This window comes from Capricornis sumatraensis, chromosome 13 (assembly GCF_032405125.1).
Source record: "Capricornis sumatraensis isolate serow.1 chromosome 13, serow.2, whole genome shotgun sequence".
Lineage (NCBI taxonomy): Eukaryota > Metazoa > Chordata > Mammalia > Artiodactyla > Bovidae > Capricornis > Capricornis sumatraensis.
The window spans coordinates 27,821,005-27,893,093 of record NC_091081.1 but is presented as its reverse complement, the minus strand read 5'-3'; the positions used below and the strand labels follow the sequence as shown (position 1 = coordinate 27,893,093).

The 72,089-nt window shown below is 38.7% G+C and overlaps 1 protein-coding gene across 1 annotated transcript; it reads right to left on the bottom strand.

Annotated features, from left to right (window-relative positions):
• Window positions 1–47,383: 47,383 nt before the first annotated feature.
• WASF1 (WASP family member 1) lies at window positions 47,384–66,622 on the bottom strand. The gene is made up of 8 exons (XM_068985333.1): window positions 66,490–66,622; window positions 60,359–60,493; window positions 55,151–55,304; window positions 53,987–54,104; window positions 52,162–52,334; window positions 50,396–50,575; window positions 48,647–49,275; window positions 47,384–47,715 (listed from the first exon to the last, which is right to left on the bottom strand). The coding sequence occupies exons 1-8, from the start codon at window positions 66,620–66,622 to the stop codon at window positions 47,558–47,560; spliced, it is 1,680 nt and encodes a 559-aa protein (XP_068841434.1). The 3' UTR covers window positions 47,384–47,557.
• Window positions 66,623–72,089: the final 5,467 nt, after the last annotated feature.

Genomic DNA, 72,089 nt, shown 5'->3' with positions numbered 1-72,089 from the left:
CAGGGAATAGGAAAGAAGGGAGAAGGAGAGATTGACAAAAAGAAAGAAGGACTTGGGTGAAATCATTAATGAGCTCAGCAGGGAGATGTCTACCTGCCTTCATTTCCAGAATCAGCGACTCTACCCCCACTTGGTCTGGAAGGCCAAGCAGGGAACCAGACCAAGGCTATGTCACGTAGGGGCTGTGTGGGCTTGTGTCAGCCATTTACATCTTTGCTGTCTCCGTTCATTCATTTGTTTGTTCACTAGTTTATCCTGCCGAATAAGAATGGGCTTTAGACCCTGTCCTAGGTTATATTTCCCTTAGTAAAATGGAAATAGTAATCCCAGTTTGCAGAGCTGTTAGGAGGATTCGAGACAAATACCTAGCCAACTGTCTGTCTGTGAATCTCATCTCCTGTGAATGTAAGCCCTGGAGGACAGGGATTTGGTGTGTGTGTTTTCACGTCTGTCCCCCAGCACCTGGAGAGTGACAGGTGTTCGAGGGATATTTGAGGAAGGAAAGAAACTTGAAGGATGGGGCGTGGGGAGAAGAAAGAGGCAAGCTTGGCGCACCGAACGGTCACTGCCAGTGCTGCTAACTTTGAGATGGCCCAGATCCAGGGGAGTCCTGAGGACGGTCACGTTAGCACTAGATCGTGGAACCGCATCACTTTCCTCCCACCTCAGTAAGGCTTCTGGCCACAGAAGCTATACACGACTCGAGGGGACTCCAGGTCAGCTGTAGACCAGTTCATGAAGCAACTGAATTTGTCACGGGTGAAGCACATTAACAATTCCTGGGAAATATTATAAAAATAGGATCTGGGTAATAAAGTCTAACCTTGTTTTCTTTTCCTTTGCACTTGTGTAGTTTCACTTGAAGTGCACTCTGCGCTTCCGACCAGAGTTCCTAGTATGAACCAGCTGCGCCCAGCACCTCAGCTAGGCAGGTAGTGTGCACCAGTGCTGGGCACAACACTGCAATTCAACATGGCGGTGGCGGCGGCTGCGGGCAGAGACCCTGCGCCTGGTATCGCGATGCCTCGCAGCGGCGCGAGAACTCTATCCCGCCCACCTTCCCACTGATGGTTCCAAGACCCCGCGACCCATGAGGAGAGTTTGTGCTGCGGTACAGGTTCAATCTCTCCATTCATTCTCTGATTGGACGATAAAGCGTTCCTTTGCTTCTGAATCAAACCTGGTTTCATTCTATTGGCACAAATAGAAGGCACCGCTGGCCAGGAGAATCTCTGTCAAAATTTCTCTTTGACATACTTCACCCCGCTTTATGGTGCCCCTCATTCCTGATGCTCACAGGCTGCTAGGGCCCATCACCTTGAGGGAAGAGGGGAAAGGGCAAGGACAGAGCTCTGAACTCTCCCATCCTATACCCCCTCATACTTGCCAGCTATGGTCTGCTTCCCATAGTTCCAGAAATCTGGTCTATGGAATGAGCTGATGAACGAATTCTCACCATGGTACAGTAAACACGGCAGGATGGTGTGTTACCCTCCCAAGGGTCCTTGCCCTGCTGCAGGGTCTGTGCTTTAAGCCACAGACAATCATTACAGAAAGTTAGCACTGGGAGGGACCTTACCAACCAGCCAGCCCAACCCTTCATCTCCAGCAGCCAATTTGCAGCCCATCCTCCCGCCCCCGACCCGAAACATAAAATATAATACTGAGCCCTTGAGCAGGATGTCTCCTTGTGACTCCCTAAACCCCAATTTCCATGTAAGCCAGTCTGACCTACATTCTTGGCTTGGCAGAGGCAAGCGAAGAAATTCTCTCTTCCGTCCCACTGCCGGTCTCAGTGCTCTCAAAACACAGCCAGGTATTCTCCCATTATCACCTCTAATTTGTCAAGAAGTAATTTCCTGACACAGAAACAGCTCTGCTGAGAAACTATTCCCAAGACTAGAGCCGTCAGGCTGGACCACGATGACACCAGCCCACATAAAACCTTAGGCCCCAACGCCCCTCCTCTCACACACTCTTCTTTTGGACCATGAGAGAGTTTGCCTTCCTTCTCCTGGGGGCAGAAATTGCCATAAGGAGGAGCAGCCCTTTCCCAAGCTATTTTTATTTGAGAGCCTGTGTTTCCTGTGCATGCCTGCTGAGTCCCTTCAGTCATGTCTGACTGTTTGCAACCTAATAGACCATAGTCTGTCAGGCTCCTTGGTTCATGGGATTCTCCAGGCAAGAACACTGGAGTGGCTTACCGTTTCCTCCTCCAGGGGATCTTCCCAACCCAGGGATCGAACCTGCATCTCGTACATCTCCTGCATTGGCAAGGGGGTTCTTTACCACTAGCACCACCTGGGAAGCCCCGCTGTGTTTCCCACCTCTTAGCAAAGGAGGTGGGCTTCTGTCCTGGGCCCCAGGCTAAACATTTAATTGGGTTTCATGGGACATTTTATGTGCTCCACAGTTGCTTCCATGTCTCGTTAGATTCTTGCTAGCTACCCTGAGGAAGGGCTTGCAGGAAATCTGCCACTGCTCACTGGGCATTCTCCCCTGCTCTCCTGACACAGAAGTGCAAGGTCAGGAGCTCCGAAGCAATGTGAAGAGTAGGGTGGTGAAGGAGAATCAAGGTCTGAAATGTGTGAAGTCAGAGGTAAGCCGTCCTTTCTTTTCAAGTTATTTTATATTTGGGAACATGCCTGCATGTGAGCTAAGTTGCTTCAGTCCTATCCGATTCTGCAACCTCATGGACTGTAGCCCGCCAGGCTCCTCTGTCCCTGGAATGGGACAAGGCAAGAATACTGGAATGGGTTGTCATGCCCTCCTCTAGGGGATATTCTTCGCCCAGGGACATGAAACATCAACAAAAAATCAAATCAACAAGACCACACTTCCGCAGGTTGGGAAGGGGGTTGGTGCCCAGGTTGGTGTTGAAGACTGGGACTTTCACTGGGTCACAAGAATGGCTCAGCATGACCAGTGGCTTGCTCTGTCCTCTATTAATTACTACTTTTTAAAATTATTATAAAATAAAATGGAATGAATACTTATGTTTTTAAAAATCCACTGGCTTCTCTGAGCAGGGCCAGCAAGCATGAGGCCATCAGATCACCTCCCCCAAAATCACCTGGAGGCTTCTTATAAATGCAGACTCCTGAGGTCCACCCTGAAATTTCTGAATCGGGGTTTCTGAAGGGATTTGAGACCCCAAAATTGAAGACCCTACTTCACCAAGTGAGAAAACCAGATCTCAGAGAGAGCATATTAAGATCAAGTTCCTGGGACTTTCCTGGTGGTCCAGTGGTTTAGACTCTATACTCCCAATGCAGCAGGCATGGGTTTGACCCCTGGTCACGGAACTAAATCCCACATGCCACAACTAAGAGTTCACATGCTGCAACGAAGACTTCAGGCAGCCAAATAAATAAATTTTCTTTTTTAAAAAAGACCAAGCTCCCATGGATAGAAAATGGCAGATTATTGGGAATTCCCTGGTGGTCCAGTGGTTAGGACTCAGTGCTTTCACTGCCAAGGGTCCAGGTTCGATCCTGCAAGACGCAAAAAATAAATAAATAAATAAATAAAAGGCACATTGCCTAACTCCAAAGCTGCATTGTGTCTCCAACACATAATAATAATCTATTAGGGATATATTATGGGCTGCCTCAAATTCTCTAAGCTCTAGTCTTCTGACAGACCCTCAGCTGTTCTTATTCCCACTGTATGCCCCACTCCCTTGCAGTTTGGCACAGCCATGTGACTAAGTGCTAAAGATGATTACATAAAAGGAAAAGATGTGAACGATTTCCAGATGGTGGCCTCAAAGGGAAGGAGACTGCTTTCCTCTTCCCCTTCCTCCTTTCCCAAGACCTGGTCATTGGTATTAGAGCAACTTACACATAAGACGGAAGCTGAGTTTTGAGAGCGACAGTATGCTGAGATGAAAGGTCCCTGGTGTCCACCACCACCACAGAACCACCACCCAGCCCTGGATTGTGATGTAAGAGAAATAAACTGCTAGCTTGTCTTGTCCACTCTCATCCCAGCTTTTGTTGCAGTTCCCAAACTTACATCCTAGTACACATTCCACCAGGCAGTGTAGCACAACTGGTAGAGCCAACCTCTGGAGTTAGATCTGAGTTCAAATCCCGGCTCCATCACAAAGATGGCTCTAGCTTTTTTCTGATGATTGCTATTCATCTTCTTTGATAACCACGTTGTAGATCTTCCTAAGGGACATTCACATGCCATACATATTCAGCATAGTAAGAGCTCAGTGGTTGAACCCAAGGACTCAGACTATTGAGCTCAAGTCCTAGATCCACATGTTCTAACTATATTACCTTGGGCATGTTACTTAACCTTTCTGGGCCTCAATTTCTGCATATGCAAATAAGGATACTAATAGTGCCTTCCTCAGGGTTTGCTAAGAATTCAGAGAGACCACAGCCACTCACTATGAAAGCAGAGCAGACATAGCTTCCTAATACTTAAAGATACCTGGTCCAGGACCTGGTATATGATAAGCATTTAATAAATGTTAGTTGCTGCTCCTGCTTATTATTGTTATTATTCTTCTCATGCTGAGCACAGAGCTTAGTGCATAAGATGCAAATGCTTTCAAAAGGATGAATGAATGAAGATCTCAACCACATTCAGTGGAGTAGATAAGGCACAAAAAACCCCTAAATATCAAGGTGAGGTGTTTTATCCCAGATTGATCACTGCTCATCGGTGTCTGTCCTCAGTCTGCTGCTCCTCAGTCTGCAGACCCTCACAAGAGCTCCTCAAGCTTGAAATGGTTTCAGTGTTGTTTACACTAAATCAAAGCTTAGACAGTGGCTCCTCTGGTACCTCCTTGATAGTGGGGATCCCATACAGCCCTGGGGGATTGTCAACAAAACACAGAACACTTTTACTCTGGGTATTGACCCCTCCTATTTAGTGCAAACATAAGAATCTGTGCTTGTTATTCAAAAAGGAGAGTGTAATTCTCACCAGTGATGACGCTCCTGGATTGGCAACCCTGCTTGGGCACCGGAAGCTAACTCCACAGAGTTCCTCCTCCAACAGACAGCACCACTCTTTCTAAAGAAACAGGGACTGACCTGAACGATGGAGCTGGCCTGGGCTCCTCAAGGCCTGAAGGTCTCTTTGGATCAGAGAGCTGGAATCAACCCAACCAGAGGCAGGGCTCAGAATCAGACTTCCTGAGTTTGCCATTCACAATCTGGCCCCATTACTAGTTACACAGTCAACTGTCTGCCTCTGAAACTTGAATTCCTCATCTGTCAAATGGATTTAATAACAGTATCTACCTCACAGGTGGTTGTAAGAAATAAAACAGTTAATGTGAAAACTTTATAACAATGCCTGGCACATAGAAAGGCTGAAGTAGGTGTCTACTATTATTCTTGTTATTTTTAGCTTTTTGGCTGGCTGGGGCACACAGCAGGACGCAGTGATAAGTGTGCTATAGAGTGGTTTGTCCTTCGTTCTTCTCTGCTTAACCTGTCCCTTTAGGTCAATGACTCTGCTGGCTCCATCCTGGTCATAAGATAGTGGCCCCCCACACTGGACCAGCTGCCACTCGGAACACCTGCCCAAATCTCACCTCCCGTCTCAAGTATGCCCCACTGCATTTTTAAGTTAAAAGCAAATGGAAAAGATATATTTCAAAGTATTTTATAAATTACGCTTGAAGTAACGATCTAGCCTGGTCAGCACTGTTCTCTTTTCTCCTCAATTCTTTCACCTCAGAGACATGAGGGCAAATTGTTTTGGCAGAGGGTACTTTGCCAGGTGACCCTTCTATTACAATGCAGCCAGGTAGGTGCAGGGGCACCCCCAGGGCACTGTCAGGTATTAGCTCATCCTTTCAGCATGCTAGCATTTCTAAAGCTCTTTATCAGCATTTAACCCAGAGGTGCACGAACACTATTAGGCAGGGAAATACTGCCACCTGTTGATCAACCAGAATCCCTGTTTGAGTGCAAGCATTTCCTTTATCACACGTTTTGTAAATATTACTCTAGCCTTTTACTTGTGCTGGATACTTAGAAAATTCAGTGTCTAATGTTTCTGCCCAATGTGTCCATTTTACACAAATAACTAGTAAATAGGGTTAAAAATACCTTTCAGTACTGGTTCCCTATTCTCAAAATCATTGTGCCCATTTCATACACAGTCAGCCCTCCATATCTGCAGGTTCTACATCCCACAGAGGACAGACTATGAGAGCCTGGACCATCTGCAGTATCTGCTCGGGGTCCTAGGACCAACCAGCAGCAGATATCAAGGGATGACTGTACATTAATGAAGTTATGTAGGATGAGAGGGAGTAAAGGAGTCTTCAGCTTCTGGGCTCTTTTGTCACCTGACTATTGATTAGTTGTGGCCTGGGCGAGTGCCTTCCCCTCATTGGCACTCTGCTGGGTGGGGCAAACGGGGACTTGCAATTCCAATACTAGATGGTTTTGGGTACCTAATAACACATACTTACAAGACATTGTAAGTGAATTTTTTGAATCAAGCATAACATCAAAAATTATATTGGAACAGTTCAGTTTTTAAAAAATGAATAGAAAGAGCTCTCTTTGAGGCATTGCCCGGTGGGTCATTACCACTTTGCAACAATTAACTGTGCTAAAGAGTTACCTCCAAGCCAGAGAATGACTGGAAATGGCTGCACACCCATTCTCCCCACATGTGTCTGAACTGTGCCTTCCCGACCTTTCAAACAGAAGGTAGAGTGTACTCAAACTACCTTGCTGCCACTAGGAGCCCGGATCCTCCAAAGAGCTCAGGAACTGGGGCTTCCCCACAGGAGGAAGAAATAGTGCCCAGAACACCCTGGTACATGGACCTGGAGCTTTGAGGGTTTGTGGCACCAGTTGGGACTTTTTCTCACACCTAGTAAAACAGGGCCTTGCAGGTTGGACAGTCAGCTTCAAAAATGGAAGAACTAAGTGGGTTTAGAGGTTCATGTACAGTCACCTGTACAAATAAAAATTTGTACTTCTTCAAATAAAAATGTTACACATTTGCCAAAATACTAAAATCAATTGTAAATTATTGTGATATAAAAGAACCTATCCTATAAAATTTTCAAAATAACTTCTATGCTCGCTAAACACATCTTTCAGTTTTTAAATGTGTTTACTTATTTCACCTAATTCATCCTCAGATGTCCTTTGAATTGGGCTTGGTTAGTCTATGCTTCAGACTCCAGTTTTTCCAATCATTAGAATAACCTGTCAGCCACACTTACCAACAGAAAATATCTCTTCTCAATTAAGACTCACCCAGTGATAATGTGAGAGTTTGAGACATATTCTCCCCAAATGAGAGTCTCTTTTTCATGGTTTCTATCTTGTCTCTCCAAGTCCCTGTTAAGTAACTTTTGGAGCCCTGCAAACCAGGAAGCCCTGATACGTAGTGTTTGCCAATATATGAGGTGTAAATACTTCTGCTGTTGCCAGTTTCAAGTGGCTGTGATGTTACTGAGCATGGAGTTGGAGAGAAATGTGCAACTGGCAAGAGCCAGCCCCACCCCCACCTCCACCCAGCACATCTCTGCAAAGTGAACTCATGCTCAAAACTGATGAATTCTAAAAGTCGAATTTTTCCTACATGTGTATACTGCTGCTGCTGCTAAGTCGCTTCAGTCGTGTCCGACTCTGTGTGATCCCACAGATGACAGCCCACCAGGCTCCCCCCATCCCTGGGATTCTCCAGGCAAGAACACTGGAATGGGTTGCCATTTCCTTCTCCAGTGCATGAAAGTGAAAAATGAAAGTGAAGCCACTCAGTCGTGTCCGACTCTTTGCGACCCCATGGACTATAGCCACTAGGCTCCTCCATCCATGGGATTTTCCAAGCAAGAGTACTGGAGTGGGGTGCCGTTGCTTTCTCTGACATGTGTATATACAAAGTAAAAAAATATTCTCGGTGAAATAAAACATTGCGTTAATAATCTGCAAAAACATCAACACAAGTTGTTTGTTTCACACACATATCCCTGCGAAAGCCTTGAGAGGGTCTCCCCAGTTCTTGTGGATGCAGACAAGAGAGTGAGAGAAAGGGGAGTCATGTATTTTATTATTGCAAAATCAGGAAAGTGAGAGAAGAGTCTGGAAAGGAGGACCAGATGCTAGTAAATATATGTGCAGAGAAGGTGAAAAAAGGAGCTGGGTAGCAGTCGATCTCAAATTGAAATCTCTCCTCAGGGCTGAGCCCTTTCAGAGAAGCAAGCCGGAATGCCAGATGCATGAATAACATCCCAATCCAATCCATAGTTCCTGTGAGTCCCCCTCAGCACCATCAAACTTTAGTGTGACTTGAGTGAGCTCCCACTTCAGGGAAGAAAGACGTGAAGCAAGGTCCCAAGGAATCTGTGAGAAGAGGAGCATCAACCTCATTTGGACCCAGCTAAGCCGTCAAGTCAGCATAGTGGACAATATACTTGGCTAAATGCCACTGAAGCTTAGTGGGAGATGACCAGCCTCTGCAAAACTTGTAAGGAAGCAAACATGTGTTTTCCTTCTTCCATCCTAATCCTCCCCCATCCTCTCCCCGTTTGTCCAGCTGCTGGCTCCCTTCCAGCTAATCTGCACACACATGAGATGAGAGATGATTGGCCAGTCTGCTTCAACTAAGAATTCCCTTCAAAAAGCAATTTGCATTTTATTAATGGATCTGTGGAGACAATAAAAAGCCTTCAAGAAACCAGCAGTCAGTGCAGGCGGGTGGGGGTAGAGGCTGATCTGCCTTCCCAAGAGGCCAGGGCTTTGTCCCAGACAGGAGTCTTGAGAGAGCAAGACTAAAACAGAAGGTGATTAAAACAGAAGTCAAACATGTTGGTGTTCATATAAATGCTGAGCACCTTCTGCAGAGGACTAAAGGAGAGCAAATGAGTTTACATTTTAGCATGAACTGTATAAAGGATATAAGGGGAAAACTACAGATGACAGTAATTATTTTAAATGTTTCATCATACCGGGATGGGCTGTCTTATCATCATTTGTCTCGGTGATTTTTCTTTCTTTCCCTCTTAGATACTGGATATTTTTTTTAGAATTATATCTCAATTAAACTGATTAACATATAATTTTGCTTTTAGAATTACCCTTTAAGCTTCATTATATGAGATATCTTGAGGCATCATGGGAACAATTGGAAGTGATAGTGATTTTTTCCTTTTATCTTTGCACAAAGCAGATTAATCGAAACTGACATGAATAAGCAGAAACGTCTCTAGCAATGTCTATTAAAATAACCTCTACCCAAGTGGTTATGAGTTCCACATACTATTTCCTTATTTGCTAATTTGATTTTAAACATTTATTCCTCTTTCCTTATAACCCACACCCATTTTTCCTCCTATCACGGTCACATAGGCAAACATTCTAATATTTTCCATGTATGTGTTTTTGCATTCTATAAATTTTATGTTGTTTCATATACTTGGACTTTTATTTAAGTGAGTGATATTGTGTTCCACAGTACACTCTCTGTTGCTTTGTTCGCACTGATTTGAATATCCATCCAGTTTGTTCTCTGGAAGTAACCTGGATGAGTATAACTGCCACAAAGTGACCCAGGCAGTACCCCCATCACATTTTACCTCTGCTGTCCTTGTGAGGGACACTAAGTTCATTTCCAGTGCCCCACAAACAATACTGTAATGAGCAATCTCCGCATGGATCTGGTGAGAGTTTCTTTGGGATAACCACCCAGGAGAGAGCCGATGGGTCATAGGCTATGCATATGCTGCATTTTTCTAAGTAGGACCGAAAACCTTCTCTCTGTTCTTTCCAGAAAAAATGAACCATTCATTCCTTCTGTTGAGCAGTGCGTAAGGTTTCCTGCATTCTTACAAATATCTGGCATTATCCAACTTCATATTTTTGCCAGGCTAGTTAAAGTAATCCCTTCTCCAGGAGATCTTCCCAACCCAGGGATCAAACCAGGGTCTCTTGCATTGCAGGCAGATTCTTTACCAGCTGAGCTACTAGGGAAGCCCCAGTTAAAGTAATATCTCGTTTTCATTTGCATTGTCTGATTACTGATTATTTGAAGCTTCACTTCCTATATATTGCCCAGTGTTAGATGATTATCTTCCGGGCTGGCTATAAATGCCTGTTTCTATCTTTTTCTCATTTTTCTACTGGGGCTTCTGTCTTTTTATTTGCAAAGGTTCTTGAATGGGCTAAAGATCAATCCCAGATTTAGTTTAGACTTCTAAACTGTTTGCTCTCATTCTACCACCTCTCCATTAATTTTTCACTGAAGATTAACATTTAATTTGGGGTTAATCCAATTCATTTATTTGTTGTTTGTTATTTTTGCAACACGATCTGTGCTTTTAAGGTTGTGCTTAAAAAGATTTTCTCTGCTTCATGAAGTCATGAAGATAGCTTCCCTGGGTCATGAAGATAGCTCCTGTATTATCTTGGATCCACTTTATAATTTTATCTTTTATATTTTCATTTTTAGCTTATCTCCAGTCCACCAGTGAGTGATATGGCATTGGGTAGAATCCAGTTTTATTTTTCTTTAGGAAATGAACCAGATCTCCAAATGCGTTTTTACTTAACAGTCTGTCCTTTGCCTGCTGATTGTTACCACTGTCCTGCAGTTTTCGCATACCCCTGGATTTGTCCCTGAGTTCTCCATTCTGTTCCTTTGATCTGTTTGTCTGTTTTTATTCCAAATCTAAACTTAAAAAGGTAATTATTTGGTTTGGTAGTACGGTGTCTAGTAGAATTAGCCCCTCCCTATCTTCACTCTATTTTTTTAAGGTTGATTAGTCATGAATTTTTTCTTCATATAAATGTTAAAGTTAACTAAATCCCTCAAAAAATATTCAACTGGAATGTTAATTGAAATTGTATTTGATTTATAACTTACTTTGAAGAATAACTGACATCTTTATAATACCATATCACATTATTCAAGAGTATGGGTAATCTCTATTTATTGACGAATTCTATGATGTTTTTAACAGTTTCAACATTTTCTCCATAGAGTTAGCATCTAGCTTTGGTCAAGAAAGAATTCCTGTATATTTATGGCTTTTTTGTTTCTATTATGAATGGTATCTTAATTCTGATTATATGGTGTAAGAGATACAACTAGTTTTTACAGGTTGATCTTTATCAGGTAAATATTGCTAAATTTTTGGTACTGCTAACAATGTAAATTCCTATTTATTTTTCTAGAAAGATGATTATATCTACAGAGAATAATGAAAGTTTCAACTCTTCCCTTTCAATCTTTACACATACGTATTTTTCCCCAATATTGTCCAGGACTGCTGCTGCTAAGTCGCTTCAGTCGTGTCCGACTCTGTGCGACCCCATAGACGGCAGCCCACCAGGCTCCCCCGTCCCTGGGATTCTCCAGGCAAGAACACTGGAGTGGATCCAGGACTGCTAGTCCTCTGTAAAGTAGTATTAAGGAGTATTAGTACTAACAGTAGCAGTAGTCTTCATTTTTGTCTTTGTTAGTATGTAAGGGATATTGTTCAGATCCCTATCTGAAAGGAACTGTGTCTAGAGTTTCTTCATAATATGCATGTGTGCCTTTGCTTTAAGATTTTGCTATGTAAGCTTTATCAATTAAAGGATGTTCCTTCCATTTTCTAGTTTGATTAAGAGTTTTTAATCATAAATAAGTATTGATCCTTTTCCAAAGCTTTTTCCTGCAGAGACTGAGATAATTATATAATTTTCCTTTATATATGTGGACTGTGGGGAATTACATTGATTGGTTTTCTGATGTTGAGCCATCCTTTTATTCCCAGGATAAACCTCACTTGATTTTGATGTATAATTCTTTTAAATAAACTGATGTATCCATGAATATTTTACTCTCTGCTTATGTATCTATGTTCATAGTGAAATGGGTCTATAATTTTCTTTGTCTTTTGTCTTTGCAATCAAGACTAAATTCATAAAACAAAAGAGGCAGCTTTCATTTTTTCCTATTTTCTGGTACAATTTGTATAAGATAGGAATATCTGTTTCTTGAAAGTTTGGTGAAGGAAAGTAGACCTTTGACCACCTTCTCAATTTGTTTAATACCTGAGACATTATTTTGTCAACAAAGGTCTGTCTATTTAAGGCTATAGTTTTTCCAGTGGTCATGTATGGATGTGAGAGTTGGACTATAAAGAAAGCTGAGTGCCAAAGAATTGATGCTTTTGAACTGTGGTGTTGGAGAAGACTCTTGAGAGTCCCTTGGACTGCAAGGAGATCCAACCAGTCCATCCTAAAGGAGATCAGTCCTGGGTGTTCATTGGACAGATTGATGTTGAAGCTGAAACCCCAATACTTTGGCCACCTGATGAGAAGAGCTGACTCATTGGAAAAGACCCTGATGCGGGGAAAGATTGAGGGCAGGAGGAGAAGGGGACAACAGAGAATAAGATGGTTGGATGGCATCACCTACTCAATAGTCATGGGTTTGGATGGACTCCGGGAGTTGGTGATGGACAGGGAGGCCTGGCGTGCTGCAATTCACGGGGTCGCAAAGAGTCGGACATGACTGAGCGACTGAACTGAACTGAATTGATGTTGTTGAAGCAATTTTTTCCTGCACCCATTTTAACGGTTCATATTTTTCTGTGAATTCATTTCTTTCACCTAGACCTTCAAATTTAGTGGTAGATATGTGTCCACATGTGTTTCCAACCTCTCCATTATAGTTATTTCTCTTTTTAATCCTATATTTTAAAATTTATATCATCTTCTTCTTTTTTTTTTCTTGATCAGTCTTGCCAAAGATCTGTCAGGTTTGTACTTGAAAAAAATCCCCTGTGGGATCATCTATTTTTTTCTGCCATTCTTTAAAACTTTCTTACTAGGCATATATATGCTTGTAGTGGACAGATCTTTTTTGTTTTCTGTTATTCCTTTTATGCATATATGATGTCTACCATCTGTCCTCTGTGGTATTTTTTGCCTTATTTTGTAAGATATTAATATTGTTACTTCAGTTTTCTTTTCATTGATAATTACCTAGTATATATTTTAATCTACTTTAATTATTGACTTTTTTTCATAAATTTTGTAGACTACATATTTTTCATGTTTTGTTTTTTAATATAATCTGTGAATCTCTGCCTTTGGTGAGTTTAACCTTTTTACTGTTCTAGTTCCACTATCTTATTTATTTATTTTCTATAATCACCACAGTATACACCATATCGCCAGGATTTATTTTATACTGGAAGCTTGTACCTTTGACTACCTTTACACATTTCACCTGCCTCTGGCAAGCACCAATCTGTTCTCTGTTCATTTTTCTTTAGATTCCATATACAAATGAGATCAGACAGTATTTGTCTTTCTCTGACTAACTGGCATAATGCCCTCAAGATCCATGTTGTTGACCATTTGCTATTTGCTCTACTTTCTTTTATCTGTTCCTCAATTCTACTGCATATATCAAATCTCCCCCAATTAACCACTGTCTATCTATCCCCACCTTACTTTACCATAATTTCATGTCCTCTTGGCCTCGATCCCACTCTGTCCCCTTCATCATGCTGATAGAATGTTAGTTCTGGGTTTTATGTGAGAGAGGTTTTTTCCTTCTGACACCAAATACATGGACTCTTTTCCAACACTACTTCTCCAACTCCCTAACACCTTCTAGGTGTCCTACAATTCAATTCTGACACTAACTACCCAGAGTTGGTCAAATTCCACAGGTTTAAGGATTTAGGCCTGGAAACTGCCCTCACTTCAGATGCTAGTCACAAGACTTGGGTTCCCAGGATACTCACGCTTCTGTCCAACTTGGCTACAAAGTCAAAAGTTTTTCACAACCCTCATCCCAGGCTTGATAATTTGCTAGAATGACTCAGAATTCAGGAAAAATACTGTACTTACTAATATAGTTTACTATAAAGATTATTGGGTTTGATCTCTGGGTTGGGAGGATTTCCTGGAGGACGGCACAGCAGTCCACTCCAGTTTTCTTGCCTGGAGAATCCCATGGACAGAGGAGCCTGGCGGGGTACAGTCCATACTGTCAAAAAGAGTTGGAGATGACTGACTCCAGCTCCTCTTCCCTCTTGGAGGTTGGGGAGTAAGGTTTAAAGTTCCAAGTTTCTAATCAAGACTTTTTCCTTTCTGGCTACCAGTTCCCTACAGAAGCTATCTAGGAGCTTGCCAGAAGTTGCTTCATTAGTCAAAAGATGCTCTGTCATCTTATTACTCAACGAGTTTGAACCATAAAAGCTTTCTCTCTCCTCTGTGGGGTTTTGAATTTCAGGAGGACAGCTCAGAACTTTAATGACACAAGGCTACTTTTTTCAAGGATGAGGCTGGGGAAAGATGAACCTGTTAGGTTTTGCTTATTAATGTTTCTTACCTTATTATATAGATGCTATGTCTACACCTTTAGACACCTTTAGTTCACTGCTCAGGTCCTCCTCAGCTGGTAGCGAGGGCTAGGCAGATTGGGTCACTTTCCTTACTGTAGCATCATGTGGCTGGTTGATGAGGGATCTGGGTGAGGTATGAAGGCCTGGCCCTCTTGACTCAAGATGGTACAGCTCTGAAAGGCTAACCGTTGGTGCTCCCTGTGAAACCAGCTGAGATCTTGGCTCTGATGGTCCTAATTTTTCAGCCTACTCACCTTGCTCCTTGCCTTCCCCTCGATGTGTTGGCCCGCGAAAGCATTCTCCCAGGAACTTTCTGCACACAGATGTCTGCTTCACAGACCAACTCCTAAGACAAGCTCCGTGAGATAGATAATCATTTATTCATACTTTGTAGACGTGGAAACAGGTTCCGTGAGCTTAAGTAATTTGGCCGAATAGTAAACATGATATTTGATTACACAACCTGTCTGATTCCCAAACCTTTGTAATTTTTTGTCCAGTGAGGACAGGAATGTGTAGTAATAACATTCATTCAACTGTTCTTCCCAGGTCCTCCCTACCAGGCACCATGCCCCCAAACTATAGTTACATTACACCATACACACAAACACACACACACCTCTGCACCAGGGTTACCATCTCGTCCACGTCAAAAATTCCCAAAGAGAAGTGAGGAACTGCAGGCCCTGGAGGTATGCTTCAAATGCCTTTGCAATTTCAGTGGCATTAGGCCAGGCTCCAGGGCTGGGAAAGAGGGCTCTGGCTGACTGGCACTCCCCTCGGGGCTGAGGCTGCGCTTCCTCTGCCAGGTTCAGAGGAGGAAGGGCAGCCAACTGGGCTCTGGGAATGGCTGCCCCAGGAGGGCTCCTTCTCCTCGCTAGACTTCCACCTCAGTCTTCTCCATTCCTGAAAACCTCACAGCTGGGGGGTTGGAGGGAGGCGGTGGTGGTGCTGGTTTTCAGATTCCAAGGCAGAATCAGGAATTGATGCATTCTTTAAGAACAAATGCCATCTGCTGTCAGAGCACAGCTAATAATGCTCCCTCTGGGGCCTTCATTATAACATACACCCCCTCTCTCCCCCCTTGTAGCCACATTTAACGTGTCTGCGTGCTGAAATATTCTCTGAAGTGTAAGGTCCTTGCCTAGCACCTTTTAAAGAGGCAGTCGTGTTCTTTGTTGTGGCAGAAACACCCTGAGCCTGCCTGCTGTTAGAAAGCACCCTGTGTAGTGAGGTCAACCCTACCTCACTCAGAGGGCCTGCAGCTCTCCTTCAGCAAAAGCCTGCTGGGTTGTGGCATCAAGGAGAAAATGCAAAGAAACCCTAGCTCTGCACAAACCGTGTGGCTCATTTCTTGCAATGGACCCCCCGTTACCCAGGGCCTGTGTGTGGTTTCTCAGTCTCAGGCCTGGGCCGGTTCAGACTGGGTGCTTGGCTTGGTGCTTCTCTCCCAAGAGGACCACTGACAGAGCAGAGGAGGAGAGAGGGTGGGGCTGGAAAGGTGCTGTCACTCAGGAGGAATCGCAGCCAGGGCCCAGCTTTCGGCACTTGCAGCTGGTCGGTGTTGCCCTCTGTGCCAGCCACGTGCCCTCAGCTCACAGTGGCAGCCTCCTCTGTGAGTCTTTGAGGTGATGGCTCCAGCTGTTGAGCCTGGCCTTTTCTTTCTCTCTCTCTTTTTCTTTTTTGCCTAAAGGTTTTATTAAAATATTGGGAAGACAAAGTTGAGTGTATCACCTTGAAAGCTTAGGAGTTCTGTCACATAGCAGAAACATACCACCACCGTCTGAAGCACAGTACTTTGTGGTGCCCTGGCCTCCCTGTGGTGATCCCAGGACAAAAGGGCAGATAAAACCCAGGAGAGTCTTGGAATGCAGGAACAGAAAAACCAAACTCTTGCTGTCTTTCCCTCCCCCAAGTTACAACTATTAATGGATTTCAGGTCCTCCTGAGCAGTATACCCTGTCTCCCTTCCTACCTCACAGGGAGAAGGCATTTGCCTTACTCTTCCCCCTGCCCAGTATACATGCCTCATCCAAACAGCAAATGACCCACAAGACCCCATATCCCACTCTTTGTACCCTGGCTATAAAAGTGGACTAAGGACTCCTGTTCAACGTTGGTTCTCCATTGAGCTGGCCCGCTAACAGCGACTCCCATTCTAATAAAAGTTATTTCCCTCTCATTCTATCTCATGTCTGGAAATTCTTTTCCAACCTGCGCCCAGACCATGATACTCCCCAGGGTGCTTGTCCACCCTTCCTCTTGGTGGACAGCTGTGGTCCCTCTACCCCTGGTCTGTGACTTTCCCTCTGAGGCCCTCTCCAGGCGGGGAAGCTGGGCAGCTCTTCCTGCATCCTGGGTGCTCACCATTGCACTCACATGCCTTGCAGAATACACCGGGGTCCAAACCCTGAGCATTAGAGCTGGGAACACGGTAGTGGGGGCCCGGTTAAAAACCATCATGGAACTTATCAAGTCTAGGGAGAAGATCAACACTGATCACAGAATTAACCAATAAAAGTAAAGTTATAGTTGTGCCAAGTACCAGGAAAAGGAGGTAGGTGGAACCGTGAGAGCATGTAACAGGGGCCCTGATCTAGTCAGGCTGCCCTGACTCTGGAGGAGTAGCAGGCAAAGTGAGCAAAGGCTGCTCTGGGCAGGCAACAGCAGTGGCGGGAGGGTGTGTGGCTTCTGAGGACTGGAAGAAGGCCAGTGAGAGTGGGAGGGGAAACTGACAGGTGCGCTGTGAGCCAAAGCTAGAGAGGGGCCAGATGGGGAGAACAATGGAAGTCTTTAAAGTATTTGCAACAGATTTACATTATTAAAAAAAAACCACTATTGCCGGCAGCAGATAATAAAATAGGAAGAGATGGTGAAGGTCAGTTAGGAGTTACACTTTAGGCTACAGTGTGCAGATGAGGAAGAGGGAAGAGGTATTAGAGATCTTTCTGAAGGAGGATTAACAAAGACTTGGTGGATTTGAAACAATGTCAGACTTTATTTTGGGGGGCTCCAAAATCACTGCACATGGTGACTGCAGCCATGAAATTAACAGATGCTTACTCCTTGGAAGAAAAGTTATGACCAACCTAGATAGCATATTCAAAAGCAGAGACATTACTTTGCCGACTAAGGTCCGTCTAGTCAAGGCTATGGTTTTTCCTGTGGTCATGTATGGATGTGAGAGTTGGACTGTGAAGAAGGCTGAGCGTCGAACAATTGATGCTTTTGAACTGTGGTGTTGGAGAAGACTCTTGAGAGTCCCTTGGACTGCAAGGAGATCCAACCAGTCCATTCTGAAGGAGATCAGCCCTGGGATTTCTTTGGAAGGAATGATGCTGAAGCTGAAGCTCCAGTACTTTGGACACCTCATGCGAAGAGTTGACTCATTGGAAAAGACTCTGATGCTGGGAGGGATTGGGGGCAGGAGGAGAAGGGGACGACAGGATGAGGTGCTGGATGGCATCACTGACTCGATGAACGTGAGTTTGAGTGAACTCCGGGAGTTGGTGACGGACAGGGAGGACTGGCATGCTGCACAGAGTCAGACACGACTGAACGACTGAACTGAACTGAACTGAGAGAGAAGCAAGTGTCAAGGAAGATATATGGGTTTTACCTTCATAACTGGTTATACAATAAGAGGAGGATCAAGTTTGAGAAAAATTAGTACATTTCAGACACATGTAATTTGAGGGGGCAGTCAGGTTGTGTAGTCAGAGGCAGCTGGGCTTTTGTGACAGGAGCTCTGGACTAGGAACCTCATTTGTGCTGAGTGGTTACCAAATCCCTGGGCCTGGACAAGCTTGTCCAGGGAGCAGTTAGAGAGTGGAGAGAAGAGGGTGGTGAATGAGGGAGGAGCTCCAACAGTTAGTGGCAGGCTGGGGAGCACGAGCCTGCCGGGAAGACTTAAGAGGAGCTCCTAGAGAGCAGGAGTCAAAGCAAGAGAATGTCCGGCCACGGAATCCAACGGAAAAGAACGTGTTTCATGAAGACGATTTTGCTTCTGACCACAGTGAGGTCCTGATTTGTCCCCCTGCTTTAAAGCCCTATTAAAACAGGCAACGTATATGAAACAATGGTTTTCAGACACTGAAAAACAGGCAACACAGGGCAGCCATCCCTGAGAAGAGAAATAAAGGAGGTGAGTCCAACACGTGATGCAGTCAGCCACCTGAAGAGAGCTCCAGGCTGCAGAGCAGGGAGGGGGGCCCTGAGCAGACACTGATGGTCTTCCTGGGTGCAGGAGACGGGAATGAGTTTAAGGAGACTGATTTAGTCTTTTCTTTTTCTTCCTCCAGAGGGCCTGAAGTGCTTTGAAATTTGGGTCTCACATGGGGCCTTCCTGGGGGCTGAAACTAGCTTCAAGTAGCCTAGTGAGCTGGTAAAAATAGGGCATGCAACCTGGATGGGAGAGGGACAGAGGGACCCCATTCTGTTTGCAGAGTACAAGTCTGGGGAAAGAGGGTCAGCCTTCCTGATGGCTAGGGGCTGGGTGAAGGGGTGACAGGCTGCGTGGATTTATTCCATCCCTTGAGACCTTCAGGCTTCCCTAGTGGCTCAGATAGTAAAGAATTTGCCTGTAATGCAGGAGACCTAGGTTCAATCTCTGGGTTGGGAAGATCCCGTGGAGAAAGGAATGGCTACCCCTCCAGTATTCTTGCCTGAAGAATTCCATGGACAGAGGAGCCTGGACTTTCAGGGTGCTAGCCACTGCAGGCGCCTCCCCTCCCCTGCTAGGGTCACTCTTATCCAGGCTTGTCTTTGGAGAAACCTATCTTGGAAATTCAACATCACACCTGTGTTTTTTCACCTCCCGTAAGAAACAGCTCACTGAAACCTAGTCGCCAGACTCAGAAGCCCACCTGCCAGACGCAGATACCCACCCCTGTGGAAGAGAGACACAGCTGCCTTTTTTCCCCTCCCAGTCACTTTAGCATGTCGTGGTTTATGCAGTCCCCAGGCTCTTCCTTGTGGGTGGCCCAGCTGGCATACCTAAGGTAAAGGCTTCACCTTCAGATACAGGAAGTGCTCGAAGTCAGTCTGCCAGAGGAGGAGTGAAAAGTGAAAGTTGCTCAGTCATGTCTGACTCTTTGTAACCCCATGGACTATACAGTCCATGGAATTCTCCAGGCAAGAATACTGGAGCGGGTAGCCATTCCCTTTTCCAGGGGATCTTCCCAACCCAGGTCTCCCACATTGCAGGTGGATTCTTCACCAGCTGAGCCATCAGGGAAGCTGCAGGAGGAGGGGACACATGAATGATGAGCCAGAGCCAGGGCTGCCAGCAACGCCTCACTTCAGCAGTGCAACCTGAGCACAACACAAAGCCAAGAATCTGTCAGCTCAGAGGGTGGGCCGGTCACCTGTGCACTTTCAGCAGCCCATGCGCCCTGCCAGGCAAGGAAGCCTGGGAAGGACAGGAGAGGACGGGGCTGGGAAGCCCGTGAGGGAGGATCCAGGAGCACACACGGCCCTGGCACCATGGCTGTCCTGAGAGGCTCACTCACTCCACCTCCAGTTAAGGGTCTGGGTCTGTGTTTTCCTTGAGAGTTGGGCAAAGGGAAAGGCTCTATAATGGTCATATAATCTTCATCACCCACCACATTAGTTTTCTGAATTTCTACTTAGAACATTTGTGCCAGATAAGAGAGGAGCTCAATTAAGTCTCCAAATGTCACCATTTCTAGTAATTACCATCATGCACAAATAATGGAAAATGCTCAACAATGGGTCTGATTTGAAACATTAACTTTCAAAAATGCTCACAAATGAATCATTTAATCTACAATCAACTTTTATTATTTTTTTTCTCCTAGAGATAGAAAATAGATAATTACTGAGAAGAGAATTGGGGAAACTTTCCACGCACATAATTTGTGTTCATAAACACAGAAACAAACATTTCTCTGGAATGTACGAAATGATTCCATATACAATATGCTATCATCGTAGAAAGCCTTCCAAAATGGATTCAGTGCAAGAAATTCTGGTTGAAAACATCTGTGATTTAAGGCATGTCAAACTTGAAATATGCATGTATGGGCATGTGGGTGTAGGTGCGTGTTCCCCATAATAGAGTCCCTGTGCATCTCACTCTGTGCATGGCCCACGTGTTAAGTGGGCATGAAGTGATTATTAACAAAACCCCAAGCTGCTGTACCAAGGAGAGGGTCTGATAGAGCAATGCAAAAAAAAAAAGGAGCACAGAGTCAGCAACTGCTACGCACTGGGGAAGACTTGGTAACTATAGCAACTTGCTTTAGAAGTTGCTCTTCCCCTGCCAGAAATCAGGTGGGCCCTGTCAGCCCTCCCACTGTCACACTGCAGGGAGAGAGCAGCCATTCAGGAGAGGTGGCAGGCTAGCCCACAAAGGGCACGCAGAGGAAAGCAGACCTCCTTAAGTTCCGGCACCACACGGGTCTGTGAAGCAGCAGATTAGGAACAAGAATAAGTGCAACTGAGGAAGGTGGACATAAAGAGAGGGTTTTGAACTCTTGCGAACAGAATGGGAATTCTCTGCCATGAATGCATCCGCCAGCTGTAACCATTCTGATGAAAACTGGCACATGATTACAGAAAAGATCAGTCCACACTCAAGAACTGGACCCAGGCAGGGTCAGGGTATTTCTGTCAGTCTCCTGGATAAAACCTCACAATTCCACAGAGAGGAGGGATTAGAGTTAACACCAGAACCCCACCACATATCGGATTTTTGTAGTTGCGATAATTTTTTGGGGGGGATTAACTTTTAGTAAACTGCAGATAGTTGAACACACAGGGTGAGCTCTTATTGTCTCGTCAATTACAGTTGTTATTAAAAAGCCTGGAGCCAAAGAAGCTCCTCGGATATGGTGAGCCAAAGGTTTCCCCACTGGGAGCCCCAGTGACCTTTTGTAATCTGGTCTCTGAAGTGGGTAGAAGGGAGGCCTCTCTCGCATGGAATGGGCTTGTTGAGCTGAATGTTACAGGGACTCAGGCTTGGTTTACCCTCCTCACCAGTGCTGAGCACAGTTGATCCCTGCCTGTCCTGAACCATGGCCTCCATTTGACTGCACAACTCACTCCTGTTCTCCTGCCACCTCACTGGTTGCTCCCACTCCCTTCTCTCTGCAGGATCTTCCTTCTCTCTCCCAACTCTAGGTGATCTAAGCCTCGGAAGTTCCCCTCCTCTTAATTTTTTATGTGATCTTATTTAGTGTCAGGGTTCTCACTGTATCTGCAACTCAAGACTGACATAGTCAACCACCATCTCAATGTGACCATGTGGATGTCGATCTAACAGGCACCACACACATGGCATCCCCCAGACCGTCTTCTCATAGCAGATGGCTGGTTCTCCCATCAAAGTACATCCCAAAAGGAATGCTCCTCAGCCCGTCCTCTGCTCCCTGCCAGCCACCAACATGCCTGCTTGGACTGCGCCAGTGGCCTCCTGAGTTCTCTACTTTTGCCCTTGATCTTTCCTAGTCTGTTCTCCACATGGCGGCCAGAATCTTTTAAAAACACAGTTCATATCCTATCACTACCTTGCTCAAGACCCTCCAGTGTCTTCTGGCCACAGAATAGAAGCTGGAGCTCCTGCCAGTGGCTTTCGGGCCCACGTGATCAGGTGCATCCCTCTGCTTCAACTGCCTCTTGACTACCTTCCCCTTTGCTCACTCTGCTCCTGACACACTGGTTTTCTTTTCTGCTTCACGCATGACCTCAGCACCTCACACTTGCTGCCACTACTGTCTAGATCACTGGAATAGCTCATTCCCTCTCTCCAAGTTTCCACTCTCTCCTTAGAGACATCTTCCCTGCCTATTCTACTTAATAACATTAGCCCCCACATCCATTCTATCCCTTTATCCTCCTTTTCTTTGCCACACTAATCATTACCTATATTATCATAGAAATCTGTCTTCCTCAGGAGGATGTGAGATTTATAAAAACAGGGACTTTTTGTTCACTGCTTTTCCCCCAGGACTCAAAACAGTGCCCAGCACATGGTGGACGATCAGCAAATATTTGTAAATGAGTGAATGAACACACGCATAAAGAAAATAACCATACTTTATGTAACACGTTGGCTGTGACATGTACTGGTTCAACAGTTTTTAAACTGCTTTTGATTTTGTTGCTAAATAATTTGGCTCCTGTAACAAATCAGGTGGTAAAATAACTCCTTCTGTTGGAAAATTAACCATATCTGGGGTCAAAAACATAGTGTTCTCCCATGTCTCAGATATAAAATGGATTTCAGAAATCTAGTTAACAGAAGAGCCTGGATAGAATTAGAATATAGGATTCTGGATCTAGAAAGGACTTCTCTCCCCAAAGGAGATATACACTCTCCTCCTCCAAGAGTAAATATCAACAGTTCTCACCCTGTGTCCTGTGAGCTCCCCTGCTCTGAGCTTGTTCACCAAGTCATCTTCCCAATACAGGTGCCAGTCCCAGAAGAACCCCTCTTCTAGCTGCTAAAAAATTCCCTCCATGTCATTACAGAAGTTTTAGTAGTAGCCACAATGTACTGGGTATTAGCTATTTGCCACACACTTGGCATTCACTTGTTTACTCCTCAAAGCAAGCTGGTGACTTGGTGGTGTTAGTAGTCTCATTTCATAAATGAGGAAACCATAGCACAGCAAGGCTAAAGGACATGTCCAAGGTTACAAAGCTGGTGAGACATGGAGCCAGGATTCAACCTGAGGTTCTGACCTGTGTCCATGCTCTTGGTCACCTGCAGGCTCTCTTCTTAGCAGACTACCCACCTCGTTCAAATTGGGTGACTTGGCTAAGGTCCCACACAGCAGGCAATGGACAAATGGGGAGGGTGGAGGGTCCAATCTTTGTTCCCTGTTCTCTCCAGTTGGCTTGAAAGATTTCAGTGAGATGTATCTGCCTCTGCAGAGTGGATAGCAACGAAGTTTCATGGTGGAACTAGTCTCAACTACTAGCTGCTAATTTAAGGCCAATTGTCTCACACGCCCCATAAAAGAGAGTCAGATTTAAAGTGTCTGGAACTTTATCTCAGTTTAAGTGACAAAGTATGCGTTTTGTATTTGAAATGTATTTTCCTTTTTAATCCTTTCTCTTCAAGATATTCAACAGTTTTGGCAACTGTTGATATTCAACAGTAGTGGCAACTTAAAAAGTACCTTTAACAAGTTTTTTTCCTGTTGTTCCTACTGAGTGATTTTGCTTATTTTAAACCTGGTACAGACTGTACCTGCTATGTGCCTTAATTCTGCCACATTCAAAGACTGACTACGGTGTGCACCCCTGATGGAGTCTTGGTGCTTAAACAGTACTGCTAGGACTCACCCTCATGTCCCAATCCCTAAGCACATCCGGTGAAATTTATGACCTTGAGCAACTCGGACTCTCTGAGCTATCTTCCCCCTCTCTAACAGAAGTATGGGCGTGGCTGGTCTCTTATCTTACTCGATGGTGCCTTCTGATTCTATATCTAGAATAATAACAGTCATTATTTATTACCAGACAGTGTTAAGTGTTCTATGTGCATTCCTCATTAAATCTTCACAACATCACTATGAAATAAATACTAATATCTCATTGTTACAGATGAAGGAACTGAAGCTTAGAGAGGTCAATAAACTTGGCCAAGGTCACACACTCAGCAGGGAAGTGGCAGAGGTGCAACGCAAAGCCTGGTGATGTGCACAGACCCTACAGTCACAACCAGTAATGAGGTAGCAGAGCGCTCCTCACAGAATCCTGGGGAGCTGAGGTGCACAGAACTCCCCTCACAGCACAGAGGGGGACACTGGAGCCAAGGGAATCCGAGAGACGTCCACCGCCACATTGCCAGGCAGTGGCAGAGCTGACAGGAACTCTCTTCTTGGCTATTTCCTATGGTTGTTCCATCAGGTAGATTCTGGAGAATGGACATCCCTCCCATCACAAGCTTTTGATTGGACTCTGAACCTGGTTTACTCATCTTCTGTCCAGGGAGATTTTAAAAACAGTTCGGGAAAGTGGTATGCGTCTACCCATGCATTAGATTTGTACATTTTTGTGCCAGACTTAAGCCTGAACCTATCTCTTATCTATCTATATCTGAACCTACCTATATCTCTTTTTCTTAACTTTATTTGGAATTTGTATTCAGAATCCAATCTGGGTCTCACAAGGATGCTATCAGTTGTCAATGTGCTGGTCTAGTCCTTCTCCACAGGAACTTTCCCCACAAATCCACTGCAAGGTGGGTCTGCGGAAGGCTGAGGCTGACCTTGAAATACCTGCATCTCCTTCCACATGCTAAGCCCTAAAACGGTGTTCTCCTTGACATCACCTACTGACTTTCGACTTTTAGGTTACTTTTAGATCAGGACAATGATTCTCAGCTCTGCCTATACATTAGAATCATCTAAGGAAATGAGAAAAAAAAAAAAACTCAATAGTATTTGGGACACACTCACCACTGAAACCTTTGGAAGCTCCAAAACCACTGAAGGCGTTTGAGCAGGAACATGATGTGAGGAATAGTATGCTTCAGGAAAGTTGTGGTCAGGTTGCTATTTCCAAAATTAACTGGAGGGAGATTTTTAGATATTTTTTGTAAAGAGCCAGGTCTTCTGTCGCTTAACCTCCCAGCTTGGGGTTAATCTTGAATCACAGATTTCCGACACACCTCATTCTTTTTTTTCAGGGTCCCCCAGGGAGTTTATCTTTCATTCTGCAGCTCTCATTCCACACAGAAGAGCTTTAGGAGGAGCAGGTACCTCTATACTGTATTCTCCCTACTTTATTATTAATTTTGAAAGTATGTTTTGTTAACATGTTACAACATTCAATACAGAGTAAAAAATGAGTCTCCCTACTTTCCTACCTCTCAGCCTTGGTTTTCCTCCCGGAGCCATTTCCAGCTCTTGGCGTCTCCTTGCAGAAATGGTTTTTGCATATACAAACATTATGCATATGGATTTACCTAAATGGCAACCTTCTAAATACTGATCAGTAACATGCTTTTGCCCCCTTTCTCTTTCATCTTCAAAATTAAGCATGCAGGTTCTTCTAGGTATTTTTAAAGGGGAATTAAAAGGGCGACAACAAGGTTCAGAGGATCCAGAGCCTTAAAAGCTGTCGAGCTTCCTGCTCTCTTCCTTTCTCTTCTGTACTGAGGGTGGAGCTCTCCAAATCTTACAGCTGCTCCCCTAGCCTCCTAGGTCCCTGACCCCACTCAGCATATTTTCCTGTTCTTCCTTCGTGAAAGTGCCCTTCACTAGGAAGTGGCCCTGAATTTACAGTTGAAGTGAACGAAACAATGTTTGTGAATAGGAGGCCATTCAGGGGTGCCTAACCTCATTTGGGAATTACACATCTCAGGGGAATTTATGATCCATGGTCACCCTGAGCAACATTTCACTTAGTAATTCAGGGAAGTGACAAGGGTCTGAGCTGTAATGCTAAACGTTGGAATTCAAAGGAAGGGGTAAACAAAAGAGACCATGCAAAGAGAAATGTGATGCAACTTGATAACTGACTATGTTTGGGGAGTGGAAAGAAAGGAGTGAACAACTCTCTACACCTTAGAATCGAAGATTTTAAGCTCAAGCAATCAGAAGAATGATGGGATCACTGTTAAAAAGGACATTCTTTGTAAAGGTTTTCAAAAGCCTTTTCTTCCCCCCCTAGGTTGAATACTGTACTCATCGAATTATGGAGGCAGACCAGGCATGGGACGATCTGTGACGTAACAGTTTGTTTCTGACGCTTCTCTGCACCTTTTCTGTTTCACTCTTCTGCCTGATGCCATGCGGCTGCCTGTCATATAACCCTGCCAAAGTGATGAACAGTATCAGGTGTAGGCTGATAAAGGCAAAGCTGTGCCCTCTCTCAGAAGTAGCTACATTTAAAAAGGAGACTCACGAAGAAATAAAGCCTTAAGACAAAGAAAGAGAGCACCTATAAGAGTGAAATTAATGGGTCCTAGGGTGAATTTTTTTCAGATGAACTGGTTAATCACAAGGTTAATTATGTTCCATTGGGACTACTTATTTCAAAGCTTTTTGTGCCTGAACAGATTCCTAAAGAGTTCTCCACAGTCTCAGTTAAGTTGAATGCAACTGAAACAGTTTAGTGAGCAAGCCCACTCAGACCAGAGCAGGACCTCAGTAATGAATGCATACAACCAACAGTCACCAATTCCAATATAGCTGGGTTTACCCAAGGTCCAGCTAAATGAGATGCTGCTTCACCTCCTCCAGGCATCTGATGTTGAAAATACTCACATCGTATAAAAATGAAATGGAATAATGGTGAAAAGCAAAGAGCTCTGGAGCCAGGCTATTCAAGTTCAAGCATTTACTAGCTTTGCCAATTACTGCTTAGATGACCTCAAGACAGTTATTTAACTTGCTGTGACCATACTAACACCCACACTACAGAACAATTGTGAAGATGAAATGATGTAAAACACATACAGCACTGAGACAATGTATTGCAGATAGCTAATTCCATATGAGTGTCAGCAGTTAGTGGTTTTATGAATTGTAACATTTCATATTCAGATTTTGTAAGCATTCAGTTTTGCAATTAATTTTAGTTTGTTAAAATTGGACAAAATAAAAAAGCAGTATCTCTGCAGTTTCTTTCTTTAACCATTTCAAGTTTCTCTCTGATGTCCCAGGGGCTAGTAATGGCATCACATATGGCAAGGGACTATAAGAAGTTCTACAATACCATAGCAGTAAAATTTTCTATTCCATATTGTTTTAAACAATTTCTCTCTCTGTGGGGGTCAGCAGGATTCCAGGAAAGACATATAGTGAGTTTAGTACTTTTACATTTTAGCTTAGCTAACAAACACACTAAATGGCAGAGATGTCAGGAGACCCTTCAGAGTCATTTTTAAATTCTCATTGCCCATCAGCATAAGACAAAGCCTTTTTATACCCTTTATTGTCTACTGTCCACTGGCAGGAAATTCAGTTTAAACTCAACTCAGCTAACAACTTCTCACTTCTGGCTTCAAGCAAGCATCCCTGACAATGGAGACAAAGCAGTTAAAAAAGAAATATATTCTATCCATGTACATGCCAAAGTAATTGTTGAAAGAGGTGACATGCCAATATTCGTTTCTTCAGCTAGAGATACAAGGTCTATCTGAATATATCATCTCAATGAAAGGCAGATTTGTGATACCTCAGAGCTTGGCAAAAACTGATACCACCAAGGACCTGGGAACATTAGAAGATACTGAATGAATGGGTCTTTTCATCATGAGGTGTTACTATTCTTACACTATGGAGCTACACAAATATTTGTTGAATATTTACACGAAGTGCTTTGCGTGTGTATGAAATGCCTGTCACATAAGTGTTAATTAATGTTTATTGGTATGTTGAAAAAGTGGTAAAACATTTAAACTGGGTGGTTGAAAATACTTCACTTAGAAGTATTATTATTTAGATATCACTTACTCTATATTTTGGCCTTTAATTAACTAGGGTAGCTTTTTCTACAATACCATAGCAGTAAAATTCTCTATTCCATATTGTTTTAAACAATTTCTCTCTCTGTGGGGGTCAGCAGGATTCCAGGAAAGACATATAGTGAATTTAGTACTTTTACATTTTAGCTTAGCTAACAAACACCAAATTAAAGCTGTATATAACCTTCAGACAGTTTGTACTGTTGATAAAAAATTCACTTTGATAGCATTATTTTTAGGTATGAAAATGGAGCATAGTTGAAAGAACCCCAGAGATTGCACATTTTCTTTGAGAAGACAAATCATTTCCTGCTGCAAATATAAGGCTGAATCAAATACTGATGTTAGAGGTCTAATAAATCTTGTTGATGAATTACACAGAAGCACATAAAATATGTCTAAAACATAGCTCATGCTAGAATATATTAAATAAATTTACATGCATAATATATATTTTCTCCCTTCAATCAGCTTTCCAAGGAATTGAATGAAGTATTTTAACTTCAAATCAACCCCAAAATGCTCTGTTTCATATCCTATTTCATGTTTCCTAAATTTTACTCTACTTCTAGAAAGTCTATACCTTATAACTGGATAATGGGATACCTGGCGCAATTTATCCAAAGATCTCAAAAAGCCACACATATAATAATGTGAGTTTTACCAAAGAAAAATAGGGTTCTTCAGGGTCAGATTACATGTAATATGAGGGCTGGAAGAGCTCAGCTGGCCACAGTTAGACTAGGCATGATGTTTCTTATTCTGCAGCTGTGTTTGTTGAGATACCACTTACCGGTTCTCTCTCAGAACTGAAATCACAAAATAACTAAAACATCTCAAACCATAAAAATAAATCCACAATATCAGCTCTTGGGTATGAATTAAGAAGCATCCAAACTTTTAAAGATTCTACGTGTGTGTCAGTCGCTCAGTCATGTCAGACTCTTTGTGATCCCGTGGACTATAGCCTGCCAGGCTCCTACATCCATGGTATTTTACAGGCAAGAACACTGGAGTGGGTTGCCACTTCCTTCTCCAGGGAATCTTCTCAACCCAGGGATTGAACCCAGGTCTCCTGCTTTGCAGGCAGACACTCTACCAATTGAAGCTCATCTATAGGTAATAAGACAAATTATTAGTGATAAACTTTTTTTGGTGATTAGCTTGTTAGCTTACTGTCAGCATATAATGTTGGGGAACAGAAGACTGGTGAATTTTTTGGTGACACTGAAGGTAAAGTATTATGGAGGGGACAGAGTGACATTAGGGAGCTGAAGTTGCCAGCTCAGTGAACAGAGGTAGGACTGAGGTAGTTATTAGGAAGGAATGTGTGGGATGGGATGAGATGAAAAGGACCTTGTGAGTGAGACAGGAAAAATTTACTGTGGGAGGGAACAATGTAAAACACTCTCTGCACATACACACACATACGTATGTGTGTGTGCGTGTATGCATGTAGGTGTATGTACTTCTTTCCTTCTCTCCTACCCTAGGCTGGCCCTAGCTAGTTATTCAACCCAGTGTGGTCTTTGGTAAATTTAAAAAAAACTTTTATGTAGAAAATGCATATTATCTGTAGAAAATAATAATAATTTTATGATCTAGGGATATTTTGACAAATTTCATCCAAATGTTCTGTTTATATTTGTATAATTGGGATTATGCCTATAAGATTTTTAAGAATCTGAATATATGTTTCAACTATTAAAAAAAGCATTAAATATTAAATATTCCCTTCTTAAGACAGAATTATGATTATCTTTTTTTTTAACTTTTAAAATTTATATAGTTAGCTATTTTTAACTGTGCTAGGTTTTTGTTGCTGCAATAGCTTTTCTCTAATTGCAGTGAGAGGGGGCCACTCTCTAGTTGTGGTGCATGGACTTCTCGTTGCAGTGGTTTCTCTTAAGGCAGAGCCACTCTAGGGTGTGTGGCTTTTAGTCTCCCAGACTTCAGCACACAGGCTCAGTAGCTGTGGTGCATGGGCTTAGTTATTCCATGGCATGTGGGATCTTCTGGACCAGGGATCAAACCAGTGTCTCCTTCCTGGCACATGGATTCTTTACCACTGAGCTACCAGGGAAGCCCTATGATTATCTTGAATGCTTTTTTTTCCCATGTGATAAAAGCTAGGTCCCATAGCTTCCCCTCTCTCTCTCTCGAACTCTTGCCCTTTGGTCATGGTTTACCATTTGCTTTGCTTTACTTTTAGCTGTTATTCAGAAGTCCTTCTCCTCTCACCTCTATAAAAAATGAGATGAGGTAATTTAACCTGAACACCTGCTCCCTTGTGCTCCTGATGTTTTACTCTCTTCCTTCATAGTTGAACCCTTAACTCATCCCCTTTCCCTGTAACATAGCATGATTGCTGTTGGTTGGAATCTTTAGTGTAAGGCCAACCTTAGTAACTCAAATGATTGACACGGACTAAACTGTCTTGTTTAGCCCACCCTGTAAATTGCTTTCCTAGTTTTTAGCCCTTGGGGGTAGAAGGGGGAAAGGGGTAGGGGGTGCTGCTTGCTTATCTTAAGGGTTTTTTATTTTACCATGGTGGTGTTGGAGAAGACTCTTGAAAAGTCCCTTGGACTGCAAGGAGATCTAACCAGTCCATCCTAAAGGAGATCAGTCCTGAGTGTTCATTGGAGGGACTGATGTTGAAGCTGAAACTCCAATACTTTGGCCACCTGATGCAAAGAACTGACTCATCTGAAAAGACCCTGATGCGGGGAAAGATTGAGGACAGGAGGAGAAGGGGACGACAGAGGATAAGATGATTGGATGGCATCACCGACTCAGTGGAGATAAGTTTGCGTGAACTCCAGGAGTTGGTGATGGACAGGGAGGCCTGGCATGCTGTGGTCCATGGGGTCACAAAGAGTCAGACACAACTGAGCAATTGAACTGAACACTGACTTGTAACGTTATATAAATTTCATGTGTTCAATACTGTATTTAGACTTCTATATCCACTATAGCATGTTTACCACCAAAAATTTAGTATCCATCTGTTATCACAGTTGAGCCCCTTTACTCATTTTGCCCAGGGCTTTTTACCCCACACTAGACTTCCAGAAAGACTGCTCGTGTTTCTGGAAAAAAAGAGTATTTCCCTGTCTGCGCCCGTCCCTTTGACATCAAAATTGCTTTATGAGCCTTCTTAGACCAATCTGTCTATTGTTTTCTGGGCTTTACCAGGAAATCAACATAATGCCTTTCACTCCTGGTTCTGGGACTCCAGCTCCTGGTCCAATCTACCAACCAGAGCTGACCACCTCCACCAGCAATTCCAGGCTCCAAGTTCATTCTGTGATGCCCTTGCTGTCAGGGTTCTCACAGCAGTGAGCTGAGCGACCCCAGCTTCTCCTTCTATTCAGTCACCTCCCTCTAGTTCCCAGGAGGGCATTTCTATTCCCATGTCTTCTCTGAAAAGCCTCCTTGTTGCTGCATACCTTGTCCCTGTCCATGAAACATCTAAGTCATAGCAGGAAGGGTCATTTTTTCCATGAATCACACTGTTCATGCACTCATTTTAGCATGTTAGAAACAATCAAATGAATATAGTAAAGTTGCAGGATATAAAATCAACACACAGAAATCCCTTGCATTCCTATACACTAATAATGAGAAAACAGAAGGAGAAATTAAGGAAACAATTCCATTAACCATTGCAATGAAAAGAATAAAATACTTAGGAATATATCTACCTAAAGAAAGAAAAGACCTATGTATAGAAAACTATCAACACTGGTGAAAGAAATCAAAGAGGACACTAATAGATGGAGAAATATGTTCATGGATCAGAAGAATCAATATAGTGAAAATGAGTATACTACCCAAAGCAATCTATAGATTCAATGCAATCCCTATCAAGCTACCAACGGTATTTTTTACAGAGCTAGAACAAATAATTTCACAATTTGTATGGAAATACAAAAAAACCTCGAATAGCCAAAGCAATCTTGAGAAAGAAGAATGGAACTGGAGGAATCAACCTGCCTGACTTCAGGCTCCACCACAAAGCCACAGTCATCAAGACAGTATGGTACTGGCACAAAGACAGACATATAGATCAATGGAACAAAATAGAAAGCCCAGAGATAAATTCATGCACCTAGGGATGCCTTATCTTTGACAAAGGAGCCAAGAATATACAATAGATAAAAGAAAATCTCTTTAACAAGTGGTGCTGGGAAAACTGGTCAACCACTTGTAAAAGAATGAAACTGGAACACTTTCTAACACCACACACAAAAATAAACTCAAAATGGATTAAAGATCTAAATGTAAGACCACAAACTATAAAACTCCTAGAGGAGAACATAGGCAAAACACTCTCCGACATAAATCACAGCAGGATCCTCTATGACCCACCTCTCAGAATATTGGAAATCAAAGCAAAAATAAACAAATGGGACCTAATTAAAATTAAACGCTTCTGTACAACAAAGGAAACTATATGCAAGGTGAAAAGACAGCCTTCAGAATGGGAGAAAGTAATAGCAAATGAAGCCACTGACAAGGAATTAATCTCAAAAATATACAAGCAACTCCTGCAGCTCAATTCCAGAAAAATAAATGACCCAATCAAAAAATGGGCCAAAGAACTAAACAGACATTTCTCCAAAGAAGACATACAGATGGCTAACAAACACATGAAAAAATGCTCAACATCACTCATTATCAGAGAAATGCAAATCAAAACCACAATGAGGTACCATTTCACGCCAGTCAGAATGGCTGCTATCCAAAAGTCTACAAGCAATAAATGCTGGAGAAGGTGTGGAGAAAGAGGAACCCTCTTACACTGTTGGTGGGAATGCAAATTAGTACAGCCACTATGGAGAACAGTGTGGAGATTCCTTAAAAAACTGCAAATAGAACTGCCTTATGAACCAGCAATCCCACTGCTGGGCATACACACTGAGGAAACCAGAATTAAGAGAGACACGTGTACCCCAATGTTCATCACAGCACTGTTTATAATAGCCAGGACATGGAAGCAACCTAGATGTCCATCAGCAGATGAATGGATAAGAAAGCTGTGGTACATATACACAATGGAGTATTACTCAGCCATTAAAAAGAATACATTTGAATCAGTTCTAATGAGGTGGATGAAACTGGAGCCTATTATACAGAGTGAAGTAAGCCAGAAAGGAAAACACCAATACAGTATACTAATGCATATATATGGAATTTAGAAAGATGGTAATGATAACCCTGTATGCGAGACAGCAAAGGAGACACAGACGTATAGAACAGTCGTTTGGACTCTGTGGGAGAGGGTGAGGGTGGGATGATTTGGGAGAAAGGCATTGAAACATGTATAATATCATATGTGAAATGAATTACCAGTCCAGGTTCGATGCATGATACAGGACGCTTGGGGCTGGTGCACTGGGATGACCCAGAGGGATGGTATGGGGAGGGAGGTGGGAGGGGGGTTCAGGATGGGGAACACGTGTACGCCTGTGGCAGATTCATGTTGATGTATGGAAAAACCAATACAATATTGTAAATATTGTAAAGTAATTAGCCTCCAATTAAAATAAATAAATTTATATTAAAAGAAAAAGAAATATATAAAAAAAAAAGAGTTAATCACCTTTTCCTGGAAAAAGAGAAATTTCATATGGTTCAGTCTGTTAATAGTGTCATCAACAAGAAAATAAATAAATTAGTCATAATCTATTAATAATCTGGCATAATACTCTGGAAGTGAGAATGAACGAGCCAGAGCTGTCATAGATAAAACTCACAAATACACTGTTGAAAAAAGCATGCTGCAGAGGAATACACATAGTACATCACGAGTACAAAGCTAGGCACAGCAATGCTCTATATTTCTTAAGGACATGAGCTTTGGAGTCAGACAGACCTAGATTCAAATCTAAGTTGTATTCCTTATTGCTATGAGACATGGGCAAGTCATAATTTCTCTGAACCTTGGCTCCTTCCTCTGAAAAATGGATATAATGCCAGTTCCTGCTTCATCCTATTGTTAGGAGGATTAAATGAGATGAAGAATGTAAACTACTTAGGATAGTACCTGGCACAAAAACAACAGATGGCTGGTGGGAGGATAGGGTAGAAATGATAGTAATACTAATACTTCCTCTAAAATATATAAAATTTTAACTCTTAATTATCTGTAAAGGGGATTTATCTAAATGATTTACTTCTTAAGCAATCTAGATAGCTAATATTTTATCTTAATAGACTTATTATACCAAGAACTAGAAGTAGAAAGGTGAGTAAGACACAGTGTCTATCCTCCAGCAGAGGCTTTTTGTCAGTGATGCCTGTCAGGGCCCCATTTGTGTTTAACAAAGATGCTACAGTTACCAAAAAGTTAAAATAGAAGTGGAAGTATAAATAAATGCTTCAAACTCACCTGCCCTCCCTTAAGCAAGAATGCTTCAAAGTAAAGTGCCATTGGGGAATTTTGATTTATGATGTAGTTTTTACAAGTTGTATAACTTCAAATAGCATCCTGTAAGTCCCCAAGCAGTAAATTGGGAGCCATTTGACAGGTTTGTCATTTGCTTTTTCTCATTCTTCAGAAAACTCCATGGATGCACTGTCTTCACTTATGTAAGCCTTTGTATCTATGCTTTTGAACACTTGCCTTTGTTAGTTAAAAATAACCCAGATTGTTCACAGCTTTCTTTTTTCATTCTGATGTGTCTTTAAATGCAGCTGCATGCAGTTTCACAGCAAAGAGTTTAATTGTGAGCTTAAAGAACTCACTTCTAAAGTTAAAATTTGGAAATGGTGCATTTTGTGTAACTCATGTTCAAGATGGAAAAACACTTTAATTTTTACTTTTTATTAGTGCCAGAAATAGACTTTATACTAAGTTCCTTTTTGTTGATAAAGGAACAAAAAAAAGAGAGAGAGAGAGATTAGACTGGCCAATCTCTTCTGGTAAAGTGGTATTAGGTAATCTGGATCTACCTCCTTGCTGAGGGCAATTAGAAAGTTGGACAAAATATTAATATTAAAGATATACGCTTGAAACTACTTGAGAGATAAGAAGATAGTAAAAGAACTACCAGGTCAAGATCTGGGGAAATTTGATGGCCCAGTTACTTTCTCTTGGATGAGTTTAATGATTCCTGACAGAGTTATTGAGAAAAATAAGCAGTTCTTCTGATACCCTCATGGTGCTAGGAGGATAGGAACTGGAGTCTCGAACCAGCCACAGAGGAAGGCCACGTGAACCTCCTCACTTTAGGTTAGGACCCTTAGGGGCTGTGCCCTAGGAATAAGGTCAAATCAATAGACGAGCTCTGTAAGGGCTGCAATTCAACTTTGAAACATCTCCACTCCTAAAATTGGACTGAAGAAATCCTATACTGATTGCTGGACCAGAAAATAGTAAAAGCAAATACTCTCTGAAAGAAGATATCATTTTAAAAAAAAGTCTTCAAATTATTCCTATAATCACAAATAACTAGGTATATGAGACAACAGAAATAGAACTTATAGAAAAAATATATATTAGAAATAAGGAATACTTATCCTGATTTATTCCAGATACTGGAATTATCAGACACAGACTATAAAAGAACTTTCCTTATTATTTTCAAAGAAACAGAAGATTAAAAGTTCTGACAGAAAACTGGAAACACTAAAAAAAAAAAAAAGGAAATTCTAGTAATGATAAATACATAACAGAAATCAGGAATTTATTCAATGGGTGTAAGAGCAGATAGACACAGATTCAGTGAATTACAAAGAAGGTCAAAGAAAATATCCAAATTAAACACAAGGAATGAAAAATAGGAAACAAAGATTAAGAGACAAAGAGGAGACACTGAGACAATCTAACATGTAGGTAATTGGTGTTCCAATAGGAAAAGAAAGAAAATAGGCCAGAAGAACTTTTTAAAGAAATGATGACTGATGATGTTCCAAAACTGATGACAGATATCAAGCCACAGATTCAAGAAGCCCTTCTGGATTTCAAGGAAGATAAATTTAAAAAAAAAACAACAAAAAAAAAACACTCATAATATCACCACAGAGTCTAAAAACATTAAGAGGACAACAAAGACATATTATGATCAACTTTATGCCAATAAATTAAATAACTTAGATGAAAAGGACACAACTGAAAATCTCAGTTTCTATTAAAGAAGTTACATCTCTTAAAATAACTCAATCCACAAAGAAAACTCTAGGCACATTTATGGTTTCATTGGTGAAATTTATCAAACATGAAAAAAAGAAAGTACCAAGAAAACAGAGGAAGAAAGGCTTTAATAGGCCAGCATAACACACACATGAAAATCTGACAAAGGCATTCCAAAAAAAAGTAAATTATTAACCCTCCGAAGAGGGCTAGCGAAAACCTTTAATAAAATACTAACAAATCAAATCTAACAATACCGAAAAATGAAAATGATCAACCAAAGACTTATTCTAATAAGGTTGATTTAATGTTTGGAAATCAATCAGTGCAATGCATCAGATTAATAAAAGAAAGGAGAAAAATCATCAGTTCAACAAACAGCATCCAACAAAATGCAACTCTAAATCAAGATAAAAACTCTCAGCAAGTTTGGACTGGATAAGAACTTCCCGCAGTCTGATAAAGTGAAAGTGAAGTCGCTCAGTCGTGTCCGACTCTTAGCGACCCCATGGACTGCAGCCCACCAGGCTCCTTTGTCCATGGGATTCTCCAGGCAAGAGTACTGGAGTGGGGTGCCATTGCCTTCTCTGATAAAAGGCACCTACAAAAACCCTGTCATTGTCATACTTAATGGTATCATCAAACTTAATTGATGCTTTTCCACTGAAGATTGGATCAAAGCTAGGATGTCTGCTCTTAGCAATCCTTTCTAACACTGTACTGGAAGTCCTAGCCAGGGTAATAGAATGAAAAAAAGAAATGAGAGGGTTACATATCAGAAAAGAAGTACACTATTTCTATTCACAAATAATATGATTGCTTACATAGAAATTTCTATGGATTCTATAAAACTAATAGAACTGGTAAGTGAAGTCTGGAGAATCTGAAGGCCACAAAGCAAACAGAAAAAAATAACTGTACTTTCATATATTAATTAATATCAAACAACTATAAAATTTTTTAAAATTAAATACTGTCAAAAATATGCTACTTTCAATATAAATTTAATAGAAAACATGTAAAACCTCTACACTGAAAGCTATAAAATAATGCCAAGAATTAAGAGATACAGACCATGTTCACTATGGAGCCACAGGAGGAATCAATACTGTTGTCAATTCTGAGCTATAGAATTCTAATCAGAATTTTCAGGAAAAAAATTTTATACAAACTGACAAGTTTATGCTTAAATTCACACGGGAATATAAAGGACCTAGAATATATAAAACAACCCTGAAAAAGAACAAGTTGGAGGGTTTACAGTACCTGACTCCAAGAATTATAAAAAGTACCAGCAATCAGAGCTGTGTGGCACTGGCAGAGGACACACAATTGAACCAACAGTACAGAGCCTAGAAACAGAGCTCCCTCCCTGTCTCCCCAACATACACTCATTCAATTTGTTTGACAAAGGCAAGAAAGCAATCTGTGCATAGTTGGCTATGGCCCCAGCTGCTACCCTTCTAGATCTACTATCATGTTCTTGCAAAATGCAAGCTTACCTTTCAGTAACGACCTTTCACTTACCGTTTGCCAAATATTCAGCACAATGTGGTTAGTAATACTGGCCCATTCCTCTAACAAGGTAACTCTGGTGTAAGAAGTCCCCATAGGCCTGGCCAAAACTTGCTTAGAACAGCACTTCAGTTCAAGATACTTTTCAACCAATCATCCTTTTCCCTCCTTTCCTTTTACCAACCAAAGGCTCTCCACATCCTTTCTCTGGCCTCTCTCCCCTTTCTCCTTCATAGGCATTCTCCTCAACAAGTATCTAGTACCTCTACTCCTTTCTTGGCATACAGATCTCAGAGGACCCTAAACTAACATAGGTGATGATGGGACTGAACTAAGAACAGAAGTGACAGGGTGGAGTTGTTGACTGGCTTATTCATTACCTGGCAGGCAAAGAGGAATGCCATTCTAGTGGTACGCGGGGCATGGATAGCCCCTGGCAGAGGGTAGTGGCCAAACTGCTAAAGATTTTACCAGTGGTGACCTGAGAAAACCATTTGGTGGGTTTTGCTGGGGAGGTGATTGCCCTTGCCTGTGTTAATGATTCAGGCATCTCAATGAACTGGGGAGAACAACATCTAAAATGACAGTGGGATTGGTTGGTTACTGTCAAGCTGCTATGATGCTCTACAGAGGAAGGATGAGAAACTGAGGGCTGTTAATAAGTCATTAAAGTCTATGGGTAAGATATTAGTTTGGTAGTTTACAAAAAGGCCCTTATTTCTAACTGTGGAAGAGCAGATACAACTAAGTAGCTGACTGAAGATCTGTTCATTAGAGTCACAGAGTTCTAAAGACATTTAAATGCTCAGATGGAGGTCTGCTATACTAAGGTCAAGAAAATTTGCATGAGGGCATGTGAACAGGGTGGCCATGGTGGCAGAAATGAAGCCCATGAAATAGGCTTCCACTTACCACAGCCAATAAAGCCATTTCTGCCTCTGAATGTCCAATGTGTTAGCAGCCAATCTAATTCTAAAATTTATATAGAAATACAAAAGGCCAAGAATAGTAAAGATTATCTTAAATAAAAACAATAAGGTAGAAGGGCTTGATTTCTTGGATATCAACACTTTTTATAATAACCATTAGAAAAAGCCATGATATTGGTATAAGGACAGACCAGTAGAAAAGAATAAAGTCTATTTAGACTCATGTATTTGCATCTATCATTATACACCATCTGTTATCATTATATGGTCATATCATATAATCATATATCAATATAAATACCTGTGTATATTTATTTTTTGTGTTTATGTATTTTTAATAAATTGGCCCTGTAAAGCAATGGGGAGATGATAGTCTTTTCAATAAATGGTGTGCTAAAACTTTTTCCATATTTTTATAAAAACTAAATGAACTTAGTTTTTCAAAGATCAATTTCTAGATGGATTATAGATCTAATTATGAAAGGTAAAATAACAAAGCCTCTAGAAAACAACATAGGAAAATCATACAACCTTGGCACAGAGAAATATTTCTTAACCAGGGCATAAAAAGCACTAACCATAAAGAGATTGATAAAATGAACTACATTCAATTAGTAACTTATTTTCAAAGAGCACCATTAAATTGAGAAGACAAGCCACAGAGGAGAAGATATGCCTAATAAAAACATGGAAAGATACTCAACTTCATTAATACTCAAGAAAAAGAAAACTTAAATCATTACAAGACACTGCCACAAACCCACTAGAACAGCTAAAATTAAACAGAGTAATACCTGAAGCTCACAAGGATAAAGAGCAACAGAAATTCTCAGACTGCTGGTAGGAGTATGAGTTGGTACAACTTCTTTGGGAAATCATATGGCATTACTGGGGTTCCCTAATAGCTCAGCTATTAAAAGAATCTGCTTGCAATGCAGAAGACCCTGGTTCAATTTCTGGGTCAGGAAGATCTGCTGGAAAAGGGATAGGCTACCAATTCCAGTATTCACGGGCTTTCCTTGTGACTCAGTTGGTGAAGAATCCACCTACAATGTAGGAGACGTGGGTTTAATTCCTGGGTTGGGAAGATTCCCTGGAGAAGGGAAAGGCTACCCGCTCCAGCATTCTGGCCTGGAGAATTCCATGGACTGTACAGTCCATGGGGTCACAAAGAGTCAGACACAAATGAGAGACTTTGACTTTCACGTTCATGGCATGATTAAAAGCTGAAGATATGCATATCCTATGAATTAGCAATTCCACTCCCAAGTATTTACTTAACAGAAATGCCTGCACATGAACAAGAAACATATGTAAAAATGTTTACAACAGTATTCTAAAAGCTTCAAAGTGAAAGTCACTCAGGTATCTGACTCTTTGTGACCCCATGGACTACAGCCCACCAGGCTTCTCTGTCCATGGCATTCTTCACTGGAGTGGGTTGCCATTCCCTTCTCCAGGGGAATCTTCCTGATCCAGGGATCAAACCCAGCTCTCCTACATTGCAGGCAGCTCTCCTACATTGCAAGCCTAAGACATAAAAGCTTCAAATTGCAAACTAAAATATCCATCAAGAGTTGAGTAGATAAATTGTACTTATATATTATATACTTATTAAATTGTACTTATTAAATCTATTTATACCATGGATCACCACTAGCAATGAAAATAAACAAAGCAGTTTACATATAGTAAAACAGCTGAATTTCACAAATAAAAATTTAAGTAGGAGAAGCCATACTAAAAAAGTACATATTAAAGATTCCATTTATATAGTTTAACATATAGGCAAAATTAACATGCTTAGGTGGTATAAGGCTATACAGAAGCAAGGAAATGATTACCATAAATTAGGACTGGAGTGGAGGGAAGAGGTGATAATTAGGAAGGGCATGAGAAAAGCTTTCTGGAGTACCAACAATATTCTGTTTCTTGACCTGGATGGTGGTTACATTGGTATTCACACTGTAGTAAGATTACTGAGCTGAAAATTTTATGCACTTTTCTGTATGCATGTTTTGCAGTAAAAAAGATCAAACAAACAAACAAACAAAGGGAATGGTCTGGGCTTTGACATCAAGATGAAAGGTTTAGTATTTGCTTAGTATGCCCTTGAGTTATTTTATTGACAACTCTAAGTAGTTCAATTGAATTATTCAGATTTTTTTTTTACTGAGACCTTATGCCAGACATTTCTGAGATGGTTGGTTAAGGGTAAAAAAAAAACAAACCATTTATTACCAAAGAGTTGCAGAAAATTAACCAATCCAGCAATCAAACCAAAAATATAGCTTCATTTTAATATGCTCCAAAAAACAAATAGTCTCATACATAGTATTATACTTATTTTTTGAACTATCTTCAAAAGAAAATGGATTCCTGCCAACAAAGTAAATGAGGCAGAAGAGATAACAGAGACATGAAAGGGATAGATTGCTACAGATTTGTTTTGAATTACAAACCTTCATGGCAGAATTAGCTTTGACAGAATCCTTAGAAGATTTCTAGATCCGAAAGATAACAGGGTAGCTGCGTATGTTAAATGGGAATAGAGCAGAGATTCTGCAGGTATAACAGGATAGAAAGAAGAAACTGCATAATAAGCTGAGGTAGAAAGAAAATCAAGGATTGCCTCAGTATTGCCTTAAAGATTCACCTGCATGATCTGACAATCCAGGAGAGCCTACTGGAGGGCACTTAAGAGAAAAGGAGCTCAAACTAGCATTATGGTACTCTGGAAGAGTAGAACTTCAACTGGAAGTTTAATCATGGGATTAAGATACAAAGGAGATAGGTCAACCTTCCCTAGAGATATAACTCTTCCATCTCACAATATAGTCAAACCCAACTCTGAATAAATCTAGCTGTCTCTTTCTGACAACTGTCTTCCAATTGCTGGGGGAAAAAATAATCACATATTGCAGACTAGAGCCACTGTAAATTCACGGTCACCAATCTCAACCATGTTTTAAATGTTGTATGACAATTTCCTATTTCCCTGGAAAGTTCTCTCTCCCATTTTTCACAATGACTACTTCAAATCTTCTCTACTTTTGTTAACACTGTTGTCACTTCTGCTCCCCTCTCACCCTGAGCAGTGCTGTCACCTACTTCGAAGAGAAAACAGATGCCATTAGAAGGAAACCAAAAATTTTTGGCACTAGATCTTCAAATCCTTTTACAAGCATCCCTTTCTCCTTCCAGCAGGCAAGGCTTCCTTTTAAAATGTAAGATAAATCCTCTCCTCCAACCATGTTAGTAATCCTTTCCCTGCCTTATGTCCCAAACTGCATTACTTATCATCCCCATGCTATTCCTCTTAATGGTCCTTATATCAGTAGGCCAGGACCCTGGAAACTATGCTTACTCCTTCCTCTCCAATTACCAAATCCAGTGTATTCCACATCCTACATGTCCTGAATTTATCTCATTATCTGTCTCCTCTGTCACCATCATCCCCAATTATTACCTGTCATCAACTGTACCTGCCTGACTGGTCTCTTGACTTCCAAGTGTATTTCTAACTCATATACCACTTTGCAGTTGCCAATTGTTTTCTAAATGCTACTCTGACGTCAGTTCAGTCGCTCAGTAATGTCCAACTCCTTGCGACCCCACAGACTGCAGCATGCCAGGCTTCCCTGTGCATCTGATGTCATTTCCTCAATTTTACTGCCCACAAAATGTAATGCAAGCTCCATAATATGGTTCCTAATACCTCATAGTTTGCTCTTGCTAACCTAATTTATTTCTATTTATTCCACTCCTTCATGTCTTGCACCAAACATTTCCAGACAAGCATGCACCCATTTCCTTTGCCTGGGAGACTGTCCATTCTCACCAACATTCACCTGCCTAAGCCACCTCAAACTGTAAATACCATTTCCTTTTAAAGGCCTTTCCTGACTTCCCAGACTAGGTTTGGTCTCTGTGCTATGAGCTTCCCTAACATAACATTCATTGTTCTTTGTTAATTCAACTTTATGCTCAGAAAGTAGGGCTCTGTCTATTCACTGTTGTTCCCCAATACCCAGCAGAGTAACTTCAGGCATCAAAATTTTTTGTTGAATAAACAGAAATATAATAAATGTAAAAAGAAAAAGAAAAGAAAACCATCTAACCATTAATGATAGATGTACTTCTTTATCTGGTTTGGTCTAGATTAAAAGTTGCCATAGATTTTGTGTTTTTTTAGCTTCCCTGGTGGCTCAGATGGTAAAGAATCTGCCTGCAATGCAGAAGACCCGGGTTTGATCCCTGAGTCTGAAAGATCTCCTGGAGGATAGCATGGCAATCCACTCCAGTATTCTTGCCTAGAGAATCCCATGGACAGAGGAGCCTCATGGGCTACAGTCCACAGGGCTGCAAGGAGTCAGATATGACTGAGTGACTAAGACACACACACAGATTTTTTTTCAAGTTAAAAGTGTAACATTCATGGCTTTCATAGGTAAGAATGAACTAGACACTTTTAAGTAATACTGGAAGCTGTTACAACAGAAGACAGATTGTGATTTGATGACTCTTGTGTCTTTTATATTGTTTCCAGGCCGGAAAGGTTTAATTTTATTATTCCAGGAGACATCAATAGCCTTTATCAAAAGACCAGTATTGAAACAGCTAGCCTAAAGGCAGGATAGATAAATTACAAATTTTTCAAGAAGTCTTTGAGTATTCACACTCACACAAGAAATGTATTTACATAGACTATAACGTATTCAAAATCATTATTACTAAACAAATTTATTATAGGAAAAAGAAGCATAAACATCCTGAGAAAAATGACTTCAATACATGCTCAGTAGGGTTTAAATTTTTTTCCTAAAGAAAAAGAGTCAGGGCAGCTGGCCTTACAATAATGAGAAAAAGGTATTGATAACTAGTTTGCAAAAAAAAAAAAAAAAGTGCCTGAAATGTTCATTCAAGGCTGGTATTCATTCTTTATTCAGAGCCTGGTTGTCAGGCTTGAAAAGCAACAGAGATTACTGATGCATTCTACAGCCAAGTCATGGAGAACATAAATAAATTTGTTCTTCGTACAGCCATGAATAAAGAGAGCAAAAGACTTATTCTTTGTATTACAAGGGTTCTATGCCTTCTGTTTGGCTTCAGTAAGACGACCTCTGCTAATTACAGTCATATGATACACTTTAGAAATATAGTAATTTGATATTTCATTTTCATTATTTCAATGTAGCAAAGCTGTCTTTCAATTCTGATATTCCATGATTAACATCTTGAATAGTTTTATTTGCATTTTTAAAGTAGGTAACACAGTGATCATGAATTCCAAAAGGAATTTACTGAATTACTTAGGAGCATTAAGTAATTTACTCTTGTTTCAGTTTAGAGAGGTAGTTAAAAAAAATCTGGAGTCAAGATAAAGGCAGTAGAGTGAAAAACAAACTAAAAAAAAAAAAAAAAACAAACAAACCAGCAGCAGTAAGTATGTTTACTAAAGTCAAAGTCAAAGCTACATTTTCAAAGTCACTCATGAGAATTCCCATTAAATGAAAATACTTGATCAATTTTGCTCTCTGCCTTAACAAATTACTTCAGGAATATTAATAATTTTCACCTTTTGGCCCAAAGAGTTGATTCTATGCTTTCCATTTCTTAAATTACACACACACACACACACACACACACACACACACACACACACACTTTTTATGAAGCTAGGACTAGTTCTATGTCAATTCTGTTACTGAGATTGGTGGGGGAAAATTTTTAATGTAGGCATACTGTCTAAGAAGATACGATTTTAAGAGCCTTAGTGGACAGAACAAAAAAGGAGATATTTCTGAACCCATTTATAAGAAGAGGTACTGTGAGTTGCCTTTTAACACAAGGCCCCTGCTGTCTTGTGAGTAACCTATTTGGCAAGCTCGAATAGTTGATAACTGTGATGCAAAATGGCTTAAGAATCACTTGAAAAGCCTATAACAGAATTAAGAGAAACTGAAAAGAATTATGAACTGTAGTTATTGAGACCGAGAGTTTTTGAAAATAGAGATGTGGGATTGCTGTTGAAGAAAGGGTAGGCTTTTTAAAAGTGGAAATAAAGGATAGAGTTTCAAATTTTACAGAATGGAACTGAAATGAAAATTTTTCTTATCTTTGCTATGAGCCCACGGACTGTAGCCTATCAGGCTCCTCTGTCAATGAGATTTCCCAAGTAAGAATACTGGAGTGGGTTGCAATTTCTTTCTCCAGGGAATCTTCCCAACCCAAGGATGGAACCCAGATCAACTGCATCTCCTGCTTAGCAGGTGGATTCTTTATCACTGAGCCACAAACATTTATAACATGGAAGTGCTTCAGAAGTCATCTCATCTGCCCAAATAGATTATAAACTATGAAAAGTAGTAGTTATAGCTTATAGATCAGCAGCTTACAGATAAATATCCCTTACTTAGAAACAGTGACAGACATACATCCTTTCTTTCCACAATGACTGAATTTCATTCAAAATTCCACTGCTGCTAAGTATTTTCTTCCTCCTCTTCTGTTCCACCATTATTGGGAAGGGGAAGGAACAGTGTTATAAAAAAAAAGCCAGAGGGATTGACAGTTTCAAGGAGGCAGAGTATATGCAGAATATAAAGATCAAATAAATTAAGGACTAAAGAGTGTTTATTGGATTTGGTAACATGGAGGTAAATGGGTGACTTCAACCATAACAAGTGAAGCCACTTATTTCTCCATGATATATAATTCATTTTTTTTCTAATTCTAAGGTTATGCATGACCTCATGGAATAGTAACATAATTCAGTAAGGAAAAAAAAAAAGTCATTACCCAGTAACTTTGATGCTTCTTAGGGTATTAAAATTAACTACTCAATGATTTGCTCCATAGTCTCTAGTCTAAAAAGTTATTTTAATTTTAAAACAAATACTACATGTATGGCCTCTTCAGTCTGTGGGTACTTTCTGATCTTCTAGGAATGTTCTGAAAAACAAAAAAAAATTATCATAAACTATTTATGACACATACTGCCAGGCTTTACAACAGATCTACTTCTATTATTAAGTATGGGATTGACATGTACACACTGCTATATTTAAAACAGATAACCAAAAGACCTATTGTATAGTACAGAGAATGCTGCTCAATATTCTGTAATAACTAAATGGGAAAAGAATTTGAGAAAGAATAGGAAACGTGTATGTATAACTGAATCACTTTGCTGTACACTTGGAACTAACATAACATTGCTGATCAACTATTATTCAATATAAAGTTAAAAAAAAGGAAAAAAAAATCTTCAACCATTTCCTTTTATATCACCTTTAACTTCACCAACACCAGTATCATTCCCTTTTCAGTTACCTGGCCACAACTGAGCTTTACAAAAACTATTACTAGCTACTACCTTTTGACCATAAACACATCTGTAAAGAAAAACTTTAAACTGTGGCATATTTTCTTGAGTTAAATTCAACACTATATAGGTTTGTAAGGTTGGAAAGAAACCTCAAATGGCTATCTAATCTCTTGTTCTCTAGGTCCAGGCAAATCTGCCCAACAAAGCAAAGCAAATCTTTTTTTTATTAATGCCATCAAGAATTGTTTTTTATTTCCTTACTGTACTGCTATAGGAGGACTTAGTTCATCTTTCCTCTTCTACAAGGATTAGAGATCATTAGTTAACTCCCTAGATAACCCTGAAGTTAGCAAGTTACCAATGACCTCATGTATCAGCTGCCTATTGCCACAATGCTATGTGAAATAATCCACAAAAATTGTCCTTCAAAAATCCTTCAAAAATTAGGTGTAAGACAATAAACATTTATTTTTACTCATGAACAGTTCTGGGCTGGGCTAATTTTAGCTACGCTTGATCATCTGTCTACAGTCAGCCAGCAGGTGAGCTTGCAACTGGCTGGTCTAAGTTGGCCTCATTGGGGTAGCTCTCTGTATGAGGTTTCTGAACTTCTAGCAGGCCATGCTGAACTTACTTCCACCACACTGGGCCAAAACAAGCTTCAGGGACACTCAGGTTCAAAGGGGGTGAGAACAGAACTCATTTCTTAATGGGTGAAACTGGTAAGAGGGACCCCTCTACTGATGTGATAGAGGCAAGGATAAAGATTCCAGTCATTTTCATAGTCAAATTACCAAAACATCATTTAGTCTTTTCTTCATACTAAATAATCTAATATGGATGCTGTTTCTCCTCCATACCTGAATCTGGACTGTGTGAATATTAACAATTAATTTTATCACTGCAAAGTGTAATTTCAAGAATGCTGTTGAACTGAAGTCAAGATGTGCTAAAATTAAAGAGCAAGTTGAGAGTTTAATTTATGAGCATAAGGAGTTGAAAAATATTGATTTTTTGACTTTAGGAAAAATGACATGAAAGCTACCTTAAGGAAATTATACAGCATAAGTAGCTTTTAAATTTTCCATTGACTGTTTAGAGCTTATATTATTTGACAGACTATCAGAAAGTTTTATTCAAAGAGGAAACACCCATGAACCTTTAAAATGAACCATTTATTAAATCAGACTGTTATTCTTAACAGTTATGTAAGTTACATGGTTTATGTCAGTGTATTTCACATGGAAATTTTTTAAACTCTTATCAGCAAGCAAAATTGTATCACACAATATATAAGTAGGAAGGGGATACTGCTAAACATTCAAATAAGGCAAGTATTTTAAAACAATAAAACAATAATTAAAAAAATTCAAGCATTCCTTTAAGAGAATTCAATACTACAAGCTAAATGTACTTTCTGAGTGTATTCATATGATCAAGGCAGTGTTTCTTCTTTTAAAACACCAGGAAATGGGATAAGGCTCATTAATAGATACAGCTGCCCGCAAGATTTTTAATCTCAGTTGCTTTCTTTAAATTAAAATTCACAAAGTGCACAATTAAGATATATCAAAAAACTGAATCTGCTACTCTAACAACAGCTGTCCATGCTTAATACTTAGTGGTTTATTTGACCAAATGATGTCTTTTCAGGGAAAAATAAAAAAGATAAGCCACTGTAAAACATTTAGTTTGAAATGTGTGCTAATATTTTTCTTAAAAATAAAAAAATTATGGAGGAAAAGGGTTATTTACCTTAAGGAAAAGAAAGCAAAACACTGGATGACCAAACATTTTCAAAGAACAAGCACCACAAAGGACATTTGCATTCAGTTTTGTAATATTTATCAATGCATTTTTCTTACTCCAACCAATCTACTTCATCAAATTCTGAATCATCTTCTGAATCACTGTATTCCACAGCAATACGACGGGACAGGATGGTGGCAACATCATTTTCAATGCGTTCATGTTTAGCTTCCTGTTCACGCTGCTCTTCGACTTTTCGTAGCTGAATACCTGATAGAGTAAATCCAAACATTCATTGTAAACCAACACACTAATATTATTATTAGATATATTAGATATTATTATTATTACTAGATATTATATTATTAGACATTATTAATGTAATAAAATCAAGTACACATAATAAATACTAACAGGAAAATAAAAAGCAAGATCTATTAAAAACAATTTGAAGGAATCGTATTTAGAGACATTAATTCTTTTATTATGTTATTATCTGTGATAGTATTTGATGAAACTTACCACATATCCCAGAGGATGTCTACAGTTTATTTAGCCATAACGGTCTATTGCGCTTCCCTACTCACCATCACCTTGAGTTAACCAGGTGATACATTTTTTTGTTTGTTATTTACCTCTATGGTCAAATAATTAAACAATGTTGAGCATATTTTCTCTGCCTTTATTCTCCCCAGTACTTGAGAGAAAGGCACTATTATTCATTCTATACTGTTAGTGCCTGGCATATAGTATGACATGTCATTCCTTTGTTACTAAGTTAGGAACCTAAATCCTTTCAAGGTACTAGTAAAGCAAGTGTCACTTATACACCAAATGGACAGCCTTAACACTGAAGAAAATACCATTTTTAAAGCAGTTAATATACATATTAAGTATAATACAAAGAGTTTTAACTAAATTTTCCATAACATTTAAGTCTGATATTTAAAATTTCCCATTCATTACCTAAACATTTTAAGATTCCCTACTAAGTATGAAGATAAAATGATTAATGTGATAAATTTTCTTGAAAATTACTTAAAATATAAACTGACCATAGCTCTAGTTTCTAAAGGCTATTTGTGCAAAAAACATGATCATCGAAAATTTTACAAATGAAGAAAACATTACTGTCTCAAATATTCAGAAAGGTTCTCAATGCTACTATTGCCATGCTTTTAAAGGCTCTTGAGAAAATTACCTTTTCGTATTGCTTCCAGAAGTACACTTCTGGCGTCACTGATTACTGGTAGGGTTGATGGATGACGCTTTGGCTCAGAAGCAGGTGTAACTTGTGATGGAGGAGATGGAGGCATTAATGGAACATGGGGACCTGGGGCAGTAGATGGAGTTGGATGTAGCCCAGAGGGAGGATGAGCAAGAGCTGCAACTGTGACAGGTGATGATGGTCGAATGCCAGGTGGAGGCAAAGGAGGCGGTGGTGGGGGTGGAGGCAGCCCCTGGACTTCTCCTTGTGGGAGTGGATGAACTGGTACAGTCTCGCATACTGGGGCAGCTCTAGCTACTGGTGGAGAGGGCTGTACTAGAGGAGGTGCAATTGGAGGAGGAGCTGGGTGAAGAACTCCAGGGGCAATCTGAAGAGGAGCTGGAGGTGGTGGTACTGCTGGAGCTTGCAAAGCAGTGGTTGGAGGTGGAGGTGGGGGTGGTACTGGTGGGGGAGGAGTTGAAGTCATCGAAGCTCTTAATGAAGAAGTTGACAAGGCAGATGGAAGAGGTGGTGGAGGAGGTGGGGGGGTGGGGCTCACAAACACAGGTGTCCTGCCTGTAGCTGGTGACTGAGGACGATTTTCTATCAAACCTGTAGCAGAACTGAAATGAAAAAGAGATCCTAGCAAGTTATTTAAAGAGAAAAGACTAACCACACAAAATATAAATGGCTACCAGTAATTATATCAAGGTAGATGTATTAACATGTTCCTATAAAAATTAAAAATTCTTCATCAATATTTAGAATGAAATGAAAACCAAAAGTACACTAACAAGAAAATTAATACATGGTGCTGTGAGTTCTAATATTCTAAATGGACTCATCTGCTCACACAACTTTCATATCTATAAGCATTTTATACTTACTTTGAAAAATAAAATGCTCAATTTTATACTGTAATATGAGTCTTCATAATGGCTCAATATTTATCATACTACAACATTTGTAGCAATACCTATGGCCCAAAAAATACTGTGTTCATACTGAAGCTATTAAGACTCATCATATGTCATTTCATTTAAATCAACAACAACTAATTACAAACCACAAAGGAAATTGATGTTCCTCTTCCTTCCTAAGGATGGAACATCAAATGAGTATGTGATAGAAACTTGATTTTTTTTTTAACTGAAAATTGTAAAGCTGATTTCTAATTCTCTATTAAAAAATTGTAATGTGGGTGACACTGGACAAAATTAAACTTCAAAAAGCTTTACTAAAAGATTATTAGGAGCAATTGCTTATTCTCTCTCAAATTCTTAAGAGTTATTTCCCCAACATCAAATTAACATTTATAATTAAATCTTTGGTTCCCATTTCTTTGTCCTTAACCACATACCCAAAATTCTTATTTTTATTAACATACTGCACATCATGTGCTTGAGAACAAAGCTATAATAAAACAAAACACATTTATCTTTAGATGATCATTAGCTAAATTTTCCCAAGAGAATGTGTGAGCTCTTATGAGAGACTGGCAAATTACATCCCATGGGCCAGATCTTAACTAATCCCTGTTTTTGTAAATAAAACTTTGTTGAAACACAAACATATTCATTTGTTTATGTACAGTCCATGGCTGCTTCCATTCATCAACGTCAGAGTTGAGCAGTTGTGACAGAAGCCATATTTCCTAAGGCCGAAAATATTTATTACAAGGGCCTTAAAGAAAAAGGCTACCAGCACCTGTGATAAACACATCATGTGCTTGTTCTGACATACCTGATACAGGTGGGTATGGATTTTGCATCTCCTGCTCCATGCATTGGTGGAGGTGGAGGAGGTTCATGTGGTCTGACTAAGACCCTTTCCTCAGCTCTAGTCAGGAGCTCACTCATCTGACTAAACGGCAAGGCAGAAAGTGAGTAAGATCCATCCATATGATCCACATATGTCTGAGGTCTAGAAAAAAATAATAAATTAGTGTGTCTTTCTTGAAGTATTGCTGAAATAAAGTGTTTTACATGAGATATTTAAGGTTTATCCTTTGAATGCCAATATTTTAACTACTTTTAGAACACTTCTTTCAGAAATTTATCCTGCTTTTAAAACACAGAATGCTGCTCATAATACCTTTCCTTGCTGATTCAAGTTATTATGATGATCTTCAGTTATTTTATTCCTTTACAATAGAATACTACAGCTCACAAAGTTAAAAAGTGTTACATTCATAATCTGATAAACAAGATAATAGTTAACTTTTAGGCAAATTGTGTTCAAAGCTATCTGCCTCTATTTAGTTTCTTAATAAGATGCTAATGACAAAAACCTAGAATATGAACATTTTATACACCAGAATAACCTGTTGTTCTTTTAAACCTAAATGACTTCCAAATGTCTTGTGCCCAGGGGAGATAGGTCTCAATGATAATAGTGGCACAGAGATCCCTAACTACATCGTTTTTGTCTTTTTCATGTTTTCAAAGGTGTTACAGTACTCAGAAAATAGCTGAGTAACATAACATGTGACTTAAAACAGATTTAAGCAAACTTTTAGATACTTTGGGCATGTGAAGATTTATAAACATTTACTGACTACAGTACACTCTGCGGAAAAAGCTGGATTTAAAAGATGTGTATAAAGCAAGTTAGAAATGCTTATATTTATACTATTGGGTCAGCAATATCTCAATTACTTAACAGTGATTAAAAACAGATGTTTGTCTATCGGTTGTTAATTTAAAAAATCAATTCTTTCAGCCTCTTTCTTTCAGTACTGTATATAGACAGTATCATGTCTATACTCTTAAAATAGAACAAGATAATTTACATTTATGACACAATCATTTATAGGTATTATTCAAAAGAAAGTCTCAAGTGCTTTTTCCACTGAAAAAAATCAATAACTATAAGATATATAATAATAACTAAAATCAACTGTACACAAATTTCTTCACAGAGAGATACTAGTATAATGTTTGTTAGGGTTGCATGTTAGTTAGATAGGGCCCTTGGCTATTGAGAAAGGAGAAGGACCTATTGTATATTTCTGCAAAAGGGGATGAGTGATTTTGTTTGAAAGTCCTGATATATCTGAGGCAGAAAATGCGACACAGAAAGGAAATCAGGGGAAAGAAAAAGAACAAAATATAACCCCTTCTCAACTCCTATTTTATATATAGTGAATCGATAATACGTCAAAAAAAATCCAGACCCCCATTACTCTGTTATGTAATTTTAAGACTCAGCCTGAACTACTGAGAAGGACCTGAGACTTTATATGAAAGTTAAAATAAAGCTAAAGATCATCTGCTTCAACCATTTCTTTCTACAGATGACGAAACTGAAATCCAGGTATGAAAATGACCTGCCCAAGATCAGACTTCAGTAGGCTCACAGGGTTAGGTTTTCCAAATCATCTCAATACTTATAGAACAGCGTCTATTAATTCAACAGTTCAGGACCTAAGACTTAGACACATAGATACTAGAAATAAAGCCAGTGTTTTATCATTAATTTTGTTAAAAAACAAACAAAAGAAAAGAAACCTTGTTTCAAAATGAGAGGCTGGGCCATTAGCAACTTCAATATGCTTATGTAAGAGATTAGCATCATCTTCAGCCAGCTCTGGACCTTGGGCCAGCTTCTGCCATTCTCTCCGCCTGTCATGAGGTGCTCTTGGCACTTTTTCTGGTTCATGAGGACGATCTAGATTTTTCTGCTATAACAGATGTATTGAAACAAAGCCAAATGCTGAAGTTCTATGTTTTTTAAAAGAGGTTAAAACAATCAAAATATAATTATAATATCAATACTGAAAAAGCAACTCATCATAGTATAGCAAAAATAACAACAGAGACAGTTCATTTGTACATTCAGAGTTAAATATTAGGAGTTTGCTTGTAATCCTATTTTCTAATGCTTTTTTAACCTCTACTTGGAATTGAACAGTGTATTTGAGGAATAAAACTTGAGGTCAGAAAGTCCTTTCAGATGAAAAAAGATTTGTCAACTCTGCTCCCTCATCTATTAGTTTTTGAAATAATGAGTGAAATTTCTACCATTAATTTTTCCAGCCCAAACCGGAAATTAGTACTAAGGTTATGTGATCCGCGAAGTGACTAATTAGCTACCCAATACATTAGAAAAAAAATCCAATTACCCAATTAAACCATAATAACCGTGTCACTCAACAGAAAATAGGGTATTTGATTAAAACAAAAAGTGACTCAAACTGTGGAAGAAAAAGTATAGAAAGGAAAGGTACAAAAAATCAAATGCCAAAGGGGTCAAGCAGGTAACATACTTGAATGGTAACAGTCAGATATAAGATGAGGCCTGCAGGGAACTAGATGGGCATGGCCATCTGAGGGATTTCAGTTCAAAAATTTAAAAACCACTGTGTTTGTCAAACAAAACTGCCTGCAAGCGTAGCCTGGGCTACCAGTCACCAGTTTGCAAATTCTGGCTAGAACACTGGTACACTGTCTAGTGCAGAAAATAATAACATGCAGGCATTATGGGGTAGTGCAGGGAAAGCAGAAGTAGCTACAGGAGAAACAGAGGGATGATAAAGACAAACTTTGCCACCTTCATGCTGCTGCAGCTGCTAAATCGCTTCAGTCGTGTCCGACTCTGTGCGACCCCATAGACGGCAGCCCAACAGGCTCCCCCGTCCCTGGGATTCTCCAGGCAAGAACACTGGAGTGGGTTGCCATTTCCTTCTCCAATGCATGAAAGTGAAAAGTGAAAATGAAGACGCTCAGTTGTATACAACTCTTAGCGACCCCATGGATGGCAGCCTACCAGGCTCCTCCTTCATAATTCTGCCTAAATCCAACTTTGCTTCTTTCGTTTATATTTCTAGTTATCATTAATACGGAATAAACAGATCCAAGTGAATTTCATCAGAAAACAGAAAATGACAATACAGCAGACAGATAACATGTTATAACTTTTTCAGGGCATTTAGGATATGCTCTGCGGTAAGATAATATTAACTAATCTACTTTACCAATATCTGTACAATGTTCCTTTGTTCTTTTTCAGTAGAATGCCTTTCTCTTCCCTGGTCCACTTAATTCTTATTTGTTCTTTTCAAGATTCATTATAAGATTTGTTGAAGTGTTTATCAGGCCCACCCTGTCTAAAGCTGGTGCTATTTTGTGCTACTCAAACTCTCCATGCATACCTGTGTTAGCACATTTATCACACCATATTTTCACCCCACTGTACTGTGATCTTTCTGTGTGATTACTATATGGACCAAATAGAATAAAACTTGTCAAAGTATAGAATTAATAAGGTTCCACATATGCAACAAAACACAAATACATGAAAACTAACTTCAATTTTCTGAATTTCTTGTAATACCTTCTGCTTCCTCTTTTCCTTCCTCTTATCCTCTGTATCCTGTAACATTTTTTCTTTCCAAAGATCAAAGAAATATGAAGGATTGGTATAAAACTTCAAACCTTCTTTACCATCATCTCTGAAATATAAAATATCAATGAAAATATACATTAGTGAGACTTAGAGAGGCAATCAGAATAGAAATTATTTTACTAAAATTGTTTCTTCTTACATTAAGAAAATATAGCATGTGTAAAAATACTGGCAAAGTAAATCACAATATGCACCAATAGAACATTTCTCATAAATCAGACAGGAAACTAAGGAAAATGGAAAACCAGAAGTTTTGCAGAGTTTGTGCTAATAATTTAAAGTACAACTGGACAATTTTCATCCCTAACTTCTACTGAATACAAAGTTTTCTATAATTCCTGTGGGAAATTTCAATAATTATAAATGATTCTGCCAAAGATAAAAGCCTGAAAGGATAACAGAATAGAGAAACTGTACAGGGTTTCTTACTTATCTTATCAAACAGAAAAAAAAAATGTCACCAAATAGTCATTCTAATAGTAATAGTTATATCCAATGACTTGCATACTGACATAGTTTCAAATAACTATCCAAATACCATTTCATTTCGGATATGTGTTGTGCCTCTTAAATTCCTCATTTAGCAATTTATGTGAAAGACTCAAAGAAAGGTTGAATAACTCTAGATTTTTTTAAATGGCAAAAAAAATATTAAAAACAGATACTACATAGTCATTACACAGAAATATGATGCATACAGATAAAGAGTAGATAAGAACAAGAAAAAATGATATTTATTTTATTAATGCAGTGAGATTTTGAACTATTTATTTTTTGTTTTCGCATCAAATTAGAAATTAAATTAAAAAGACAATAACAACTCCTTGTCCCTTTAGAGTAATATCTGCCATTGGCTTTTCTTAAAAATATTTGGCAAAACAACTCCTTTGATTTGTATGCCAGAATCCTAGGAACTCACCTAGCGAATAAAGCAAAGGTTTTCTAAAGGTGTTAGCTATGGAGGGGTCTCTGCACTGGTCAGGAATCCAGTGAAATAAAAAAATGTTTGGAGATTTAGCATTTAAGGTTAGACCTCTTTGAACTTGAAGTCTGAGATAAGTAACCAGCCTTCTTATTTATTAGCCTACTGACCTGTAAGGAGTGAGTATATTGAGAGGTGGAGGCTGTTCACAAACATCATATGTCTCTTGTAATGGAATAGGCAAAGTCTTGCGGTCAAAAAGCTGCTGATCTTGAATTGTAGAACTTCGGAAGGCTTTTCTCATTGTTATATCTTGCAAAGATACTAAAACAAAATCCAACATGTATCATTTTATTTTACTAACATGATTTAACATAAGGACAAATTCATACACTGCGTTTGTTTAAAAGTCAAAAGGCTGTGACTGTAGTGGCTTATGAATCAGGAATCACATTTTTAAAATAAATGCTCTTATCATTACATCACAAATCATTTTGTGCTTTATTTTCCCAATTCAGTTCAGTTCAGTCACTCAGTCGTGTCCGACTCTTTGCAAACCCATGAATCGCAGCACGCCAGGCCTCCCTGTCCATCACCAACTCCCAGAGTTCACTCAGACTCACGTCCATCGAGTCAGTGATGCCATCCAGCCATCTAATCCTCTGTTGTCCCCTTCTCCTCTTGCCCCCAATCCCTCCCAGCATCAGAGTCTTTTCCAATGAGTCAACTCTTCCCATGAGGTGGCCAAAGTACTGGAGTTTCAGCTTCAGCATCATTCCTTCCAAAGAAATCCCAGGGCTGATCTCCTTCAGAATGGACTGGTTGGATCTCCTTGCAGTCCAAGGGACTCTCAAGAGTCTCCTCCAACACCACAGTTCAAAAGCATTTAGATGGGCTTTAATGCAACCTCTGATTTCTAAGGCTCAGAAAGCTCTGATGACACCTGAAGCACATTTTTCATTTTCCATCAAAACATCTTTTTCTTTTCTTTACTTACCATACTAGCCCCCAGCAACCTACATTTTTCTCTTTTTTTCTATGATCTTTTTTCCATCTTCCTTTATTACTTTTATTTAGCTTATACCAATAACACTGAAGGAGTTACTTCACTATTAGTGGCATTCTGGGTTAAATACAGTATTGCCCTCTATGCTATAGAGATTATAAATATCATAACATGGACTATAAAGTTAAAACAAATCTACTGTAAAGAAAATGAAACTTCCAAGTACTGGGCAATCTGTATTATTGCTTGTTTCACTTTTCTTTTATCTTGTACTATAAAGATCTCCAATTAACTACAAGTTCTTAAAGACTGAAGCTGTCTTATACATTAGTACCTCTAGTAAGTAACACAATTTATTACTTACAGTATCTCTAGTAAATAAGTGGTACATATGAGGATTTAAAATAACTTCATTTACTCATCTTCTTTTGGACTGTTCAGCATGTTTAAATAAAAAATGTGCCAAAATACTAGATTCTTAACTCTTAGAGTGATTTCTTGATATTAAAAAATTAGGTGACTTTATATTGAAATATACATATTTGCATATGGTTTTTAGTATGATAAACGCTTTATGCCATAAAAAGGTCAGTACTAAATAATCACAAGTCCTAAATTATTTTTCTCCCTAAAATAGTATCTCTTTCATCCTCACAAATAAAATACACTCAACACAAATGTTTGGATCTATGAAGTGAGTGAAGCAGTAAGGCTGGCTGTGCAACAGCCACAATATGACTGCATCCCCAGCAATTCTACTGCTACCTGACTTGTAACACACTTAAAAACAACAAAATAAAATTCAAAGAAGGAAAAAAATTTTTCCACTATCACTAAGGAGTAGTATAAGAGATATTTAATGAGTACAAACTACAGGGGTAGATGTTTTCAGTAATTTTTACTTAACCTTTATAATAACTTAATGAGACAGGAATTATTATGTCATTTGTAAACATATAAAAATAGAAAATATTACATAACTGGGCCAAGAGAAATTGGTTAATAAACAGTAGAGCCAGAACAGAAAACGAAGATCTGTCTGCCTTTGAGGCTAATCTCTTTGCCACAATACCATATACTGTTCCTCTGGCTCATGTCAGAAGTGGCCTCTGTTTTCTGCAATCAAAATGAACCAATTCTTGCCACTATCCTATCTCACTTATTAACTATTAAATATAAAACCTAGTATTTAATCTCCCAAAACTTTCTTAGTAAAGAATGTAAAGAACATGTAAAGTAATAAGCATTTTTCATTCTTCAGTTCCTCTTAATTATCATTTCTCTCATTTGTTAACAGACCAGTGTGACAAAGCCCCTTGCAGTTGCCAACAATGACATATTACTTAGTGTTATATAACACAGCAAGTCAGCAAAATGTTTGTAAACATATTGAACTAAATAGAATTGTACAGATCTTTATTTAAAACTCAAGTTTTTTACCCATTCTAAAGTATTATGAGAGTTCTGTTACTATTTAATGGTAATTAAAAAACCCAAAATACTGATGTTACATTCTGTAATTTATTATTCTACTCACAATGTTATTTTATTTGAACTTTAATGGAGTTAGAAAATATAGGTTAAATAACTTTGAAAATTCCTCTATCCAACATCCCCAAGACAATTTCAAATTAAGTAGTTTAACTTTACGATTCTGAATTTTTCCCCCATGCTCCATATAATTTTAAAGGAAACTAAATAATTCTGATAGTTGTTGGCACATTAAGAATTTTTTTAAACACTTAAAACTATCTTATTTACTAGTATCTATATTTTCATTTTTAATTTTAATGGGAATGCTAAAATATCTTAAAATTTAACAATATTTTGAAACAATGTTAATTTTTATTTCTGTTACATAAAAAAGCTGCTTGTATATATTTTAGATGAAAAGCACTTGTAACTTACATATTTAAATTATTTAAAAAAGAAATTTTGAATACAAATTATATATTTGAAAGTATGGCCATAAAATCTTTTTAAATATTAGCAGTGATTTTTATTTCAACAATTTCATGATGTGTAACTGATATACACAAACAAGTTTCAAAGGATACCACCAAGAAAAAAAATCACCACAGAGTGAGAGACAATCTTTCCAAATCATAAGATTTGGGACTTGGATCCAGAATATATATGTATAGAATCTGCATAACTCAACAATAAAAGGAAAAATAATCCAAATCAAAAATAGGAGAGGGATCTGAACAGTTTTCCAAAAGAAGATACACAATGACTAGTAAATCATTTAAACCCTGTTTTCTTAAAAAATCAGATCACTATTTTTTCATTAATTTTTTTTTACATTTATACATCACTGTGAATTACATTTGACCGTAGTTTTATTAAAGGAACAAGCACATGCTAACTATCTATTGACAATTCTGTCATAAGACTTCTGGTACAATGTAAAGTCCAGATCCAGCCCTTTGCACAAACAGAATCATTTTTGTTTTACTTGTTTTTAACTGAACTAGTTGCAGTTGTTAACATTTAAAAACAAGAGGTATGAGACAGACATCTAGATATCCCGGACAAAGGAAAGATCTGGAATGACCAGACTGACTTTCCCTCATTTCATGTCACCCAAATGCCAACAATCCACTCCCTGTTTGTACAGTCTCTCAAAATTGTGCACTTGGTCCACTTCACTCAGAGTAACTAGGACGAAAACACTGGTTTTAATCCGATCCACCACTTTCTTGCTCGGTGACTTGTCTCTAAATAGCTTATAAGCCACGAAAAGATGCTCAACATCATTAGTTATCAGGGAAATGTCAATACATTCTACGAAATGAACCAGTACTGAAAACATCATGCTAAGAAATGAAAGAAGCCAGGCACAGAAAATCATATGCTATAAGACTCCATTTATATGAAATGTCTAAAATAGGCAAATCCAAAGAGAGAGAAAGTAGACAGTGATTGCTAGAGGCCAGGGAGAAGGGGAGATGAGAAGTAACTCCACTAGATATAGGGTTTCTTTTTGGAGTAAGGAGAATGTTCTAAAACCGACTGTGGTGATAGTCACGTTACAGTGAAAATACTAAATACCACTGAATCATACACTTTAACTTTACAAGAGTTAATTGTAGGGTATATGAAATATACCTCAATAAAGTTTTCTTTTTATTTTTAAAGTACTGTCTTGGTTTTTTTTCTCATATCTAGACTTGTGAGTTTATATCTTTGCATGCAGAGGAAACTTGGCATAGGAAGTGTTCACCTCTCCTTATTTAGGCATTAAATTAGGTTATGTCAGAAACTGTTGGTTCAATCACTAAAACATCATTATATTTTATATATTTGCCATATAAAAGGTAGCAAAACTACCTTTTGAGTTTTCCAGTGATATCTTTTAATATTCTTATTACTCAAGTTTAGAGATAAATAACTTATAATTCTCTAGGGTAGATAAGCAAAAATTATGTTCTTAATAATTTCATTTCTCTTGGTAGAAAAACAAACAAAAAAAACAGAGCCATTTGAGAAACAACAACATTCAGTGTACTCTATCAGTGCATGAAATATTTTACCACTAAAGTTTATACCATTATTTTAGCATGTAATGTGATTTTTTTAAGCCTGATATCCCTAGCTTAATATCTCAGTATAGAACATTTTTGTCCTGTATATTAGCAATTTAGGGTTTTGTTTTTTTTTGGAGGGGAGGGAATGTTCATTTAAAATGGGAAGTAACATTTAAATAACCAGATCAGATTCTGGTGACTTAGCAATATGCACATATAAAAGCATATTAAAAGGAATTTCATTCTTAAAAAAAAAAATCAAACCTAAGAATTGCAGATAATTTTCAAATAATTTTTATTTTTAAGACAAAAGTATACAAATAAATTAAAAGGGTGATACTGAGCCCACAGGTCACAATCACTAAAGCCTGCATGCCTAAAGCATGTTCTCTGCCACAAGAGAAACTACTGCAATGAGAAGCCTCCACCACACGCAGTGAAGACCCAGCACAGTCATAAATTAATAAATAAAAATTATAAGGGAGAAAGAAAAGAGAAAGAAAATGGAAGAAAAGTCTGGCTTAAAAAAATTTTACATCAAAAAATGAAGAGCTATTTAATATACAAAAAGAACAAAAAAAGAGTAGACAATTCAGGTAAGTCATGCTAATGGCATTTATAGATAAGCCACCAGTCTATTACAACAAATACAACAAAGGTCGTGGGTAAAAAAGATTTGTAGTAAATTCACGTTTTTTGTGTGTGTCTTTGATTAACTGAAGCACATTTCTCCCAGTTGTTTTTGTTTTTTAATAAATTCATGTATAATATTGTTCTTATATATATCATTCATCCTACCTAACCAAAAACATACATGTGAAAGAAAATATGCATAAACTTACATTCTTCTTCTTTAGGATCAAGCTGTGTAACACTGACAGATAAACGGTCCACACGTTCTTGTAATGAGTTAACTCTGAAGGAAAAACTATGTGCTTCATTGAATAATTCTCCAAATATATCTTCAGCATATTTACCTAAGCAAAAATGAAGCATATACCATAAAGCTTAAAGTTATCAGAGATAAATATAAACCAATTTAACATTTAAAATGCTGTCCTGATGCATTTGATATTTATTTGAAACTAGTTTAAACTTTAAACCCTCACCTATGGTAATCTAACTGTGATAGAGTAGGAAAAAACAAACCCTAGGAACCCTAGGAAATAGGCTTTAAATACTAGATCTACCACTTTCTGGTAGGTGACTTGTGGCTAAAATGGCAATACTCTCCTGCGTTACCCCTATCTATACACCACTTTCACTTCCCTTTATACACCTGTTAAGTGTTAGAAAGGTTATGATGTAAATATAAATAATATATCTCTTAATCTCAAATCAGCAATCATAAACAGAGTCTACACTAGAACTGAATTTCAGGCCAAGTAACACAATGCAAGAGTCTTCATAAACCTAATAGATAACCAAATCTCAGATATGCCCAAAACATAAGATTCAGAAAATTTATGAGATATATTTTACATTTTATCTCATTCTAGTTTCTTAAAAAATAATAAATCTAAAATCACTGTTTTCCTCCAGTCATGTAAATTTCCATTATGAAAAGAATAAACCAAAATAATCCCATTCAAAAAAGAGAAATAAAAATTTCTATCTAATAAAAAAGCCAGGGAGAAGTTTCAGATGACCAGAATTTAAAAATATTCAACTGAATTTAGAATATATAAACAAATGAATAGTCACTATATAAAAATGAGTCAATTACTATCTATACCTTGAATTTAAAAAAAATTGATTGTCTTCCTAAATCAAGACAACTTAGACCCAAGCATACTGTCTAGGTTAAATGAGGCCCAACAGTAAGCTCTATATCCTGTAGTAGGGTACTTACATACTTACATAATGAATTCATTAATCTCACCAGTTTACATTTGAACAATGGCTGTTTTTTTAAAAAACATTATCAGTTAAATGTTTACTGAGGGTTCACGCTGTGCCTGGTAGGTGTTATTTCCTACTGAAGACACCAAAAAATAAAATATAAAATTCCTATCCTAGAAGATTTTATAATCTTTAGGGAAAAAAATCAGAATTTTAATTTCCTTAAAATTAAGAGAAAAGGGATAATTTTATACATATTCATTCGCTCACATATATTCTTTAAACCAAAATGCCAGACAATGTTCTAAACCCTGGAGAGAGAAAAGTGATTGGAAGAAGGTCTCTGCAATTGAAGAGTTTTAAACAGAGGGAGAAACAGACATTTAAATAAAAATGAAAACCAATTTAATAATTAAGTCCAAATCTTTGTTCCATTCACTCTGAGGCCTTGGCATAAATTTCCTCACCTGTAAAATAGAAATAAAAATATCTCCTTCAAAGAAATTATAAGAAAAAGAAGCAAAAAAAAAAACAAAAGTCAGGGGAAAGGGCAATGGGTAGAGTATCTGATACAGGACAGGAGCTTAGCAACAGGCAGCTCTTACTATAAAACAAGGTCAGAGCCACAGAGCACAGAGAAAGAAGCATCTAAACTTTTGGGTGTGGGATGGTATTAGAGAAACTTCCAGAGACAGTTTCTCTGGCAGATAAGAGAAGCATTTCAGGTGGAAGAAAAGGCAAGTATAAAGTTACTCATTTATTCATCAAATGTTAGGGATACAAAGACGGAAGAGACAATTCTATTCCTGAAAGAACTTAGTTTAATACATGGATCTTTAACTTACAGTCTGTATACCACCTGAAATTATATGCAGATTTTTAATGCACTTGTATATTTTGGGAAAGAGAGCCCACAGGTTTTGGGTTTGTTTTTCTTTTCTTTTTTAAACAGATTTTTTAAAAGAGAGTCTACACTTCCCCCACTTCAGGCTTAAGCGCCAAAGCACTGCCGTTCAGGAGACAGACATCCCATTTGTTCTATTTTCATGTCCCTTCTTACTTTCTAAGTCTACCTCCCCCTTCTATCCCAGAGAGAGGTGTAGTGAATAAAGTTCGCAATGGGAAGTTAATTGTCTATGTTCCTGAATTTCAACTAAACTTACATTTATTATACTACCATCTCTACCCAAGAAGCTATGAGGTCTCATCTCTGATATTAAAATCTAAATCCTCTCATCTAACACTGTCCTCTATATCAAGCTCCACCATATATACCTAATATCATTTGTACCTTTAATCCCTCTCACATGGGACTTCCCTGGCAGTCCAGTGGTTAAGACTGTGCTTCCACTGCAGGGATCTCAAGTTTCAGAACTAAGACCTCAACATGCTGTACAACCAAAAAAAAAAACTCATATATTTATTTTTGCCTCCATTCATTTGCCTACTTCTCCAAACAAGTCGAAATGCCTTCCTTCTTCATTCCTCTACATTTTCCAAATTCTTCTGTTCCTTAAAGGCCCAGTGCAACTCACATTCATTCAGTAAGCCTCCTCTTATGACTTCACCTATGCTTATCTCTCTTTTCTCAGTTCCTATAATCTAAAACTCATGGTTTTTAATTATATATATGCTCACACTGTTTGAAACTCACAGAATAGTTTCAGAATAGTTTCATTCATCATATTAGACTCTTCAACTACATGGGGTGTGTTCTTTAAGGACAAAAAACATGTACCTTCATCACACAGCAAAATAGTCAGTGTTATCTGTCCATTATCTACTATCTAATTAGTCTTATGGGGCTTTCCTGGTAGCTCAGACGGTAAAGTGTCTGCCTACAATGCAGAAGACCCAGGTTCAATCCCTGGGTCGGAAAGATCCCCTGGAGAAGGAAATGGCAACCCACTCCAGTATTCTTGCCTGGAAAATCCCATAGACCAAGGAGCCTGGTAGGCTACAGTCCATGGGGTTGCAAAGAGAGCCAATCTATTTATCTACCCTCTTACCCATCTACGTTGCTACCTGTGAATTTTTCTGATTGAGAACAAGAATTAGGCTCTATCAGCTCAACCTGGCAGCTCAAAGTGGCTATATTCAACAAGAGAAAGGCCTTGGGAAGAGAAAATGGTAAAAGATCTCTCATATAGTTAAGAGTTCCAATAAGAAAATAAATAAGACAATAAGAAAATAAATAAGGCTGTTAAATAAGACAATAAGAAAATAAATAAGGCTGTTAAATAAGACATGGGCTTCCCTAGTGGCTCAGACGGTAAGGTCAGGAAGATCCCCTGGAGAAGGAAATGGCAACTTATTCCAGTACTCTTGCCTGGAAAATCCCATGAACAGAGGAACCTGGTAGGCTACAGCCCATGGGGTCACATAGAGTTGGACATGACTGAGCGACTAAAGTAGAAGTAGTAATAACGGGGAAAATTTTGGTACAGCAGAACAAATTTAAATAAAGCAAATTCTAGGTTTTCAGTGATTATCTATTATAAAACAAAATTGTGTTCTACTAGGAAAAACAACTGAACTGGATGTATATTTTTGCAAGGAAGAGGTCAGAACAATGTCCAGCCCCAAGCTACTTGAGCCCTGGAGTCGACCTTCACTACTGTGAAAGTGCTAGAGCACTTTTGGTGCTAAAATTAGCACCAAAGTGAAAATATGTATTACATAGAACCATTCGGAAGAGCCTAACTTTATAAGTAGTTCAGAGATTATTTAACGCATTAATTATTATTTTAACTGTTTTGGATGGAAACGGATATAAAATCTACTCTAAGTTTCCCTGTCTTAAATAAAAATTAAACATAATTTAACCTGTTTTTGAGGACTCACAGTCATAAATTGATTATGAGAAACAACAGCATTAAAGTGTATAATTTTATATTAAGTGTGGTTACATTAAATGGCCTCTTTCCAGTTTTTAATGTTGCTTTTCCTCTTATGTCACTTCTTCCTTCGCTATAAACTACACCTTTTGATGGGCTTCAGTAATGCCTATTTCTGTTATTGGCATCCCCTCCCCCCACATTTCCTCTTTTAATTCTCTGAAGCATGAATGGTTGGAAACCACATTATCAACCTGTCTCAATTATCAAAGTAAAAGCAAACAAACTTGGAGAGGGATCAACTGGCTATTTTATGTACATGGTCTTCAGCCTGGACTTGTTTATTCTGGCTATCTTGAGGCCTTTTAAATTTAATTCCAGGTTCTCAACTATGTCAAGTGGGAAAGCTGCCAGAGAGCTTAATTTTAGGGTGGTAAACTAATGTTATACCTTGCTACAATATTTTATGCTTTTTCTCTTTTTTCTTTTTTGAATCTCTACAAACTACCATGAAAATGCTTCTATAGTCTCTGATTTCAAGTCTGAAGTACTCAATGCCTAATTTAGTTATATTTTACAATATATTTCTATTTTCAGAGCTTGGTTACAGCATAACCATGTGCTGGCTGACAGATGTTGCTTATATAGACTGTCTATATATGAAAATTCTTTACCTTTACGTTATGTGAGAAATGGGTTAATACTGTAAAACTGACACTCTTAATCATTACATTAGTTCTAAATTCTATACTGAAAATACACCTAAAATAAGATGCCTATATTAGATCTAACATTCATTTTAAAGAAATATTTAACCAAATTTATTAATGTCATTTTTATGCCCTTAACATGCATTTTAATATTAACAAGCTGATGCACCCATTTACATATAGCATATATTAATTTTATATGAAGTTATGTTATGTCACATTATTACCATATAACATATCATAAAACCAGTTAGTACTAGCAAATGACTTTAAACAATATATTCAGTTCAGTTCAGTTGCTCAGTCATGTCCGCCTCTTTTCGACCAGACTTTTCTTTTGACTTGTTTCAAAAGTACACTCTATACTGAACTGCTCAAGAAAGAAACAAATAAACAATGTGTTAGTGATTCACAGCCAATATTTAACCTGGAAAAAAATAAAAACACCAAGTGGAACAAAGAATACACTTAAATTCAAATAAACAAGTTTTTTAATTTACTCTTACAACTATTTCACAAGCAATGTAGAAATTTAGTGCTCTCACCAAGAACATGAAAATACAACTTTATGTTGCTCTGGCTACATAAATATGTCCAAATGCTCTCACTTGAAACAAATCAGATTAACCACCTCATTTTACCTTGTGTTAAGTACTCAATTATGAAAAGACAAAGGTTAACAGGAAAAGAAAAAAGAAGTCAATCCTGGTTATTAAGGACAATCTGTGTAGGTGGGTACAGCTGATAAATCTAGGACTACTTAGAGATGATATCTAGACCAAAAACATCTTATTTTATCTTTAAAATAAAATATAAATGTCTAATAAAAAGAAAATCCTTCAATTCAAAAGATAAACTGGATTAAAAAATTTTTTCTAACATTACATTTAGAATAAATGGGAAATAACTTAATTCCTTAACCTAGCAGCTCTGTTATAAAATCTTATAATGGAAACAGACTGACTTTCACCTCCTCCCTTAACCTGTCCCTTCTATTGGCCTTTATTATCTGGCCAGCCTGCTGGCCTTCTGTCTGCCATCAGGCTGCAAATCAGACACTTGACTCATATCCTAATATCCTTTAGACAATCCACTTGACAAACCTAATCCTCCGACTAGTCAGTTACCATCCCACATCGTTCACATTTAGATATTTGATAATATAAAAATATTTCCCTAGGCTAATAAGATATATAAAGAGATACTAGTATCTCAAAACACAAATAGCTGAAGCCTCTAGAAAAGTAAATAGTGATAACAAGCAAGCAAAAGTACAGCTCTACCACCACCTTTTATAGTCCAAATCATATTTTACAAACAATCTCAGCAATTCTTACGCATCATGTGATTTTTTTCCTAAAAGATTCTGACCTTATGTCCCTTTCCCAGATCAAAGAGAAGAAATGATTCTAAAATGCATTAATTTTACTTAAAATGACACTCTTTTCCCCCAAAATAATTAGATAATTCTGTACTCTTCTTATTAACTATCCCCCCACCCCAATTAGTCACAAGAATATTATTTTAACACCCCAATGTGTAATTCTGGTTTGTAATATTTTTAATTGATGTAAAAATACTTACTTAGGCTACTTAGTTGTCTAATTATATTTGCCAAGGAAATATTGGTCACACATTCCAGTTCATTCTTAATTCCTCTAGGCAGTGCAGTGTGACACAAGTGCCTAGGATCGATGTTTCTCTTCACTAATGGCATCTTGAGATCAACCTTTGTGCCAGTTCACCTGTAGGAAACCATACAATAAATTAACACTTTTCAGTTTCAACCAACACAGCGTGAGACCTTATCTTTCACATTTCATAATAAAATATTTGCTAGTATGAAGACGGTGAAAATGGAGTTACACCTGACTAAATAAAACTGATTTAACATTTTTAATAAAAATGATCTAACATTTTTATCTTCAATTATTTGAATGTCAATATTATATGAAACATTTTTTAAAATTTACTTTCAATGTCAACGGCTTCATGATGAATTCAAAATCATTACCACTATTATTCTCTTAACACCACTGATTTTACTTACTACAACTAGAGGTTTTTGTTCTAGAAAGTTAGTATGGAAGGTCCTCTGTAAGGAATTAGCTAAGAGGATTAAAGAAGCTGCAAGATTAGCATCAAAATTACTTTTCCACATAAAATGTATTAGGAATTCAACAGCTCAAAAATCAAATAGTCCATGTAATCCTCAATCTCATCAAAACCAACCAAAAAATATTTAACAGATCAACCTTCTTTGAATTACAGTCAGTCCTCACTTCCCAGGCTTCCCAGCAAATTTTTCAGCTTCCACAGTTCAGTTAAATACCAGTCCCCCAACAACATGGTTCTAATTTCATACTACAGTATACTAACTGTGAGTAACTACATAAATACAAATTTCTTTGCTGGCACTTCAGTTCACAAGTCACTGTGTTAATAAGAGGAACATCATTTCAGTGACCAATCACATCACTTTTTTTCAAACTCTGTTGTGAAAGGTAACTTCTCCTCTGTTACTCAGTTCACCTACAGATAGTGAAGCATGTAGCTGGTTTATATTCTTGCCTCCCAATGATAAACTCATGTGAAATTTTACAAAATGATAACTGAAAGAGAGAACTGGCCAATAATGATAAAAATGTGGCAAAGAAAGAAAAAATGATGACATTGGAGTGAAATTCAAATTGAATATAAGTGGATTAACAGAAAAAATAGTTGATTGTGGGAATGTTGCCACTACCACTGTTTGTGAGACACTAGAGATGCAGTCAGAGGAATTTAGAGAAGGTAAAATTATTGAAATGAGGAAACTAGTTGTCACAAAAAGATGTCCCAAAAAAAGTCACAACAGCAAAAAACTTCACAATAAAGGAATTCTTAGGTAAGAAGAGAAGTGAAAAGCAAAGGAGAAAAGGAAAGATATAAGCATCTGAATGCAGAGTTCCAAAGAATAGCAAGGAGAGATAAGAAAGCCTTCCTCAGTGATCAATGCAAAGAAACAGAGGAAAACAACAGAATGGGAAAGACTAGAGATCTCTTCAAGAAAATTAGAGGTATCAAGGGAACATTTCATGCAAAGATGGGCTCAATAAAGGGCAGAAATGGTATGGACCTAACAGAAGCAGAAGATATTAAGAAAGGTGGCAAGAACACACAGAAGAACTGTACAAAAAAGATCTTCATGACCCAGATATTCACGATGGTGTGTTCACTCACCTAGAGCCAGACATCCTGGAATGTGAAGTTAAGTGGGCCTTAGAAAGCATCACTATGAACAAAGCTAGTGGAGGTGATGGAATTCCAGTTGAGCTATTTCAAATCCTAAAAGATGATGCTGTGAAAGTGCTGCACTCAATATGCCAGCAAAGTTGGAAAACTCAGCAGTGGCCACAGGACTGGAAAAGGTCAGTTTTCATTCCAATCCCAAAGAAAGGCAATGCCAAAGAATGCTCAAACTACCACACAACTGCACTCATCTCACACACTAGTAAAGTAACGTTCAAAATTCTCCAAGCCAGGCTTCAGCAATACGTGAAACATGAACTTCCAGATGTTCAAGCTGGTTTCAGAAAAGGCAGAGGAACCAGAGATCAAATTGCCAACATCCGCTGGATCATCAAAAAAGCAAGAGAGTTCCAGAAAAACATCTATTTCTGCTTTATTGACTATGCCAAAGCCTTTGACTGTGTGGATCACAATAAACTGGAAAATTCTGAAAGATATGGGAATACCAGACCACCTGACCTGCCTCTTGAGAAACCTATATGCAGGTCAGGAAGCAACAGTTAGAACTGGACATGGAAAAACAGACTGGTTCCAAAGAGGAAAAGGAGTACATCAAGGCTGAATATTGTCACCCTGCTTATTTAACTTCTATGCAGAGTACATCATGAGAAACGCTGGGCTGGAAGAAGCACAAGCTGGAATCAAGATTGCCAGGAGAAATGTCAATAACCTCAGATATGCAGATGACACCAACCTTATGGCAGAAAGTGAAGAAGAACTAAAGAGCCTCTTGATGAAAGTGAAAGAGGTGAGTAAAAAAGTTGGCTTAAAGCTCAACATTCAGAAAACTACGATCATGGCATCCAGTCCCCTCACTTCATGGGAAATAGATGGGGAAACAGTGGAAACGGTGGCTGACTATTTTTGGAGGCTCCAAAATTACTGCAGATGGTAACTTCAGCCATGAAATTAAAAGACACTTACTCCTTGGAAGCAAAGTTATGACCAACCTAGATAGCATATTGAAAAGCAGAGACATTATTTTGCCAACAAAGGTCCATCTAGTCAAGGCTATGTTTTTTCCAGTAGTCATCTATGGATGTGTTGGACTATGAAGAAAGCTAAGTGCCAAAGAACTGATGCTTTTGAACTGTGGTGTTGGAGAAGACTCCTGAGAGTCCCTTGGACTTCAAGGAGATCCAACCAGTCCATTCAAAATGAGATCAGTCCTGGGTGTTCACTGGAAGGACTGATACTGAAGCTGAAAATCTAATACTTTGGCCACCCTATGTGAAGAGCTGATGCATTTGAAAAGACCCTGGTGCTGGGAAAGATTGAGGGCAGGAGGAGAAGGGGATAACAAAGGATAAGATGGTTGGATGGCATCAACGACTAAATGGACTTGAGTTTGGGTGAACTCCGGGAGTTGGTGATGGACAGGGAGGCTTGGCATGCTGCGGTTCATGGGGTTGCAAGGAGTTGGACACGACTGAGAGACTGAACTGAACTGACTGAGGGATATTTCAAAACACAAAGTGCAAAAGGATAAAATGTTGGAAGCTGATCTAAATTTAATAGAAAAGAATAAGATAATTTGCAAGGCACAGAAAAGATGTTTATTCTACTGGCTCTGTTTTTCTATATAAGGAGAAGGCAAAGCACTGTTCAAACTACTCTTGGTAAGTTTTTTACCAAGAAATAAAGCACTATAATTCTAACTGTTTCTAATACATTTAGAAACATTATACTAAATTATATTAGCTTTACTATTTTTTAATTTCCCTATATGTTTATAACTAAAATAGAATTTTAAATGTTTTGAGAAATTTTTTAAAGATCATGGAATAGCTCTAATTTTTTCTCACTGATTAATAAGGTGATTTTATACAGTTTTATTATCTTATATAGGCATTTTTTTTTTCGTCCCACACTACCATACTAAATGAGGACTGCTTATACTTACTTACTGGTAAACAATGCTTATTGAAGGAAGGCATTTATTATTTACTGAGCTTTAATCACTACCAAATGGAAAGTTTTGGATAAATCTAATTGCATTTAAGTGTTACTGGTGAACATTCTTTAAAAACAAAACTTTTACATGAAATCTGTCTCCTCGGACTGGTTTTCCAGCATTTTCTCTACATTTTTAAACCTTTTTACAATTGTACAATATGAAGTTCGCTTTTAAAAAAGTATACAAAATTGTACAGCTTCAATGATTTAAACAAACATGCAAGCTAACACAGGAGCCAAAACATAAGAAAAAAACATAAGAAATAAAAAACCCCAGAGCGGTCCCACTTTGGTCTCCTCCCAAATCATCCTTACTTCTTTCCTCCCTAAAGGTAACCATTATTCTGACTCTTACAACACACATTTCCTTGTTTTTCTTTACACTTTCACACCTTAAGCAGGCAACTCTAAACACTAACGTTTTATTTTTATTGCTTTTTGAAGTTTATGTGAATAGAACCATATGTTATGTATTATTACTTTGTGTCTTGCCTTTTACAGTTAAGATTATACTTGTAACATTCATCTGTGTCGCTTTGTGTAACTGTAGGGTGTTCATTTTCAATGCTGTAAGACAGTCTACCATATAATTACACCACAATTTATTTACCCATTCTAATGCTGATATTATATACATGAGTTGTTTCTAGTTTGAGGTTATTATGAACAATACTATAAACATTCATGTACAACTGTCTTGGTGTACACATTTCTGTTGGAAGTATACTTCAAGAGAATAGCTAGGTTAAGGACATGCACAGCTTGAACCTTAGGAGATGATGTCAATCTATTTCAAGAGAAGTTGTACCAAAGTATACTCCTTTCAGCAGTGTAGGAGGTTGCTGCTGCTCCACGTCCTCACAACACTTGATGCTGTCAGTTAAAAAAAAAATCTAGCAATTCTTGTACGTAAGTTGTGACAGCGTACTGCAGTTTTATGTTTTCCCCAATTACTGAGAGTTTAAGCACCTTTTCATGTGTTTATCTTTTGGATTTTCCTCATTTGAGAAGCGTCTATCCAATGCTCTTGCCTATCTTTTTACTATTTGTTGTGTTAGGGCTGATTTGTAAGAACACTGGATATGAGCCATTTGAAAGTTATATATGATGCAAATATCTTTTCTTGTGTCATTTGCTATCTCACGCTCTTGATGTCTTTTATGAGAAAGTGATGGAATTTAACAACCTTTTTCTTTTAAGTTTAGTATAAAAGCACAGGTTTTTTTAAAATCATTTTATACACTAAGATCACAAGTATGAGCTTCTGTTTTATCTCTTAGCTTTGTTGTTTTGCCTTGTACTTTTAATTTATAATTGACATGGAATTAATTTTTTGTGAATGGTATTAGGCAGCAGTCAAGTTTCTTATATATTATTTCAACACCATTCATTGAAAATACTATTCTTTACCCATTGCTCTACTGTTGCACTTTTTTCATAAACCAAGTTTCTATGTATCCTTAAATCCATTTTGAGGTTCTACAGTATTTCACTTATCTGTCTACCTAAAGCTAATCTTAGTAGAGCTCTACAGTAAGTCTTGATATCCAATAGAGCAAGTCCTCCTACCTTGCACAAAAGCATTTTGAATATACTGAATTCATACTAAAGTTCCAATGGTATTTTTCAAAGAAATAAAAAGAGCAACCCTAAAAATTCACATGGAAACACCAAAAGCCCAAACTGCCAAAGCAATCTTGAGAAAGAACAAAGCTAGAAGCAAACACTTCCTGATTTTATACTAAAAGGGTATAGAAATTAAAAATTATGGTACTGACAGAAAAATAAGATATACAGACTCATGAGAATTAAGAACCCAGAGATAAATGCAAGTGTAAATGGTCAACTAATACTTGACAAATGAGATAAGAATACTCCAAGTGGAAAAGATAGTCTTTTCAATAAATGATACTGGAAAAAGTAGACATTCACATGCA

Coding starts and splice junctions, on each gene's coding strand:
- WASF1 (XM_068985333.1), bottom strand. CDS start 66,622: ATGCCATTAGTGAAGAGAAACATCGATCCTAGGCACTTGTGTCACACT. Junction 54,105..55,150: donor AATATACTCACTCCTTACAG/GTCAGTAGGCTA, acceptor TTTATATTTCAG/AGATGATGGTAAAGAAGGTT. Junction 52,335..53,986: donor AGGAAAAGAGGAAGCAGAAG/GTATTACAAGAA, acceptor CATCTGTTATAG/CAGAAAAATCTAGATCGTCC.